This window comes from Lampetra fluviatilis, chromosome 25 (genome assembly GCF_964198595.1).
Source record: "Lampetra fluviatilis chromosome 25, kcLamFluv1.1, whole genome shotgun sequence".
In the NCBI taxonomy this organism is placed as follows: domain Eukaryota; kingdom Metazoa; phylum Chordata; class Hyperoartia; order Petromyzontiformes; family Petromyzontidae; genus Lampetra; species Lampetra fluviatilis.
This window is the reverse complement of record NC_136299.1, coordinates 12,743,364-12,815,452: the sequence shown is the minus strand read 5'-3', so window position 1 is coordinate 12,815,452 and position 72,089 is coordinate 12,743,364. Positions and strand designations below refer to the sequence as shown.

At 45.3% G+C, this 72,089-nt stretch overlaps 2 protein-coding genes across 3 annotated transcripts in view; one reads left to right on the top strand and one right to left on the bottom strand.

The window, feature by feature from the left end:
• FLVCR1 (FLVCR choline and heme transporter 1) overlaps nucleotides 1-8,757 on the bottom strand; it is a 20,851-nt gene extending 12,094 nt beyond the window's left edge. The window contains exons 1-3 of one of the 2 annotated variants that reach the window (XM_078868313.1): nucleotides 7,864-8,757; nucleotides 5,967-6,105; nucleotides 250-390 (exon numbers count right to left, since the gene is read on the bottom strand). In XM_078868313.1, the coding sequence (XP_078724439.1) occupies nucleotides 250-390; nucleotides 5,967-6,105; nucleotides 7,864-8,535 (952 nt within the window). In that variant the 5' untranslated portion in view covers nucleotides 8,536-8,757. The remainder of the gene's footprint in view (nucleotides 1-249; nucleotides 391-5,966; nucleotides 6,106-7,863) is intronic. The other variant, XM_078868312.1, reaches the window with a different exon arrangement.
• A 5,165-nt stretch (nucleotides 8,758-13,922) lies between these two features.
• On the top strand, nucleotides 13,923-46,821 carry LOC144941832 (docking protein 2-like). Its single transcript, XM_078868314.1, has 5 exons — nucleotides 13,923-14,393; nucleotides 32,832-33,119; nucleotides 38,934-39,027; nucleotides 44,203-44,375; nucleotides 45,335-46,821. Exons 1-5 carry the CDS (start codon nucleotides 14,337-14,339, stop codon nucleotides 46,175-46,177), a joined length of 1,455 nt encoding a protein of 484 aa, XP_078724440.1. The 5' UTR covers nucleotides 13,923-14,336; the 3' UTR covers nucleotides 46,178-46,821.
• Nucleotides 46,822-72,089: the final 25,268 nt, after the last annotated feature.

The following is a 72,089-nucleotide window of genomic DNA, read 5'->3' as shown; positions in this document are numbered from 1 at the left end:
GATGCGTCCCAAAAAAAGTGCACACAAAGCGAAACCGCACACAATGTTGTCCCATGTCCGAGCGCATAGCCGCAAGCGAGTGAATTCAAACCGCATAATATAGCGAATTCTGGGTAGAAATAGGTTCGCCGCATTATACAGCGGGAAATCGCAAACCCAACCCGCATAAAGCGAGGGAAACCTGTGCGAGGGACCCCATGCCCACCACACCGCGCCGCTGTACTCCCCGTTAACATCCGTGTGTCGTACCGTAGGTGACGACGAGAAGGCAGAAGGGCCTGCTCCGAGCGAGGTGGACGATGGAGCGCCTGTACGAGTACTCGGTGGGCGGCACGAGGAGGAGCGAAGCCTGCGCCCGACTTGGGGGCAAGGAAGGCCCCTCCTTGAACACTGCAAAAAGCGAACATTGTCAGTGCGCTCTGGAAACGCTGAGATCAACTCGATGAATTTTAACTCTGACAAAAGAACCAACCTTCTTATAACACTTAGTAGATGAATCATTATAATGGAAATTACTTGTGAGGTGAGATGGTTCTTTCACTATGGGGCTGGAAAAAAAACCCAGAGTATTTTGACAAAAGGAGACAAATTATTTTAAAATGATGAGAGTAGTTTTTCTTTCAGTAGATGCTCAATATAAACACACCCTTAGAAAAATATAGAAAAAAATCAAACGCTCCAAGTTAATGTTGAAAAATACTAAAGGAGAAAAAACTGTTAACTGGTGCAGTTCCCACTGTCAATTTAAATAAGCTGTTTACATTATAGGTTAAGCCATGTAAAGCTGCACATGCTGAGCGCGTGATGAGTCGGTCACTCCTGTCGCCGTTGTGCTGTGTGGCTCTCCGATGTGTTTTCGGGTCGTGCCGTGCCGTGCGTTGTCCGGAACTTTGTCCGATGTAATGGGTCAGCTCATGAAAAAGCTCCCAGCATGTGGAGCAAAACAATGGGACATCGTGCCAAACCCGCGGGCATAAAGCACCGTAAAAACACACAAACACGTCGGAGAGCTGGCCACTCGCTCTTCTGCTCTGAACAAGGGCCTATGCCTGTTTATTTTTTTCTACTGTAAAAAAATTATCCTATAAAGACATTCACTATTATTGCAGTTCGTGGTTTTTGACTTGTGCATACCGTCAACAGTCTTAATAATTATTTAAGTTTTCATCAATCCTGACATATCTTGTAGATTCGTATTATCTGCTGGTTGTGCTAACTAATGTCTATTTTCTGTTCTAGACGAGACATTTGCAAAGATAATCACATTCCAAATTTTATTAATTTACCCCATCTCCTTTAACAGCCCAGCTTTGAAACAATGCACATGATATAATATATTTAATTGAAGTAATGTATAGCAGCCCTTTGTTAATCCACTGCTGGATGAAGGCCTCTCCACTCTGTTCCCATAATGGGGGTTTGTTTGACGATACATCACATTGGTCCATACGGGTTGGTGAAGTCAGTGGGGAGGGGTCAGGACGGGCTCGGATATCACTCGCCACTGATAATAGCCATGGCCAGGAATCTAACCGAGGTCACCTGTTTGATAGTGCAGTGTGCTGCCCCCTACGCTACAGCTCCCACACTATCTTCACAAAGCTTAAAAAGCCGCCTTTCAAATGTATATTCATTCTCTGAGGCAACTTAAAAGGTGTATTTTTTACCCGAATATAATGTAATGTTCAAGGAAACAGGAAGCCAGGCTACTGGTGTGGAGTGGAAAGACCATGGGTAGTGTACATTATCACCCTATGACATTTGGCATGTCACCAAATATACACTCGGCCTTGCCGCATTTTGTTTGCTGTCCTTTTATTACAAAAAGCTGTTAGCCAGCCACTTAACCGTTAAAAAATAGCCAGTCGGGAGAAGTTTCCAGAAATATTTTGTCCATCATGCTCGATGATTAGGGGACGAAATTCGGGATTTTAAGGACAATTCTCGATCATGTTCCCAGAAATGTCTTCATGCCAACCAAAGTGCCAGGCGACGCCACTCTCAGTGAGAAACGAGCAACGTGATGTCATGCAAGTAACCGTCACTTCCTGTGACATCATACGTTTGTATAAATCTGAAACAAATGATTTTTCCGGATCGTTACGAATTTGGTCTCTCAGGCCCGATTTAGGATTATTCACATGAATCTAACAGGTGGGAACACATCCTGATCGCTGATATATTTTGTAACGGGAGTATGGCTGCTTAATTTGTGTGGTAATGGTTGCCTTGAGATTGGTAAGAAAATACATTTAGAAAGAAACACTTTACCCAGATGATGTCAGCGATTCATAGAAATGTATACACACTACTGGTAGACCTGCATAAACAGCAAAACAATATAACAGTGTAGTTTTTAGTGGTGTGCTGTAATGCTCTCCAGTGTGTTTTCGGGTTGTATTGTGTATAATGTACAATGTGTTGCTCTGCATACTCCCAGCACGTAGATAATACCGAAAACACATCGGAGAGCTAAAATCACAAAGCGAAATGTTATTTAATAATAAGATAATTTCAGTCACTAATGGGACCTAACATTGCCCTAGCATAATACAAACATGTGGCAGAGGTCGCAACCGGGTACCCGATACCCGTACCGTACCCGATACCCGGCTACCCGTACCCGGTCGGGTACGGGTACCCGTTTGCGACCCTGATGCGGTCGGGTACGGGTAAGGAATCAAAACCCGTTTGTGACCTCTGACATGTGGTCGTATTACTTTATAGGTTGTGACAGTGTCTAATAACATCATAGCAAGTATGATCCCTCATTCACCATATCTCAGTGCACGTCATTTTATTTGTAAATCATCTTGAGTTGCAGTCATATCCAGGCGCTTTATACGTCCACACTGTACTGTAATTGAAGCTTCCAGTCACAATAAAGCGACAGCACCCTGGGCACTCGTGCCAACCCGCACTTCCTTCCCTTATCTACGCGCAAAACCAGCCCTGCTATTGCTTCCCTACTTGCGACACTCCATGCATGCCATCTCGTTGGCTCCTCTCACTCGGGGCCAGGGTAGTGCTGGCCAAATAAACATTTGCTCTAAAATATACATTTTCCGAGAGATGTTCGCAGCATGCGCAGCGAAACGTCAGACATCGCGCCGAACAACAACTGACACAAGCCGAAACCGCACTGGGGAGCTGGCACAGCAGCACGACTGCTCCTGCAGTACCCCTAGAGAAGAGTTAGAGGTACATCATCACTTTATATGGCTGACGCCAACTGTAATATACAACCAAACATTGCAATTAACGCATGTTCAATTGAGCAAATGGTTGCTGCCGTTGTAGGGCTTACGCTGGAATGGATTTACTCTAGAATATTGTGGAGTATTGTTCGTTTTTGAATGGTTTGCAAAAAAAATTGAAATGCCACTGGCACAAATGCTTTCCTTAGTTGCTGTAATCCGGGTCATGGGATGAACAATCCGCTCACAACACACTAAGACCCTTCTACTCTGCAGGTGACCGTGCCAACAGAAGGCGAGCCAGTCACGAGGTACTCGAGATGTGTATTTGCCATACTTTTGCCAAACTGACGTTTCCCCCCATCACTTTGGGTTACCACGTCCCTCTCATTTGTTTAACCCTCTAGGTGACCTGAGGATGTAAATAACACAGTATTTTTTGTTAACATGGGTAAGCCTAATTCACATCTTGATGGATGATGGGTGAATGACAAGGTACTTACCTGGTCGTAAAGGTCTACCCCTACAATGTATACATTGTCAACTATGTTTATTATACATTTATAAAGGTATAGCATATACTGTACATTGCATTAAAACATTAATCGCTTTATTGACACATACAAAATTTGTTTGACCAAATTAGCAGGAATGTGTTGTATCTCAAATCACTGAAGCTAAGCAGATTTGAGCCTGGCTAGTACTTGGATGGGTGAACACCATGCCCAGCAGGATGTTCTAGGCTGTGGAGCTATGTGATTGGCAATGCAGTAATATCCATTGTTGTACTGCACTTCAATGCATCGGTCTGTGCTCCCCACCTTCACCAACCTGCACTGACTAGCGCGATGAAGTATGGTCAAATAACCACCATGGTCTGCAGGAGGTCATCATCCAGCAGTGGACTGACAAAAGGAGCTGTACATGTTGCAAGGCTATTTCACCCCAGACTGTCTGCGCTGCTGATGTTCAATAATGCAAAGCAAACAGGCAGCTGAAACTACACTGCACAAAAAAGGTCGGGCTGAACTTATTGAACTCGGCAGCTGTAGAAAGAGCTTTTGTTTGAATGTTTTCTACCATTTCCATTCAAGATTAATGATTGATTTACATTGAAGACTTTTGAGTCAATCCACTGCTGAGCGGAGGCCTCCGTGCACCGTCACGATCACAGGGGTTGTTTGACCATACTTCATCTGTGAGCCTGGGCCCAGTTTAGATATCACGAGGCAGTGGTGTGAGCTGTGGCTGGATATTGCAATATAAATGTAAACTTGTTCAAAACTCCATCGCCGGAACATTACTTTAAATGTATGAATAGTCTATCATTACTACTATAACAACCCAGAAATCTGTGTCCCGCATGTGACGTCACACCACATGCCGCACCCCCCCCCCCCCCCCGCAGAAAGATTATTTTTCACAAAGTCGCTTCTTTACAGAAAGTGACGGTCAAAAATGTATCTACGCAGCACAGTGCTACATCCGTACGTAACGTCACTGCAAAAGAGCCCCCCCCCACCCCCGTCATGACTAGAATAAGAATAAAAAAAATCGCTTAAAATTTGACATTTCTTTATTTAAAGTTATTCAAATAAATAATTCAACGCAACACGTTTATTTACAGAAAGTGACGGTCAAAAATAAATATACGCAGCAGTGCTACATCCCCCCCCCCCTCATTAATAATCATGAGTGGGTGGATTTTTACACTCCCACAGGTCGAGCGGATTTTTTAAAAGCAAATTCGCTTTAAATTTGACGTTTATTTATTTAAAGTTAATCAAATAACTAATTCTACGCTGCAACAAAGTGTATTTGGTGTCTTTATTTATTTCTGCAGCAGTTGCAACAAAAGGTAAGTCTTCCCATCGACAGTTGCACGTGGCCCTGTCTAGATCTAAAAATCCTCAGCGGATCAAAGTGTTCATCAAGGATAGTCAACTGCATGGAAACCTTTTGAACAGTGATAAGAGATTCACACAAAATATCGTATACTGAGAAATCTTCCAAAGTCCTTAAGTTCATTTTAAAAGTTATGAAAATTTTATTTACGTGCAACAATTACTCAAAAAAATTGCAATCACACAAGAAAACGTAAATGTACATCTTTCATATTACAGCTTTCGTCCTAGGACGGGCAAAAGGCTAGTACTTTATAAGATCTGTACACTGAAAATCTGCATGTAGGAAGGGTGAGGAGGTCTAGCCGCTTGCCATTCAAGAAAGCCAGACTCTGGTTGGTGTAAGCTCATTGTAGAATACTCCATCGAGACTTGTGCTCCTTGAAGAGGTACATTATAAAATCTGAAGATGCCATGTTAAAACTGAGACAATATTAATACTTTAATATTTTGCTGGGAGGATAAACATTGGAGAGGCGTTGTAATTGATCATTCGTTTTGTTGCCATCCAAAAACGCAGATCACCAAATCACCCGGAGTGAGCCTGGATCGTGCTGGGATGGGTAACCATCCATTGTGGGTAACAGAGAGCAGCGCTGCAACATCCACTGTTGTGCTGTATGCACCTTTGCCAACTTGCACTACCGAGCGTGGTGAAGTATGAACAAATAACCCCGACGGCCCGCACAAGGTGGGGAAAGCGGATCCAGCAGTGGACTGACGAAGAGGCTGTACACGTACATGCTATCCAAAACATCAAGGTCCAGTAGTTAACTCCCAGCCTGATGCAGCGCGACACGAGTGTAACGAGCACACTGGTAGATCGCTGTCAGTCAAACTTCACATTCACAAGAGTAGACCTTACCAAGCAAAACGAGCAGGAAAAGTAGTGTGGAAACGCCGGCTGTGCCATAGAAGAGGATGTTGATGTAGTAGCCAAGCGAGGCCACCTCCACGTTTGGAATCACCTGGGGTGGAACCAGGAATCCAATGGCCACCCCAAGCTGTGCAGAGAAGCCAGAGACATATTTTACATTCAACCCAGAAAGCTACATAACACAGTTAAATGATTTACTTAATATTTTACTACTGAAGGAAACTGTCTGTAGAATGTACTATAAGTCTCTGAATTTATCACTATTGACTGCAACTGTAAAATGCACACTGGTTCAAGACGGAAATGTACTGTAAAGCTTACAAAACATAATCATAACAACCCCATGACAGCCTTTGTACTGTAAGAATGGCACACATACCAAATGGCCTTATATTAAGAGTCTCTATGGGTTCTCCACAATTATGTAACCTCATTTGTAGAAAGTACTCAAAGGGTCGCTATGAATTTTCACTTGTTCAGCTGCAGAATATTCTAGATGGTCAAACAACATGAATATCCACGTGTGCAATGATTTTTCCTATCTTCTTTGGGTTTGCATGGCATATTGCGAAAATGCAGGTGAAATGATGAAATGCTGACGTAAAATAGCATCACTTTTTCACTGCTCGTTCGTTGACGGATCGATCCTAAGAGGTAATTGAAGTGTTCTTATTCCCTACTCGAATTGTCATCACGAATGCGCTCCACACTCGTTCAGGGTTTATGTAAGAGGTTTTTTTATTCTTGAGTTTATTCTTACGCATATAAGTTTCTCTCCCTCCCTTTTTCACCCTTTTTACAACGCAATGTTCGCATCATAGTTCACCCATTTCTGATTAACAATGTTAACCATGATATGAAATTAATATTCCATCACACAATGAGAGCTGATACAATTACATTGAAGGAAACCTAATAACCATTACAGTTTAGTCTGGTTTTGTCGCAGTCTTAAAACACACACGTGTAGTGTGGGGCCATCCTTTTAGTAGGTACGCATGGAGGGGGGAGGGGGGGGTTAACCCAAATGCGCTCGCTTGCGTATGGGGGGGGGGTCTACTGACAGTATGCGCATAGGAATCGGGGGGGACGGGGGGGTGAAGCCTCGATAATAACAATGCAGTCGGCGGTGGACTATCTGTTTGCTTAAACACGTTAATATTATTAATCCTTTATCGTTTCTGCGTGGATTAAATACCGGCCGTTCTATAGGATTCGGGGGGGGGGGTGCGTCAGGCAAACCTACACAGGTGGGGGGGGGGGGTAAAAAGTCCGCGTGCCTCCAGGGGGGGGGGGGGGGTCAAGCTAGAGCATTGGCAGACCATGATACGCAATTGTGAGTGTTGCAGATTCAGTATCCAATTATGTAGGAGGAAATGGTGGTTATACATTTATTGGCGAGGCTCAAAATATGGCCCTGGCAAAATGTCTAATAAAAAATGGGCCAGGAAAAAATGTATCAAAGGAGCAACTGGCAGATTTTGCAGCTAACTGGGATGGAATACGCCTCCACCTGAATCACCATGAGCCATGATCAATCAAATTTTGGATAAAGGCTTCCCCGAGCCGTCGCCATCTCTCGCAAGTCTCTCTTGCAAGTCTCAGGTGAGGGCTTAATTTCAGGCGGAACTGTCCAGTTCCTGAAAATATCTCCCTGCTCCACAGCCAGTCGCTAGGGGACAGGGTCCGGGCTGTTTGATAATTTAATCCCGTTTAATTGGCATCTTAAAATCTCCAAAACCGTGGGAGGTGGCCCAATTTATGGCATCGAATTCAGGATATGGCTAGTGGCAGAGATATTATATTACAAGCGTGAATTTGGTGGCCGAGAGCACGCCGATATGATCAGATTACGACACGCGCAGCGCACAGACCCGCACAGCACCTGGTTGCCAAAGACGGCTACGGCACAGGCGGTGGAGACCTCCCTGGGGCCGAACCACACGGAGGCGATGCGTGAGGGCATGCCCAGGATGAAGACCTGGCCCACGGAGCACACGGCCTGCGCCAGCATCGTGATCCCGAAGCCCGCGTGGTCCGGCCTCACGCTGGCCAGCTTCAACCAGGCCCCGACGCAGTTGAGGGCCGAGCCGACCACGGCGATGAGGCGAAGGCCCTTGAGGTCCAGCATCCACGTCACGGGGAAGATGAGCGGCACGTACAGCAGCATGTAGATCATCGACAGCCAGTCCACAGCCATCAGGCTCACGTCGTAGTAGCGCGCGAAGATGTTGCTCACGATGCTGTACTCGATCCACTGGAAGGCGTTGGCCAGCGAGTAGGTACTGAAGACGAACAGCACCAGCCATCGGCGAGAGGACAAGCCGGTGGCAGGCGGAGCCTCGGGGGTCGTGGTCGGGGTCGGTGATGGAGACGGGGCCATGAGGGGGCCGCGCTCCGGGCCTTTAGACGTCCCCCGAGTCCCGGTCACCTCCTCCTCGTCCTCCAGCACCTCGTCCTCGGCATTGCCTGGCACGGACAAGTATGGACGCTTACCGAATGGACTGGCGGTCTGATGGTGGTGGTCTCCTGTGTAAGCGCTGCCAGATTTTGACATCGTCCACGCGGACGGGGCAGTTTAAATGAATGAATGGATCGACTGACTCGCTGACACGCCGGTGACACGCCGGGCTCGTCGTTCACCAAAGTAACGAATGTAATCAACGTCGTGTTCCCATTCACTCTTCATTCATTACAATCCAATGGTTCGTTCAATCGGCGAAGCGAGCGTCCGTTCGATACCCTCGCTCGCTGTTGAGTGCGCAGAGCGAGTTGCGGAGATCGCGGGTCAACCAAAAATGTGACGCCTCCCCTCCACCCTCAGCAGCAGCTGGTGACGCGGTGACAGCGCGACACGAGCACAGCTGCGCCATCTTAGGAGGGGAGTAACGCAGAGGAGGTCGGCCTCTCGACTTCCACGGGCGACATTGACCTGCGGCGCCACCCAGCGGGCGATTGTTGTCGTGCGATGTCCTTGCGTAACATGGCGGTCTGTTGCTTCGTCTTAACGAGTGGGACGTTTAGACGCTTCGATGTATATCGAGTGTACGGTTCTGTGGAGTCCACGTGCGGCACGCTGCCATGCTGCTCGTGTACGACTGTAAAACAATTTTTTTGTAATAAATGAAATAAAGTTGAGATATCTGTGCGTGTAATTTACACTGCAGGAATGGATCGATGTACAAGGTGGTCCATATGTCTTGTGACCTTCCAATTAATGGATCCCTAGATAATTTTTCCATTGAATCATTATTTCTGACGTAAATAAACCTGACGTAACGAATATAAGGTTTTAGATGATTAAATTGGGCTCACAAGACGTCTGGACCATGCTGTACAGGACTGACAGCAGCATGCGGGCAGAAGCCTCCATCTAGCAGTGGATCGACCACGGCTGATGATGTTGCCTATTGCGAGTATCGTAACGCAATACTGTATTCTAACACAAATATACGAATGGCGAAATATATAGCCTGTTTGCATATTTTAGTCACCGATTATCGGTTCGATTAGTAAAATAAATCGAATAACTAAAACGGTGTCATCTCAGTAACCCGCGAGTCGTTTTCACCATACTTTACCACGCTGGTCGGTGGTGGGGGGCACGGTGGGGTGGTGGGGGGCACGGTGCGGTGTGTTGTAGTGCCCCCTGTTGACAACGTAGCAGATGAGGCCTCCACGACAATTAAAATCGCGCCGAGATGGAATGAAACGTGACTGACTTGGTCCATAATACAGCGGGGGTGAGATCGCGTAAATATATAACTGTGTCGTTAAACCCGCCACCACCCGACACAGCCAATTAGCATGGTTTGTCACGTAAACGTGCCAATTCATTACTAGTACAGCACCACGCCGGTGTGTTGGAGAGGCAAATCCACGCCATTTACAATCGGATTGTAATCAGTTTGAAACGAATTGCAATGCCCCCTGTCCTCTTCTGACCACGGCAATGATAATACGATGTAACACGATTTTTGTTCCTAGGTAGTGTTATTTTCTAATTGCTTATGCCTCAAGTATAGAAAGTGTCTATTCCCCACAAAATTTGCTTTGTTGACCAGGATTTTACGTGAAGGAATGACACAAATGCACACGTTTGCTCATTGAAAATAGGTACATTTCTAAATATGACTGTCCTGGTCACAAAAGCAAGGTTTGTGGGGAATAATAGCCATTTTCTGTACTTTTGAGGCATAAGCAATTAGAAAATATGACTTACTGCCCAGGAACAATTTTTTTTTTGTTACACAGTGTTATTATCATTGCCGTGACCAGCAGAGGGCATTGCATGAAAACACATTTTATTGTAGAGTACTGCACTTCTATGCTCCCGGCCGCTTTCACGAACCCCGCACTGACTTGTGTGGTGAAGTGTGCTCCAGTAACCACTATGACCCACAGTGTGTGGCGAGGAGGCCCTCATTCGGCAGTGGATTGACAAAGGACCTTTGTGCATTGAACATAATTAGTATCGAGCAAAGATGACTTGGCTGGTGTTGCAATAAAAGTTACGCCCTGCCAGGCGCAATTAGTGGTCCGCCACCCACCAACGTGCAGTTGCACAAAGATGCCTTCTGGCACAGACATTGCCAGTAAGAGGCGAGTATTGGGTATGTGGTCTGGTGAGAGCGTTGTGAGTGGTAAGCGTGAATGGGGAGTGAGTTTCAGGTGAGTTGTGGTGGGGGCAATCCATCAAACTGACCGAAATTCTGTTTTCCACAGGTGTCTCATGATTAAACTGCATCTGGTGAGTGGTGTATCGGTGAATTTATCGTGTCAGGTGAGCGGTAGATGGCGTCTGGTGAGCGGTGTGTGGTGAGTGCCATGAGGTATGGAGAGTGGCGAGCCGTGTCTGGTGTGTGGCGAATAGATGCGACATGACCTGAGGTCGACCTACTTTGGCGTGCAACTTCACCACACACCGACTTTACATGAACACTGGAAACAAGTTTGCCTCCGTGCTTCGGGCATCGACCATACCCTGGCGAATTCGAGCGCAGAGAACCGTTCTGCCATGCTCGACTCATCCCAAGCCCAACTGGACATCGTGCTGCAAATCATCACGGGAACTTTCATTGTTATTCTTGGTAGATCACACAAATATGAAACTCACAAATGTGGGCGTCGATGTGGCATAGAGAATGCCATACAGCCAACATGTGTCACTGGATGAGCCAGTCAAAACGGAAAACAAAAATCAACAATTTTGTGGTTAAGATGAACTCGTTTGGGACAACAATTGGAATGCATCAAAGGCTCTTTGGTTTTGTATTATGCAATCAGCATAGACTTGAAGGTAGATTGCTGGAGAAAATGTACAATTTTGAGGGAAATAGGGATTCTGTATTCTGGAGGTAGAATGTCATGGGTTGCTGTAACCTGGTGTGTGGGGGAGCGAAACAACTATACATGGACATTTTAAAGCTGAGATGTGCCTTATCTCAATACTCTGCATAGAGGATATAAAGTAGTATATGTCAATGCTTGCAGTGGTTGCATGTTGTATTTTTTTGTAAGCATTTTTATCGTCTTTCAAGCACCCAGAATACAGTGGAGAATATCAAAAGGAGGGAGGAACAACATTCAACAACAGCCCAGGCGGAATGCGCCACCACCCCCTAAAGTAGGGAATGAACGAGGGCATCGGTCTCGCCGTCCTACCGTGGTCGGGGTGATGATCGGCTGGAGCAGTGTGTTTAAGGGGGAGGGAGGAAAATGCGAAATAACATAAAGGCGATGTCCCAAGTGTGTCAGTCTTATTATCTCCCAGGAGCAACGGTTGCCACGTGTTACTGAGGGTGGCGTCGTGTCCAGAGTCCATCCCATCTCCCTCGCCCCCATTTCATCGGCTATTCGTGCTGGGTTCTGCGATAACGGGGGCCATATGGCATCGTATTCCCTCTCCCAGGTACACACCAAGGCCTGCTGAAAGATCTATAAACACCTTTTTCATGCGGTGAAGGTCATACGTTTTGCCAACGGCACGAACGATAATTCATTTCACGATTGCACGTGTTTTAAGATTGTATCGCCAACTCTCAGTTGCTTCCTCATCTCTTGGCATGTGGTTCAACCGGGACATTTCTCACGCTTTGATGCTTTAAACAACCCCACAGAGCTTGCACTGAAAATTCTATGGATGGAAAATATCTGTGAACGGAGGGCAAGTAAATACAGTACGGTATTGAAAGTGGGAGTACATGAGATTTGTCGCTAAGTTTGATTATATCACTTTCGTATATAACCGAGCTTATAATCGGTGAAACCCATACATACATTAAAAACAAATGTTCAAGCAGGCAGAGGAAACAAGTGTATTAAATATTGACTTAAAGCTTTCGTGACTGCAGGAATTCATATTTTTGGGTCTTTCGGTAAAGTCACGTAGAAGGTTCAAAGAAACGAAGTGTATTAAGTTGCATATTTGACAGTGTTCTTGCATCACGTGTGTAACACAAGTGCGATACAGTGTATGTGGAAATGAACCGACTTATGTCCCCAGCAGATGCAGGAAAAGAAAATTGAGCTAATTATATTTGTTCGTTCTTCTCTACAGTGCATTCAATAAAATAAGTACCGTAATTCAAAGGTCAGCTCGTTTGCAATGGGTTTTACAACTTTGATGTGTTTTTTTAAATACTACTTACGAGTGAGTTGTATTACAATGTACGAAAATCCACCAACAAAACCACGAAGGAAAATGTTCTTAATTTCATACCGAAGCTTTCATGACCACACCACCTGCTTGCACCTCGTTCCTAAAGTACAACTCTGTTACAATACGATCTTAACCCTTCAGGTGCACACATGTTCTTCTAAATGTTAAGACACTTGTGCTGAAATGAAAAATGTGGGGTGTTTTTCAAGAAACTGAGGAACCCAGCCATCGTTACTTTAGTGTATTATTCATCAATATAAATGCACTCTCTTTGGTATTTGTTCTTTTGAACCTACTTATAGCCTCCACAACGACACCAATTACTATTTTGAGTTCTGTATTTTATAATTGATCATCGAACTGTGAACCATATATTGAAGGGGTGGTCCTTGTCTGTAACATTTGGCAATTCACCAGCATTGAATAAAGCAAGCCTGACCCTAGTTTAGTTAAACAAAATCTCTGTGCCACCTTCACTTCCATCTCAGCTTTTTGCTGAATATGCCACGTTACAAATATTGGATTGATTTAAGTCCAGAGTTAGAGTTCTTGTTTTGAATCAAATGCTGGTGAAATGATGTTACTCCCAAGAGGAACGTGGCCACGCCAATGGCTTATGCAATGTGTGTGGAGAGATGGGATAGGAGATGTCCGCTGACCTACAGTATGTTGTTCTTGCAAAACCAGTTCACACACGGAAGTTCTTCTGAAATAGTTTAAATCGATGGAAGCTGAGACTTTGCTAGAGGCAACTTTGCAATATTTCGCAAGACGTAGTCCACATGAGTTTTACTTAAAGTCCCGCCATAGAGCATTGGCTCAGGGCGATAAACAACAGATCAGCACCATCTCAATGCTTATGTGTGTAGGAAATCACTTTTTGACTTGAAGTAACATGTTTAAGGTACAGCCCTTGCAACAACAGCTCGCTCGCCCCTCTGCTGGTGAAGGGGCTTCCACAAGAGGGATCTCCAACACCACGGGCTGGTTTAAGATTACAATTCCAGCCTGCGTAATCATTAACAACCACAGCAGCAGCAGCATTATCATCACCTGTCGTATATGCTTGTAAATAAACCCGAACCACCAGCAATTAACATTGGACGCGTAATTACACGCTAAAATTGATTATTCACGCAAAGTTAACATTTTTGCTCGAATGGCGAGTGAACTGACCCGGGCTAAATATAGTCTTGGGCTAGAATCTGGCTATTTTTAGTTGCACAAGTTTCCTGCAACCATTGGTCGCGTCGGATGGTGGAGAGGGCAAAGAAGTGGGCTGACCCATCCACTCGACTCTGGCGCGTGAGGCGTGGCTCTCGTGGGTCTCGCAAGCCATTGTACAACACCGCCAGCGAGTCGCGTGTGTCGCCTGGAACACCCCTCTCTCCGACTCTCCAGGTGCTAGCAACACAACGACGCCTCTCACACTCCCTTACACACACACACTACACACACACTCACACACAAACACTATTACACACACACTATCACACACACTACTACACACACACTATTATACACACACTATCACACACACTATTACACACACGCACACACTCTTACACACACACACTATTACACACACACACTATTACACACACACACGCGTGCTACCACAAAGGCGAGTAGGGAGTGGGGATAGTTGAAGACGACTCGCACCCCGCTCGAGACGAAGCCTCATCGCCGCCAAGGCAATGGACGAGGCAGCGAAGGAGGGGCAGGTGCTCATCCTGCAGCACAAGTTCGCCAAGGTGAGAGGGAGGGGAGACGAGGGCAGAGGGGATGCGCACGCGTGGAGGAGGAGGAGGAGAACAAGCAATGGCTTTGCTCGCTCCTGGTGCCACCACCACCACCACCTGCACCAGCACCACCGACTGCACCACCACCACCGACTGCACCACCACCACCACCGACTGCACCACCACCACCGACTGCACCACCACCACCGACTGCACCACCACCACCGACTGCACCACCACCACCGACTGCACCACCACCACCGACTGCACCATCACCACCACCACCGACTGCACCACCACCACCACTGCACCACCACCACCACTACACCACCACCACCACTGCACCACCACCACCGACTGCACCACCACCACCACTGCACCACCACCACCACCGACTGCACCACCACCACCACTGCACCACCACCACCACCGACTGCACCACCACCACCACCGACTGCACCACCACCACTGCACCACCACCACCACCGACTGCACCACCACTGCACCACCACCACCACTGCACCACCACCACCACTGCACCACCACCACCACTGCACCACCACCACCACTGCACCACCACCACCACTGCACCACCACCACCACTGCTGTTGTTGTTGGTTGTTGGCACGTGACGAGGATGAGGCTTGCAGGTGTCCGTTGATTACCAGTCGATAGAGTTGTTCCAAACGTTGCAGTGTATGATGTGCACAGGCCTCTCTTCTACAAATGTCAATGTGCATGGCTCTTGATAGACAAAGATCCCTCCCCCCCCCCTCGTGTAGCCTTGACAGACTGCTGGGGCTGTTAGCGAGTAGCAGCAGCACCTGTGAAGGCTACCGGCACTGTGGCACACGAGGGGGTGGGTGGCCAGCACCACGCCCGGCCGCCTTTGTCTCCCCAGCGGAGATGTTTGCGCACCGCACCAGGTAATTCACTTGAGGCTGAGTCGACCTAGGGGAGGCCCAGGGACCGGTTTAGATAATCGTCACAGGTGTTGGGTCACTGCACGACCACTCTGCACACACTGGGTGATCCATGTATTATAGATACCCTAGCAACATAACTATAGAGCACTTTGTAGGTGAAAGCCTTTCTCCATTGTATGCCACCCATCTCAATGCACCCACTGTGCTGTACTACTACTACGACACCTTTAGCACTCTCACCTGTAATACATTGAGTGCTTTCACAATGGTAAATCTTATGGAGAAATAAATAAAGGGTGGCAGGTTTGGAAATCAGTGGAGTATCTGTACACGGATCACTCTCCATGTGTACGTGATCGACAATGATGTATATCTGGGAAGCTAAGCAGGCTCTAGTCTGGATATCGCGTCTATGTGCAACCACCATGCACACATAGCAGGGGGCGACGTGGGGCAGCAGTGGGCAGTGCAGCAACATCCAGAGTTGTACGGTAGTCTGCGTCCACGTCTACGCTCCCCAACCTAAACAACCCGCACTGGCCACCAGCCTGGTGAAGTATGGTCAAGTAAAACCCCCAGGGCTTGCAACAGCGTGGGGGGGGGGGACCTCGTCCAGCAGTGGAATGACCATGGCCGAAGACCACGTACATCTGTCAATCAGAATTCGCTGTGTTGAGCCAATTGTCACTAATCTCCTGTTGGGTGAGGGCTTCCCATGACGCCGTGTCGGCCATGGGGGTTGTGTGGGCCATACTTCACCACTACATGTGTGGGCCATACTTCACCACTACATGTGTGGGCCATACTTCACCACTACATGTGTGGGCCATACTTCACCACTACATGTTTGGGCCATACTTCACCACTACATGTGTGGGCCATACTTCACCACTACATGTGTGAAGTTGAGAGGGGCAGGGAGCAGGACAGGTTGATGGATGATGTTAGCCGTGGGCAGGATGCGAACTCGGGTTTGATGAGTGTACATGGCGATGGTGCACCACGCCGGCATCCCGTGTTTAAAGTGCCACTGTTGAAATTCAATACGGGGAGGTTGGTGTGACATGGTAGCAATGTGTCAATGTTTGCGGTGGCGACATGAGACTTCCAAATTACCTTTTGTTATGACACAACAGCCAGGATAATCTGCAGTGCCCGGTCACCAGCGCGAATAAAACATTTCGTTGTGTTTGTAAACGTGAACAGTTTTAATGTACAACAACAGCATTTGTGTTTTGAAAATCGATTGCTCTGGATTGATGTCGTTGCTTAAGCTCGCGATACATTTACCAAATGTATGTTTATTATTCGTGTGACCCGTACAACCACGAGAGGCTCTCTACCATTCTCGGTAGAGATAATAACAACAATAATCAAGATAAAAGCTGCTTAATTGCAGCCGTGGCAATTCATCTCATTGTTGGAGGTGGCACTGATGGCGTGAATTGTCCCCAGGGCACATGCCAGGGATCACTCTTTGGTCCTTTCGGTGAAGTCACGTAGAAAGGGAAAATAATAAATTAAATAATGGCAGACGACGTTTCGATTGCAACACAAGCAATCATCATCAGGTACAAATGAAAGAGAAAACAAAACCTAGTAAACTTAGAAATATAATGTAATACAACACAGAGAGTCGGCTAACATAAGTCAACACCCTACCTGGTTGATTACGTTCTTCCAAAGATTGCTAAATTTAAGAGAGAGATTAAACACAGAACAGGAGACACATAGACAGACACGTAAGCAGAGAGAGACACACAGAGACACACAGAGAGAGACACGACGCCTCTGTGTCGTGGCGTTGTTTATTCACGACCACCGTCTCTTGTGAATTTCACAAAAAGTGCATTGCGGCTCTTGAAATATGTGTTTGACTGAATTCGATAAAAATGTCTCTTCTTGTTGTTTTGGTTGAAGACCGCTGGCCCAGACGGAACATTTGTGTAAAGATGCGAAATGTTTGGGAACCCTGAATATTGGTTTATTCAGGGAAATCTTGTACGCGATAATGTGGGGTACGAATAATGAGGATCTCAGCTGGGTAATCCGTGGATAATGGGGGGCCAATGTTATAGGGTCACGGATAGGAGGAGTCCTATAATGTCTTGAGGACAAGATCGAAGCTCGAAAAGTGAATTTGCTTGGCGCAAAATGTGGAATAGTTAAGAATGGGGCCTCATAGGCTACAAATTTGGTGCAGAATGTATGCAGTAGATTTAAATGTTACTTCAAGTGTTCTAATAACATAACATTTATTGATAGAACGCCTTCCATACCACAACGTTCAAGACATTTCACGCAAATTAAGAAAAATATATTAAAAAACATTTAAAAACACTCGTAAAATAATAAGAATACTTGAATGGAAGGTTAAATGGATAAAATAGCAAACACAACGATAAGTTATGTCAAGCGCCATGAGTGAAGACGCTCTGTCAATATAAATAAGATAACATCTAAAATCACAAGGCTCATTGATGTACATAGTTCTTGAGCCTTGATGTAAAAGTCGCCACAGTGGGCGACCCTCTGACGCGATAGGGAGACAATCACTCTGAGCGATAACTCTTAACGAGTAACATGGTGAGAGTTGAAGTCGTGTATGAGTGTTGTGTATGAGAGTTGTGTATGAGTGTTGAACTTCCTTTCGCACCGTACGTAGCTAACTGTTTATCGAAGGTGCGTGTGAAGGACATCAAACTAACACAAAGCAGTAATAAAGAAATGCTTTAAACGTTAGCAATATTTTTTTAAATATTTCTCATACAGCATAGGATAATATAGCAGCTTAGTGTTTGATTTTAAAGCCTCTATTCTGCGCATATTTGTATTCGTAATTGCTTTTTACGAGGAGTTCTACTGTTGTATACTTTTATCTGAGTTCAAAGTCAAAGTGGGCAAGACAGTTCAATATTGTCTTGTTGCCTAACTTTGTCATAATGTATGTGTGACCGTTCACTTGACAACAAGTAGTGTATGAGTGTTTCATACTTGAATACGCCACTCCATTGAAGTGGACTAATTCTATATTTGAAGCTTTCGTGACTGCAAGGAATCATCTTCTTAGGTTTTTTCGGTAAAGTCACGTAGGTACGTGACTTTACCGAAAAAACCTAAGAAGATGAAGTGGACTATTTGGTGGTGCTGCTGCTGTTGCGTTGGTGTGCAAGGCGCATTGACAAAGCAACGTGGACATCCGCGTCATGAGCCGCCGCCTTTAGAGAGGAACTCAAACATGGGCGACGTTTTGGGCAATGGACCTGCTTCGTAGCACATCATGTGCGATGGGTGTTTTTTGTATTTAAGCCAAAGTCATTTAGAAGCACCCTCTTATTTAGTTTGGATACGCAGTAGTATATATACACACACGTATGTGTAATGTTAATAGCTTCAAAAAGTCAGAGTCTCCACTTGTTCGCCATCATTGTCAACACGTGCCAGGAATCTTCTCCAGGTGGTCTCCAGAGCCCGCAGGCACATTTCTCGTGGTGTCGTTGCAAATTCTCAGAAGTGTTCACATTGTTGCAAGCACCCTGTATTATCAGAGCATGTTTTCTTGCATGTTCACCACAACTACGTGTGGTTACTGCAGACATGATTCCTTCTTAAAGGTTTCTATTTTGCATTTGAACATCTTAACACAACTGTTTTATTGCCAGAAAGGGTAAAACCAATAATGTTTTCATATTGTTATTTATTTTGACCTCATACGAAAGTAATAGGAGTAATTAGAACGTGTAAGCTGGCATTCGAAGCACAATTCAAATCAATGTGCTGTTATGTTTTCAGTTACCAGTCGTAGATTACCCCCCCCCCTTATTATTTTGGTTGAACAAATACACTGCAGTCATTAACCGGTGAGCTTATCCACTTTCCAACCACTACAATATCCTGTGTTTTTTAATTTGAAAGACAAACTGCATTCTGACAAGACACACCATTTACAATGAACAAGAGCACGGGCTCTGTAACATCCGGCTTGCTTGGGATAATTTTAAACGATATTATATTGGGTCTGATTTTACAGCTGTAAAAGCGAGAAAAAAAGTAATTTGCAGAATTACTGCAGGATTTACAGCAAAGGTGATGGCAGTGAATGGATGCCGGATCAATTCACTGATAAGGGGGAGTTTTAATTCACTCTCATATCTCATATTTACAGAGTGAGAAAGGAGAGGAAATTTCAGATATTTCAAAGCAGCGCAGAGAGTATCTTGTTGTAGTTTAGCACGAAGAAATGTACCCTTTGATATTTTGGCAACAAGCAATGCCTGTGCGGTCTATGTTACACATTGGTTTCTATTGCATAATAATAATTTACCAAATTGCATACAATTTGGTAAATTATTATAATTTAATATTTATACCACACCTCTGATGCAATACACATCGATGCGCCAGAATGGTGTAATTTGAGATCAATAATAACTCACAAAGTGATTGTAGACAATACAATGCGGAAAACAACCTGGTATCTAAGCAGTAAACACAGAAAATCGAGATTTAAAAAAAAGATAAACTTTGCTTGACTCCAGTACTAAATGAGTTTGAGTTGGTGAGATTAATGTTTGCTGTGGACAAACGTAGAAAACTACAATAGTACACTTTGTACGTTCTAGTATTCTGACAATTGTTGTACCGAAGTGGATGTGGCAGTCATCTCAAAGTACTGTACTGTCAGATCCTTTATAATCACTCTGCTCTTGAAGAGAAACAAAGCAGGTATTGTCGTGTATTCCTGCTGAAAACTATATACTTCAGAGCAAGTCAATTCGATGTCATGTGTCCCAGTCAAGTCATATGGTACAGAAACTGAACTGTCATACGTCCCAAGGCATGGGTTAAATGCAATAAGCTCAGGCCAGCTGATGTGTGACGCCCAACAGCCAGAGCAAATACAATAAAATGGCACAAACAGGTTATCGTAAAACAAATTAGAGGGCTGTGTTTATTAGCCGATAGGTGCCAGAGCAAATACACTTCTGATCAATATGAGCAAGTCTGCTTGCAATGCCTCCGTGTGAAACATCGTGAAATGCTTTGAGACGTGCTCACCACCGATTAGTATGGTTGGCTACGTATGGTGTGAAAGAAGTTCAGCATACAGGACATGTGCAAATAAAATCCGGCCATACTGTGAAATTGACCCACGTGGTTCTCTCGTTTTACCGTTAGCATTTAAAGCGTAGTGTCCAAGTCGCAGTCTGTAGTACGAAACCTCGGTGAATGTGCTTTTTTGCCGGTTAATGTCAGATTGTAAGGGTTTGATGGTTTAAATCCCACCTTTACTTCATAACGTTTGGAGTTGTAGCCAAGCATACCAACTGTCTCGTTTTAGATATGAAGACCAATTGATGTGACTGGTAACAGATATCCCCATTTCCTCAGTCCTTTTGCGCTTTGTTAAGTAATGATCAACTAAAAACACTAAACAGTCCTCTGTCTTTGCACTGCTGGGTGAAGGCTTCCAAACGCCATATTAGTCATGCTTGACCATACTTCACCACACGAGTGAATGTGCATTGGTGAACGGGTGCCGAGGACCGGTTCAGCTACCACTCCCCCCTGATGGTGGCCGAGGCCCGGAATCAAGACTCGTGCCCCGCGTGCTGCTACCACTGTGTCCACTACGCATGACACGGCACTGCAGCCGTCCTGTATTGTGCTGTGTCTGTTCGTTGGAGGTGTGCGTGTAATATGTGTGTGTGAAGAAAGTGCCCTTTACTTTGTAAACTACGGTACAGCACTTCATATCGTAGAGTACTCTGATTTCAAATACTGAGGTCAAACTTTGTAAAGCAATGGCATCAAAAGTTAAAATTTAATGTCACAATTTGTATTGAGAAGCACGGTACGGACTGCGTTTTGTGTTTCGTTCGTTGTCCTTCCCCTGCACCGCCGATTAGCACGGGTGGCTGTCGTAGTGCGAAATAAATCCAACATTGTACATTAATACTGCATTTTAGTTTCTTTCCACTCTGTCGACTACACTGACACAACATGTTACTTATCCTTCAGATTACACCAGTTTTTTTTTAGTGGTTTATGCAGTGGGTATGAAATGCAGTGCTCTATTTATAGAACAGTGGTGGTTTGACTGCATCTTGCATGCATTTAAGCAGTGCAATAATATTACAACGACTACATCAATATAAGACGGCCTATGACTCAATCACCAGACATGATCACCCCATGCCCATTTAAATCTCAACGTCCGTCCCACAAAGTCCTATCACAAGGGATAAACACAAACAAATACACAACAATGTTTTTGTGTCCGTATTGAAACGGCTGTATGCCCTTTGGACCTGACAACTCAATTTCCTTGAACAAGAATACGGGGTAAACGGTATGGGTTGACAGGTATGTGTCCAGTAGGGGTGGGTCAGAACGTTTCAACGAACAATAAAAAAACGCGTGGGGAGTGCAAAACAACCAAAATAACAAGAAGATATTTTTTTTTCGAATCCGGTAATATATATATTTAAAGATCCGCAATGCATGTGAATATGAGACGGTGATCCGAGATAAACAACGTCACCGGGCAAGCTTTAAAGAACTGGGTTGACAACATCTACATGGGCAAATACAAGAACATTTTCGACCACTGTATTGCAATACTTATTAATTTAGTTTTAAGAGTTCAGGTACAGTATCCATGTATTCATTTCAAAGTTAGACGGGAGAATGGAGATGCCAGGTGGGTGATGAGGAGGCTGGGAAGGAATGAGCGACTGAGAGGCTGGGACGTGTGCGAGCTCGCACCTCCGATGACCACGGTCGGCTACGTACGGTGCGAAAGAAGTTCAAGAATATGTCACCTTCCATGTGACACGTTCCATGTTAATGGAATGGAATGTGGAATCCTTTTGATTATTTTACTGGTGTGTGTCGTGCGTTCACAAAGTGAAATACGGTCTAAACAGTTGACAAGTATTGTCAAGAATAATGCGCGTTTCTGGCAGCAGACCTGCTTGTTAGAGTTCCGTGAGAGAATGCGGACACGAATGTCGACTGTCAATTCGAATTGCCAAGGTGACTTCCTGCTAAACTAAGCTTTGAGGCGGTGTTCACCTCCTGTTGACAGGCCAGAGCGAAATAGTGACAATTACACAAGTCCTATGGCAAGTCTCTCCATACCATATTGTATACTTTATTGTATGTTACATGTATATCACTTTGTGTGTGTGTGTGTATGACCTGTATGTCCAAATACTTCATTGTTGTGAAAATCTATACTTGACTTAAGGGGTTTATTTTAAGAACGCGTGTGTGGCAACATTCCTTTACATTTTGCCTTCAAGGGCATTCTTTGCCTGGCATATGATGGCTAGTTGGCAGGTTCATGTTCGGTCAAACTGCAAAATGATTCGCCTACAGCTCTAAGACTTGCATCATGTGTGGCTTTCGTGGTATCAGTATTTGAAGGTCCTTAGATTTTGTTTCAATCACAGTTATCAAGCACAGGTGTGAAGGCCCAAACACCAAGTTTAAGATTATTTAAGTTGTTACACAGATGATCCCATTGAGCCAGTTGCCAGGTGATTTTGCAAGGGAGATCAGTGGAGCGTGAGTACAGCAACAACAACGCAGTGACTAAAACGCCAAGAGTGCGGAGAACGAGTTCATGCTTCTCCTCAGTGTCCGGCAGCAGACAGCGCCGATGTATTGAGGCGTTATAAGTTACAGGAATACAATGCATGGATTGAGCAAGGTTATACCTTGCGGTGCGAAAGAAGTTCTACGTACGTACAGAACGTGCAAACTTGGGAAAAGAGATGGAAGGGGATTCCAAATTGTAGCACTGTAAGGAAATTAGTTGTACTTTAGAGAGGCAAGTGTCGTGAGCTTCGGTGTGGTCGTTGAACCACACAGTCTGGTAGACCGAGGCCTCGACATTGGTGGAGGAATCGACGAGTGAAGGTTGTGGGAACAGTAACCATGACAGGAGCGATAGTTGTGTGGTCAGCAGGTGACTGACTGCCAGTGAGAGGGACTGGAGCTAATCGAGGAACGTTGGGTCATCAGCCCGAATGTTTCGTTGTACGTTGAATTCTATTAAATTACTGTACATCCTGGTCGGAATTGGGTGCATCACTACAGATGACAATAGCATTTTCCAGCTTTGGCCAAATTTGTGTTTTGTATAGTGCTAATGATTGTTCAGAGTTAAAGAAGGCGTTGGCAAAATATAATATCAGGTTTCTGTGTCTCCTTAGCTAGATTAGTCATACTGTAGAGCAATTGTATACAACATGAATACGATTTTCACAAGTGGCTCGCTGCAGAAAGTACAACAGTTTGAATTTCCGTTTCCTTTAACCTCTGATTACCACATTGACGTTTCTTATAAACATCGGGTGACAGTAAGCCATTCCTTTTGGTCAGGCTGAGCTGTTTATTTTCTGTTGGAAAAGCATGCTTCCTCCATCCTACGCACTGCTCCCAAGGCCATTTTTACATAGACACAGGCACAGTCCTGTGCAGCAAACCTCAACGCAGTTCATTCATAAATAACTTAGTGGAATAAATATTTCCTCTGCTTTTATTTGAATAATTATTTGAGCAACTTACGATTTACCAAAAAGTAATCATTCTCTTTAGCCAGAGGCGGCTCTGGAAACTTCCCAAAGTTGGCGTGGTCCCCAAAATGTAAATCTTTTTTTTTTAAATATGGCCCTCCGTCAATTATAAAGCAAAATATATGAACAAATTTTCTCTGGTAAATTTAAATAAAATACAAATTTGCGAAGCCAGCGGATCCGCCGCTGTCTTCTTGTATCGCTACTGTCATGGTGTCATGGTGTCATGGCTAGCACGCTCGATGCAGTCTGGAGGTTGACGGTTCATTGTGGTCTCCTGGCATGGCAGTTGAAACAGGTTTCTGAAACGCCTCCCGCTTCTGTCCACACCAGAATCGAGCGGTAGGTCCTGTGTGGTGGGGTCAAGTAGGGCCACTGGCACCTAATACAACATGCCTTGTCAGTGTGAAAGAGCAGGCAAAGCAAATAAAAAACGATTACGACGAAACTGTTTTTATTTGACCAGGTTAGGCCCACTGAGCTACATATCGTTTTTTCAGAAGCGACCTGGCCACAAATGATAGCTCAACGAAGTCGCTTATGACGTGGAAATTTAGAGCAGCCACAAACTCTAAAACATATGTTGATTCTAAATATGGAGGGAAAAATCGGGGAACCCAGAGAAAAATCCACGCGACTATGGGGAGAAAGCCATGGAAACTCCAAATATACAGCAGCAGGCGTCAGGGTCGAGATGAACCCACGACCTCCTGCGTACCAGGCGAGGTGGTTAACATCTCCTAGCCACTGCGGCGCCCCTCTCAAGGGGCTCTGGAGAGCTCCCTCTCGTGAAGGCCCTGGCGCCAGACGTGCCATGAGGAAGACATTTCCGAACATCTTACCTCTACTGGTGGAATCTTATGTGATTCATGCAGTTTTACAGGAGCATCTTGATGATGAATGTCATCGGTTGTAATTTTGTCATGTGAAGCTTATTTAAACTTAGCATGTATTCACTGTGTCCAACATCTCTTTACTGTAATGGATATTCGAAAGCATATAAAGGAAACTTTAGATTTTTTAAATGATATATAAATTATAAACGTGTATATATTTTTTAATTTGTCCAAGAAAAATATATTAAACAGCTTTTATTCAAATAAACACCGCTGATTTAAATAACGTCCATGGCCAACGCAGAATGGGGAAGTTTCATCCAGGAGGGGATTGACACACAGGACTGAATGTTATTATAGTGGGGTATTATTCTGGCTGTTTATTACCCATGGTAACCTTGTTCTATGCAACTATTGTAACACTTCCCCTGTGTCGTGCTTGCTGCCATATTATCCGTGTAGGTTGGATCGTCGTGGAAACAAAGCGTCTTAGTGGGCCTTACTCGAAATTAACTGACAAAATAGAATAAATAAGTAAAAATTTCATTTGGTACGGCGGTAACATTGTGGTAGACGTATGAATTAGCCTTCACGCAACAGTAAACATCCCTTCCTCTTACCGTCATTAAACACAATGCAACTATACGTGCAGTCAAGCATGGATCGTGTCTAAATTAGTTTTACACCGTGTGTACAGTTTCGTGTACACTCGAGTAATTGTGTAAGTATGTTCGACTGTTCACCCTGCACGGTTGTTGCAAGATGTGTGGCGGTGCGGGTCGCGGGGCTTGTTTGGCCATACTTCATCCCGCTGGTCGGTAGTGGTGCGGGTCGGTAGTGGTGCGGGTCCGTGGTGGTGCGGGTCCGTGGTGGTGGTGGTGCGGGTCGGTGGTGGTGCGGGTCGGTGGTGGTGCGGGTCGGTGGTGGTGCGGGTCGGTGGTGGTGCGGGTCGGTGGTGGTGCGGGTCGGTGGTGGTGTTGGTTGATGAGGGTGGGAGCATAGACGGTGTAGACGATGATGGTACAGCACGAACAAATGTTTGTGCTGCGCTGGCCCTGTGCTACCCACCACGTATCCCCAGCGCGATGAAACCCAGTCGCCACCGAGCCAAGCACTATCCAGGCTCAAACCTGCTTCGCTTCCACATGGTAAATGTGCAACGTTGGGCCAACGTTGGGCCACTGTTGATCTAATGGTTCCAACCAAATGCCAACCTTGGGCCAACGTTGCATGATGATCACTGGGCACTGTCTGATGAGACTGGAGCAGATTCGGGTGTTTTGGCCACAAGCACCGTGAGTGTATTAACGATGTAACATTTTCATGTACGGGAAATGTAAACATTTGGCCACACCATTTCTCAACTTTGTGAATCGATAACTGTAGAAGCTTGCATTCTACGCGTCATTTTGCTCGTATGTTTACACGCAACTATAATGAATACTCTTTGGTTCTTTAGGTAAAGTCACGTAAGTAGAAAAAATAATAGATCACGACGTTTCGATCGCAACACAAGCGACCGTCTTTTTCACTTTACTTTAAAGAACCAAGGAGTATGGATTCCTGCAGTCACGAAAGCTTCAAATCAACAATAATTAAGTTTATTCAATCTTGATTTGAATGAAGTTTATGTTTTGTTAAACCGGGTGAGAACGCAAGGGATGAATCACGTGGGGTACCAAAATATAAAAAGAAGATCAAAATAAATAAATTACATCAATGAAGCAAATTTAAACTCAGTGTAGACACAATTATGTAATAGAAAAATAATCTGAAATATTACACGAACATAAATTATTGTTAAAGAATACACATTCCCCACAGCATAAGTTGGCTCGAGCAGACTGATCATAATACTATAAGTTACAGAAACATTGAACAGATAGAGGGTAACTATTGTACTAAAATGTAAACAGACGAGGATAAATATCAAATGTATCAGTCGTAGGCTTTTAAAAGAAGGCGGCTTGGCAACAAAGACACGTGCGTGTGTGTGTGTGCACACAATCAAACACATGTGTTGCTAATTTTGTATGCCTGAGTGTGAATGTGTGAACTACCATTATCAAAATGTCCCAGCTTCCGTTGCAGCTAATACACCACAGCCAGTGCTCGTTTGTCGGGAAAAATGTGGTTCAGTATCCTGTTGTGGTCTCATGGAATATGTTTTATCTGCTGGGATACTCGGCACTAGCGACACACTCATGTATACGCGTGTTCCCAGCAGTCACTCGAGCAGTTAATGTAACAGGCCATTAGTAGGTGCATTACGTGAATCAATGGCAGTAAATTTAGCATACAGACGGAATCAACAGCTGATGGCTAACAGATGGTTGTTTTGCATATGTTACGTGTAAATGAGTAGAGCAATTATTTACAATTAAAAGTGATCACTATAAGCACAGCCTGTTTAGAGAATAAAGTACTGTGCAGTACCGGTTCCATCTCTTGGTGCGGTAGTTGTAACAACAGGTGAGTTTCTTACATGCTTCCCACCTCTGTCTACTCGGCACAATCGATCAGCTGCTTGCATGTGGCGTAGTAAGGTGTCGAGTCTTCCACCCCTTCCAGATTGCCTGGCCAGGGTGGAAGAGTAGGCCAACTACCATCTTAGAGGGGTTGCGAAGAGCTCCCACAAGTGGAGGCTTTTCCACCAGCAGCGACATGAGAAACCCAATTGTAGGGCTGCACCTGAACCTTTCTCTAAACACCTGAGAAATGCGACTATTTATATCGATGCTAAGTTGTAAATATTTGGACAATAATATGGTACAAGTTAAAATTATGGTTAGCGTTTGAGAGACATGCTATCTGGCACAATAAACGCAATGCATAACGCTGAGAATAGCCATAATTTTACCCAATAACGATCACTCTTATCAGCTGAGGTTTCTCTGGCTGTGAAGCCAAACCACCATCTCCTGGAAAAAGTTGTGGACAGAAATGTGGTATGATGGCTTTTTTTGTGTGTTACTGAATTAGATAGTCCATGAAAATAGTTTGTGGTAACAATTTATTACATTGTACACCACTTTAATGTCTGAGCATTGCAAGGTGGAAGAGTTGACTGAAGTAGCTCTCGACTCAAAAGACCGATACCGATTATGTTGACAAGGGCAACTATTTATATTCTCATCCCCTAAACCTTATGGATAAGATAAGTTACTCGATACTCCACAGTATTTGACTATAAGGCCGACGAATGAATGCATCTATGCGTACCGATGCTACATCGCAGGATCGTGAGAGATGGAGACGACTTTGGGGACGCCTTCATCCAGCAGTGGATTAAGCATGGCTGATAATAATGACACTTACCAAAATACCCTTTGTGCCTTTCTCCCAACATGTAAGTGAGCTGTTACATCACAGTGACGTTCCTCATGTCCACAGATGGGCATGAAAGTAATTATTACTCTGATCGACAAACTTAAATCGTGGATTAATGGAGATAACAGGATGAATCCTAAGCATGATAACGATGTTGATCATTAACCATGTAACATTTCATCTCCCACAGTAAGGCATGTTTACCTTCTTTCGCACCGTACGCAGACTACCATGGTAATCGGAGGACAACAAGCTAAACACAATAAGCAGTTTTAAAGAAATGACCTTTCAATCTAGGTGTAAAAGTGCACAGCTCCAGTGGCTTGCTAATATCGAAAGGAAGAGCGTTCCAGACGGCCACAATGACGTGTCACAATTAGGCGTTCAGAGTCCAATCTTTTTCGTCTCCTTTTAACTCTCTCATTTGTATTGTCTTTTTGTTCTATCTCGTTTGTACAATTTAGTTTACTTCATTACACTAAACGTAACCTCATATGCGTATAATACAAATAAATGCATAATTGATTCTTACATTCAGGTGTGGACAGCAAGACTGTTTTTGTCAGATATTTGCCGAAAATGTGCCAGTGCCAACGCTGCCAACATTGTGGAAAACGTGCAAGGTTGTGTGCCGATAAAGTTTCGTCAAGATGGGGATCTCGTCTCGGGGTCTCTGATTCACACATTGCTAAATGTTCCCTGTTGGACAATATTCTCTTTATTTTACAAACACGTCACTCGTCGTCATCCGCAATGAAACACATTTGCCAAGTTGGTGCATTTCAGTCACTTTTTCTATACAGCATTCGGTGCTTGCCCAGTAACATTAATTGATTAACTGATCGCATTAAATGTAATTATCTATCAGTTCCTTGTCTAACTGACAACTTGTGTGTTAAGCAAGCAATATAGCTTGCAACGTTATAATGATTCGAAGAATTGCGACAGGCTTATGTTAACTCACCTACAGTTGAACTTTGAAGTGATCTTTTTACTTACTGGGGGTGTTGCAAAGCATAAAAACAATGCAATAATAATAAAAATACAATTACAAATTTGCATGAAACGGATATCGCCATATGGTAATTATCTTACACTAAAAATGTATGTCGTATCGTGTTTGGAAAAATTATATTGTGGTAGTTCCTTACAAGATGGAAATTCCTTCTGGGACTCAACTTTGTTTAAACACCATTTCACGCGTGCCCCGAAGAGCGGTCAGGGGCCAGAAACAGGTTCACTTTGATTCACGAAATTCTTCTTTCTACAACGTAACTTTGTCACGAAACTTGTACCGAACGCTGGCATGCTTTTACAGTGGCAAGCAATGTCTTGCGTACATGTCGATGGTGAATTTAGAATGCAGCTGTAGTATTTCAGTTGATCGGAGTGTTCATCTTATCCGTTGCAAAACAGAAAGTTTAGAAATGTAGCGCTGCAATTCTTTTTCCGGGGAAATTTCATGAAATGTTTTAACCGTCTTATTCAACCGAACATTGTGAAATTTAAGTCGTAGAAATGTACTTCTGTATAATACAGTCATCCCTGAAAATATATGTGGATTATTTAAGAAATGATTTAAATATCTCTTAACGTTTAAATAATGTGCTAGAAGAACAACCAGTGTTTTTTTCAATACAGCTTTTCAAACAATGGTCCAAACTTCATGTGACATTCACCCTTAGAGCAGATAAGCTCTGTTTTTAAGGTTAATCTTAAAATTGTATTATGTATGTAAAATAAATTATATCGCCACTAAGCAGAGTGAGTTGAAGTGGCAGACCCAGGATCTTTCTGCTATCGCTCGACACTGATTTTGGTCAGGGCCGAGAATGGAACTCAGGTCACCGTTCTGATAGCGCATTTCGCTAGCCACCGTGTCACCACTCTGCACGTGTACTGTAGATTGTTTTTTTTCCTTCAAAAATTCGAATCGCATCTGACATTGATTAGTTCGACAAAATATAAAGGATGTGTACAATCTTCTTGGTTCTTTCGGTAAAGTCACGTAGAAGGGAAGTAATAAAATAATAAAAATAAAACATAATAAAACAATTCTCACGACGTTTCGGCCACAACGCAAGCAGCCGTCCTCAGGCGAAGAATGAGACATTATCAAGCTAGGAGCTTATATAGGTGTAGCGAGGAGGAGCGCCTTAACAAAAGAATGTGCATATGAAGAGGAATTTTAGCATACCAATGGGCAATGCGTAGGAGTGGGGGCGGAGGGGTTTCAAAGTCCCATTATGCCCATGCATTATGCAGGATCAACAGCACCACGGGGGGGCGCAAGGAACAACGTTAATAAAGGAAAGGAATGTTAATGATATGTAGCTGCATTTACCAAACAACCACGTAGAAAACCAAAGTAAAAACTACATAAAAAAAAACTAAAATATAAACTGATACTTACTATACTCTACAATAAGCTGAGTTACTAACAACAAATAATAAATTACAATTCTACGTCGTAAGAAGTATATAATATACTTACATCTAAACTTTATTCTCTTAGCATATACAGTACTATATACTGCCATAGATAAACCCAACATTAAATTATATACTGTATTGCTGTAAACAACCCTATACTTTTTTTTTTCGATTTAAAGCTTTCGTGACTGCAGGGATTCATCTTCTTGGTTCTTTCGGTAAAGTCACGTAGAAGGGAAGTAATAAAATAATAAAAATAAAACATAATAAAACAATTTTATTTTTATTATTTTATTACTTCCCTTCTACGTGACTTTACCGAAAGAACCAAGAAGATGAATCCCTGCAGTCACGAAAGCTTTAAATCGAGATGTGTACAATGTCATCCTTTTGGCGGGTGATCGTTTCTATGGAAGGACCTGTCTACGTGTTTATTATATGGCTTTTACGAATCACTTTTATTTTAATAAATATCCTATAGCAGTATTTGTATTAAATAAGCGAATTATAAGCCCATTAAATGGATGTATCGTATCCTAAATATCGTACAATGCATATTGTGGTCCTGTCTCGTAGTGGTTTCACAGGGTCTTGTTTAAGGCTTCTCCTCTGCAGTGGTGGAACACGTGCTGTGTGTGTCCACGTGCTGTGTGTGTCCACGCGTGGTGTTAGTGGCACACCAACGTGGATGGTGACCTGTAGCGCAGCGTATTTTGGATTGATGCAGTGGAGATATTCAAATGTTACAGGACATTTTTGGCGAGTCAGTTTTGCAAGGTGCATGCCTGCAATGCCTTGCTCATGCCACTGCTGGAGGAAGGGTATTTTAGCCAACTCTTCCACACTGGCAAAATATCACGGGGGCGGCAGAGTACCTCCGCTTTCCTCCACCACGTGACTTCCAGGTCATCTACAGTAAGTGGGTTTGCTTTTCAACTGCCATGCAGGGCCATGGAATGAAACTGCCGCTGTTTGGATTGCAAGTCCAGACTGGTTGTCTTTGTTCAATTGCAGTACATTACAGTCATATCTCTTTTTTATTTTCATTGTAAAATTGTGGTGTTAAAATAAGGTACATGTATTATGCAAAGTTACTGTATTCCATGTCTTGTTCACCAATTTACGTTCAATGTCCGCTTTTTTTTTCAAATACTGGACTCTAGCTTCCTCTTGGCTTGGCATCGACATGCGCTACTTGAACTCGAGTGTACAATTGAAGCAACTGTTGGTTACGAGTGGCACTGCTCCACATTTGTTAACCTAAATATGTTCGGCATTAACTGGAGTATGGATTGTGGGTGGTTGAAAGTGTCCATTTTTATTGTGTGGCCCCAACCAGCTTAAAGTCATCACAGTTAGACATAAACACGTTTTGAACTTCCTCTTGGCTTCACACTGCATCGCCTATGGCCGGTGCCATCTCAAAATGCACAAAAAGTTCCGACCATATTGTGACTTAGAGCTTTCGTGACTGCAGGAATACATATTCTATGCCACGTGGCTTTACCGAAAGACCCATAGAATACATATTGTGACACCTAATTTCTTAATACACTCAACTGCACACATTGTCTTGTGCACAAGTGTTCGCACGCAGCCACACACACAAACAGAAGTCGACCACAGATGCTGACATGGTGTGGGAGAGGCCTTCCCCCACCAGTGGATTGACAAAGGGCTGTAAAATTAAAGACATTTATTTAAATTTATATATGGGCCAGTTTTGTAACTTCAGTAAAAAAAAAACCCTGCGAACCTCATACATATTGCAGCACATATGGTTTGTACTTTTTAAGATAATTACACAATATGGCTTATTTATGGAATAAGTATAAATTGTTTGATACGGATGCATGCAGCGAGATGCTGACACCAAGCAGAGATGTGGAGACGTGTGCTGGAAAGCTCTTGTGGAGCAAAGCGTGGAGACATCCTGTTGCACAACACCTGGTACAACGCAAAAAAATATTCGGAGAACTGCACTGCACAACTGCAAAAACCCTACGCGCTCGTATAACTCGAACTTATTATGTCCTTAATTCTAGATTTGAAGTTTTCGTGACTGCAAGGATTCATACTCTTAGGTTTTTTCGGTAAAGTTACGTAGGTTAAAATAAATAATAAAAGTAAAAAGTAATAGCAATAATAATAGAAATAAAATTATAAAGCACGACGTTTCGGAGGCAACACAAGTCTCCGTCATCAGGTGGGACCGTCACAGCTAGATTTATAATGTCCTCCAAGACACCATTGTGTCGAGATTCTCAATGTAGGCAGAGCAGCGCTGCAGCAAGTCTGTTCTCGGAGTGTAAACAATTGGGCATATTCTCTCCCCCGCAGAGAGCGTGGCGTAAGGTCCACGGAGCGCTCTACTCGGGCAGCAGCTGCGGCGTCGCTCGCCTCGAGCTGCTCGAGGGAAAGGACGCCGCCGAGCGGCACAGCCGCAGCAAGGAGAAGAAGATCATCAAGATGAGCGACTGCGTGAGCATCAAGCGCAACGAGGAGCTCGGCGCCCCGCGCGACTGCCTCGTCCTGCGCCTGGAGACCACGGCCAAGGAGTTTTACCTGGCGGCCGAGAGAGCGGACTTTGACGATTGGTTCTGCCAGCTCTGTCAGATCGCCTTCCCGGTGAGTGCCCGTTCGACTAGGTATCATCGCAGTGAATTTGCTTCAGCGCCACTTTTCCCAAACTCCAATCCTCACGAAACACCATGGTCTACTGTTCCGTGATTACTAATTGTTTTCCGCTTGGGTACAAATTAATTCTGAGCGCACAGCTGCACATGTCTCACGGTTGCTAAACGCGTCATGCTTGACGTAGAGAGTGCAAATGTATATTAAATTGGGGATCGTGTGTGCATGTGTACGTGCTTACCAACCATCGGGTATGTATGCTGAACTTCTTTCGCACCGTACATAGCCAAGCATACTAATCGGAGGTGCAGGGGAAGGACAACAAACTAAACACAAAAAGCAGTTCTAAGAAAATGAGTTTCCAATCTAGATTTCAAAGTGCATAGCTCCAGTGGCTTCTTAATATCGGAAGGAAGAGCGTTCCAGACGGCCGCAGACACGCATCTGAAAGCGCGGGGTGCAGTGACCGTCTTTATTCGATGGCGAGTCAAAAAGCCGCTGCTGCTGCGAGGATGACGGAAGTTCACGTAACGGTTTAATCCCCTTGACGACACCATCGCACACTGCATGGCTACGTGCAGTGACTTAATTTGTGTTTGAACGGAGGAGGTTGGTTAACATGAAGAGGCAGAGTGGTGGGTAGCAAGCTGTTTGGGATCCTGGTTTAGAGAATTACCATTGAATAAAAAAAGGTTGTTAATATCCTTGAAGTAAACATTATAAAACATTCAGAATGTACATGGTGGTTTCAAATATTTGTGTGAACTGTTTTAAATGCAGATTTCTGGTGTACACCCACTCACAGCCACGAGGCACTGCTCACAGGCCTTGCACCTGTTTGTGCCGTGAACAATCTTAGGTGATGTTTTTATTTAAATCACAGTTTCTGATCACAGGTTCGAAAGTTCACATTGCTGAGCAACCCACATTAAACAGCGTTATTGACGATTGAATACATAAGAGTTAATACGTTTTTTTTAATTGTGCAAGATTATACTACGAACTTAAGTTGAAAGGAGACGATGGGAGGGTATTCCCAACTTGAGCAGTGTGAGGAAAGAGAGCTGTTTTGACCTGCAGTGGGATGGGTTGAACCCCTAGTCTTCCTTTGAGCAAACGTGTCCATTGTTGTCCCATACGACTTTGTTACACACATTCACCAACCCACACTGACTAGCATGGTGAAGTATGGTCAAATAATCCCCATGAACCTCGTGACTTCGTGGGGAGGATTAACAAAGGGCTGTACGTGTATAACATCAAACACTGTACATGGGATTTTTTAGTATTAAAAACATCTTCAAATGTAATAACGACCTTCCTTTGTTTGGCCTGTGAGACCTCAGCATACGGTGTCAAAATAACTGCTCCCAAAATAGCAGAAGCAGCCACCACAACCTACTTGTTGCTTCCGGTTCACCCTAACGCACGCCACAGACACAGACTTGAGAACAACCTACACCCCCCCCCCATACTTATCTCTTTGTACAGACCACTTCCCAGAAAACCCTTCTGCACTCACCATAAATGAGTGGGAAGCACCCCACAGTTCAGGCAGTTGTCCATTATGATGTCCGTACAAAAACGTCTCCAAAGCTACGCGCAGACTCCCACGCTCAGTGATGACTTCGCGTGTGAGGGCAGTGTTGCTCTCTAACACAGTCTGTGTGCGGGCGCATATTTTTAAAGGATAGTGACAACTGCAGTTATTGTCTTTATAACAGTGGGTAGGTTGAGTTATTATTTTAGGTTCGGTTATAGATATGCATTCATGGTATGCACTGTTCAACAAAGTTGTCAAAAAAAAAACGACCACAGCGTGCCAAGCGATTTCCTGTTCAAATGCACATTGAAGCTGTTCTCATCTCCCGTTTACAGCGCTTAGCCAGTGGTGGAAATTCCACGTTCTAATGGCGGTGGCGATTCTTTGCATGGGACAACCACTGTTGACTCCCCCACAAAGTGATACTGCTTTTTATCGACCCCAGAGAGATGATGGGTTGAGTCAACCTCTCACCAGGATTTGCACTTTTGGAACCTTTCCAGTTTCTACCGCTGACGCAGCTGTCTGCCTCTCCCCAGCGTGTGCACACTCACTATCGCCACGAGTGGTAGCTCGTGCTTTGAGTGAGGCTGCGGGGAGAATGGAGATTGAAGGAGCGCTGCCGCTTGCCGTCTGGCTCCTGTCTGGAGTTGGGGGCATGAGGAAAGGAGTGAGGGAAACAGCAGCTGTTTTGTACCGAGGAAGATGTTTGGTTAAAATCGAACAACAGCAGGGACGTTACTGGTTTGTTGCTGAAGTAGCGATGTGAATACTTGCTGAGAGATACGACGGGGAATGCGAGCAACGTCGAATTGGGGTTAAAGCGCTTCTGACCTCTCAGTGCTTACTTCGGTAAACAGCACAAACTGCTATTTTTATTCATAATGCGGGAAGACTGGTGCTGACCTTTGTTATGTGGTGAGATGTTATCTGTCTCGCCTGCTACACAGTAGGTCGGGGGTTTGATCCCGACCCTGATATCTGTTGTGTATTATAGAGGCTGCATATTCTCTCTCCCTGTGGCTGTGTCCATATTTCTCCCCCGGGTCCTTTGGGTTCGCCCTCCATATTTAGAAACACGATAAGCTAACTTGTATAAGCGATCACGTGTGGCCAGGTTGCCTCTGAAAACTCGGTAATAGCTCGGTGTGCTTTACCTGGTGAAGCACAAGTTTAATTTCGCAGTGAAAACAATGGTGCAAGTTTCTTAAATCCCTCCCCGCCTCTGTCCACTCAGCAGTGTAAATGGCTACACCACATTCCATCAATTGGCAGGTCGCGTGCAATGGAGTAAAATGTGGGTACGGCCACCCGTTCCAACATGTCAATGTGGCTTCAGTTTCATTTATTAGGTGTAGCCCTGTGAGCCATTCGGCTCTTGAATCGGGTGCAACCGCAACAAACACAACACTAAAACATGAACAAGAAAACTACCGTAAGCCAAATGCCCTTCATAGTTTGCTCCAGTGGAGGCCCTTCCGTTTGCAGCGACAATCGCAAGCACCTGCAGGGCTGCACCTTTACCTGTCTCACCGCAGGTGTCGAGGCACACACCTGGACGGGCGTTTGGCACAGAGCAACTGACGTCACGCCTCACGCCCTCTGGCTGGTTGGAGGCGTTTCGGTGAATCTCTGGCAAATCTCCTGTGAATTCAGGATAGATAAAGATTTGAATAGGGAGGTTCCGGGCTTTGCTGATTCACGCCAAATTTTACTTTCACACCTTGTCAAAGTATGTGAACGTCGCCCTGAATGTATGTCGACACAGTGCACTGCCTGTTTAAAACAAGAGGCCTTGACGAGTATGATCATTTGGTGTTCATTGAAATTGTCAGCTCACTGTGTTTGATAGTGTTATGGTGGTGTTTGCCTCTGCCGTTGTATTACTAAGTTTGATCAATATCGACTGCACATCTTTGCAAATTGTACACACTGCGATAGAGTAGCCGGTGCGCAGCGGCCAACGATGCGCGCTGTGAACCCGGCGACCTGAGTTCGATCCCCAACCTCGGCGGCGAACGTGGGCGGCACCGAGTGACATGCGGATCAGACCTGGCCCCCCCCACCCATCCCCACTCGTGTTTAGCAACTTGCAGTGACCAGTGTGGTGAAGTGTGGTCAAACAACTCTCATGACGATGGTGGAATGACAAAAGGGCTGGATATGATTGTGAATATCTTGTCCTCGTAATACTTGATATCGAGACGTTTACAGAGCAACACACGGCATGGGTCTTTGTAACTGAGGCTGGTACAGTATTTACCAACCTACCATGCCTATCCGCCCACTCATAACCCAAATGTCCCAGCGAGATTGGCCACTTTCTGCTGCATGCCGCTGGTGTATTCGTGCATTGCGCGCGGTCCAAACCTGCCCCGTTCTGTGCACTGCGGTTTCATCAGCCGAGGAGTTGGCTCGGTACGCGTTCCTTCCCCTCCCGTCCCACACGTGCCTGCCCGTCCCACACGTGCCTGCCCGAACCAGTTTGGGGAGCTGCTCTTGCCTCTCCAAGCACTCCATGCTGAAAGTTGTGGCTATTGTACAGGGTGGTCCAGATGTCTTGTAACCCCCCCCCCAATATCGTTATCCCAAACCTTTATAAAAAAAAATTAAGTAAGGTTTATTTTTAAAAGAAATTCTTCTACTTTCGTGTGGCTGCTGATGTAGATGCAGAGCCACAACTCCACATTCAGGTGGTAGAGCCAGACAACCGCGTCTGGAGCAGCAGAGTGTGTCTCTGTGATGATGCCTCCTTCGTTTTTGTGGTTCGGGCATTGCGCCCTTAAGGGGTCAATTAATTGGGGCCAATTAATTGGGGGCCACAAGACATCTGGACCACCCTGTACATTGGGGTGGGGAGAAGGTGGGTGGGGGTGTTGAGGCATCTGCGTTCGGGTGGCAGGAATCGCTTGTCCCTATCTCAGATCTGTCACAGCCCTTGTGTTGAATTGTAGGAAACTGGAAACTGTTTTGAGAGAGCTAATCTGGCCGGGAAGTACACGTGGGGTTTTTCTACAGTGGGGTAGGTGGCAGCCCGACTCGGCCCGCCGTACAGACTGCCTGCAAATGTTGAAGGGGGCTCGGGAGATGATGCACAAATCGGCCGCGCTTGCGGTAAGCGATGAGTGTCGCAGCCTTTCCTCGTACACACAGAGCGTGAAAGATCGGAGACTGTGCGGCATACGAAAGCAAATCGCGTCGTTACTAATTTTCTAAATTTGCTTAACATCGACTCCGTCGTGACCCCGTTAAGCAAGATCACGCTAGATGCTGTGAGCTGACTTGCGCTTTCAGCGTTGCGTACAAATTCGGGGTGCTTTCTAGATGTAATCAATGAAGGGTTTTTTGTGGTGAAGAAATAAGCTGTTGCACAGAAATCGTTACTTAAAGCAAACACAACTCCCACTCATGCAATACATGTAGAGTTTGGTTGATCGCCGGTTGATAGCATACCTACAGTCAAGCCTTCGCACCCACTGCCTGCAGAGATAAACACAGCATGTTCGCTCGCTGTTTTGTACTTCGAATGTGTGCTAACTTGTATTTTTTTCCATCCTTTCTCCTGGGCGTAATCTTTCACATTGTTGTCTAGATTGTTTTGAATTTTATATATTCAAGCATATCGTTTTACCATGGGAGCTCACGTTGTTATAGGTACAGGGTACCAAAGCAATGTGTTTGCTCCCCATATTCACCCATCCTCCCTGACCAGCATGGCCAAAATCCTCCACAATCCACTTCGCATGGGAAGGCCCTCATCCAGCAGTGGATGGACAAAGGGGTGTACATATATACACATGTAGGTAAACGGGTGGTAAAGGCAAAGGTGCAGGCGTGAAACAACTTGCTCTTGCCACTGCTGGCGGAGATCCATCCACTGGAGGGAGCTCTCCAGCACACCTCGGATAACTTGGCCGATTTTGCCACATCGGCCAGACGGCGTGGAAGAGATCGGGGTCCCCACACTTTACCCCACAGAACATACCGATTGGACCAACTGTGGTTCATAGTGCTGGGTAGACAAGGGGAGGGGGGGATGGGGGGGTGGGGGGAGTAGAGGGGAGAGGTGCTGAGGAGGAGGGGATGCGGCACTCCGGAAGCTTGACCACCATTTAAACTGCTTCACCCTTTTTGTTTATTCAGCAGAATGTGCTGGGTTCATCTGCCCGTGTGTTGTATATTTCACGTGTGCGCCACCTTAATGTGCCCTACCTTAATACGCATCGCTTCCTTTCTTGTTTTCCTCTCCATCTGTCCATGAGCAGCAGGCGGCTTCAGGATATGGATCATTGGATAATGGCCTTGGCTCTAAGCCCCTGGAGATGGAGGAGAACAGCATCTATTCTTCTGCTGACGAAGGTAAACAGATGTTTTAGTTTACTTAATTTCTCCTTCAGAATCGCCGTAGGGTTCACTCAAGCCACTTTAAAGGGTATTTAAAACGTTCTTGGAAAAATGTGGAAAGTGTAGAGTATCTGCTAATATTTTGTGGATATTAATAACATTTCAAAAACATAGCAGGTGTGCATACATTTATGTAAGGTTTAAAAACGTATATATCTATGGGAACATTTGTGGATTCGGTGTAAGAAGACAATAGTGGAAACAACATGTCCATGCACACCCAATCACATTGATTTGTTTGTGGAAAATATAACAGCAACAACGTGAGGTCTTCTCAGGATATGGATTTCATTTATAGATCACTTAAATGGCTTATCTCAACCATTTCAGTGTACTGCTGCAGTTTAGCCAAGGGGCCCCAAGTGGCAGCAGTCCCTGTGTAGCACGAGGTGGTAGTAGTCTCTGTGTAGCACGAGGTGGTAGCAGTCTCTGTGTAGCACGTGGTGGTAGCAGTCTCTGTGTAGCACGTGGTGGTAGCAGTCCCTGTGTAGCACGTGGTGGTAGCAGTCTCTGTGTAGCACGTGGTAGTTGCAGTCTCTGTGTAGCAGGAGGTGGTAGCAGTCTCTGTGTAGCACGTGGTGGTAGCAGACTCTGTGTAGCACGAGGTGGTAGCAGTCTCTGTGTAGCACGTGGTGGTAGCAGTCTCTGTGTAGCACGAGGTGGTAGCAGTCTCTGTGTAGCACGTGGTGGTAGCAGTCTCTGTGTAGCACGTGGTGGTAGCAGTCTCTGTAGCACGAGGTGGTAGCAGTCTCTGTGTAGCACGTGGTGGTAGCAGTCTCTGTGTAGCAGGAGGTGGTAGCAGTCTCTGTGTAGCAGGAGGTGGTAGCAGTCTCTGTGTAGCACGTGGTGGTAGCAGTCTCTGTGTAGCAGGAGGTGGTAGCAGTCTCTGTGTAGCAGGAGGTGGTAGCAGTCTCTGTGTAGCACGTGGTGGTAGCAGACTCTGTGTAGCACGTGGTGGTAGCAGACTCTGTGTAGCACGTGGTGGTAGCAGTCTCTGTGTAGCACGAGGTGGTAGCAGTCTCTGTGTAGCAGGAGGTGGTAGCAGTCTCTGTGTAGCACGTGGTGGTAGCAGACTCTGTGTAGCACGTGGTGGTAGCAGTCTCTGTGTAGCACGTGGTGGTAGCAGTCTCTGTGTAGCAGGAGGTGGTAGCAGTCTCTGTGTAGCACGTGGTGGTAGCAGTCTCTGTGTAGCACGTGGTGGTAGCAGTCTCTGTGTAGCACGAGGTGGTAGCAGTCTCTGTGTAGCACGTGGTGGTAGCAGTCTCTGTGTAGCACGTGGTGGTAGCAGTCTCTGTGTAGCACGTGGTGGTAGCAGTCTCTGTAGCACGAGGTGGTAGCAGTCTCTGTGTAGCACGTGGTGGTAGCAGTCTCTGTGTAGCACGTGGTGGTAGCAGTCTCTGTGTAGCACGTGGTGGTAGCAGTCTCTGTGTAGCACGTGGTGGTAGCAGTCTCTGTGTAGCACGTGGTGGTGGCAGCACCTGCATGGTCCCATGTTGTAGCTGCTCACCGCGAGCTATTGATGCCCTGATAGTGGCATTGTCTTTGTGCTGTCTGCCTCTTGCCGTCCTCTGGTCTAACACTGGTTGAGACCAGGCCCTAAAGAAGGCTGTCTCTGGTGTAGACCAATCAGTTCCAAAGACAATGCCATATATTACCAGATAATGTTTTTTTTTGCATGTTCACCACAAGTATCGTGTGTGCTTAATGCAGACATGATTCCTTGCGAAAGGTGTCTGTTTGGTGTTTGAACATCTTCACACAACTGTTTTGTTGCCAGAAAGGGTAAAACCTGTTCTTATACTTGGGCATTAGTTTGTCAGTCGGGGGCGCGATGCTTCTTTGTGGCTTTTTTCAATCTGGTAATATGCGAATCTGGCCCGTGACGCCGGCACGTGTAGCCGGCTCTTTCACGAATAACGTCACGGGGATCTTTGACAGAAACCGTGAAGGAGACGGCGCGTGCTTTGTGGGTTAATGCTCCGGCAGTATTTACCAGGGTGGTCACTGGGCACAAACAGGGAACCTCCGCAACGAGCGGCAAACATGCCACCGCTCGGTCATATCACCACACCAAGCCAAGGAAAGACAATTGATCATCAAATCAATCGGACTGTCACTCACAATATTGGCATTCTGACATTAAAAGCTATCTGATGTTTTAATGTAAATATGGCCACACACAGCAGACTATCTCTGTGCCATCAACCTTCGTGGGTTTTTCTGTCTTATCGACAGCAAGGCGCTGCACGTCGGCACTGTATCAGCTGGTTCTATTTGCGTGTGGGTTGAAGGAGAGGCTGGCTGTGTGCTCTAAGGCGGCATTGATGTCAAAGAATATAAACAAGATTGTTCCAATGTCTGAAAAGCCACACGTGGAACACGCTTTAGGCTTTGTAGATGTCATACGATCTCTCAGCAGGTTTAAATCCCAGTGCTCTCCTTAGAGCATTGCCCTTCTGCTCGCCTTCGCTTGAGGGCGCTGCAAGAGCACACAGTGACCACCACGGGGCAGTGCTCTCACCCATCGTGAGCCCGGGTGGGTGGCTGGTAATGTGTTGTAGGTGGTGATGTGTTGTAGGTGGCAATGTGGTGGTGATGTGTTGTAGGTGGTGATGTGGTGGTGATGTGTTGTAGTTGGTGATGTGGTGGTGATGTGTTGTAGGTGGTGATGTGGTGGTGATGTGTTGTAGGTGGTGATGTGGTGGTGATGTGTTGTAGGTGGTGATGTGGTGGTGATGTGTTGTAGGTGGTGATGTGGTGTTGATGTGTTGTAGGTGGTGATGTGTTGTAGTTGGTAATGTGGTGGTGATGTGTTGTAGGTGGTGATGTGGTGGTGATGTGTTGTAGGTGGTAATGTGGTGGTGATGTGTTGTAGGTGGTGATGTGGTGGTGATGTGTTGTAGGTGGTGATGTGGTGGTGATGTGTTGTAGGTGGTAATGTGGTGGTGATGTGTTGTAGGTGGTGATGTGGTGGTGATGTGTTGTAGGTGGTGATGTGGTGGTGATGTGTTGTAGGTGGTGATGTGGTGGTGATGTGTTGTAGGTGGTGATGTGGTGGTGATGTGTTGTAGGTGGTGATGTGGTGGTGATGTGTTGTAGTTGGTAATGTGGTGGTGATGTGTTGTAGTTGGTGATGTGGTGGTGATGTGTTGTAGTTGGTGATGTGGTGGTGATGTGTTGTAGGTGGTGATGTGGTGGTGATGTGTTGTAGGTGGTGATGTGGTGGTGATGTGTTGTAGGTGGTGATGTGGTGGTGATGTGTTGTAGTTGGTAATGTGGTGGTGATGTGTTGTAGGTGGTGATGTGGTGGTGATGTGTTGTAGTTGGTGATGTGGTGGTGATGTGTTGTAGGTGGTGATGTGGTGGTGATGTGTTGTAGGTGGTGATGTGGTGGTGATGTGTTGTAGGTGGTGATGTGGTGGTGATGTGTTGTAGGTGGTGATGTGGTGGTGATGTGTTGTAGGTGGTAATGTGGTGGTGATGTGTTGTAGGTGGTGATGTGGTGGTGATGTGTTGTAGGTGGTGATGTGGTGGTGATGTGTTGTAGGTGGTAATGTGGTGGTGATGTGTTGTAGGTGGTGATGTGGTGGTGATGTGTTGTAGGTGGTGATGTGGTGGTGATGTGTTGTAGGTGGTGATGTGGTGGTGATGTGTTGTAGGTGGTAATGTGGTGGTGATGTGTTGTAGGTGGTGATGTGGTGGTGATGTGTTGTAGGTGGTGATGTGGTGGTGATGTGTTGTAGTTGGTGATGTGGTGGTGATGTGTTGTAGGTGGTGATGTGGTGGTGATGTGTTGTAGGTGGTAATGTGGTGGTGATGTGTTGTAGTTGGTGATGTGGTGGTGATGTGTTGTAGGTGGTGATGTGGTGGTGATGTGTTGTAGGTGGTAATGTGGTGGTGATGTGTTGTAGGTGGTGATGTGGTGGTGATGTGTTGTAGGTGGTGATGTGGTGGTGATGTGTTGTAGCGGAGGGAAAATTCACAATGCCTTGCGTGATTCGTTATCTGATTGCGAACAAGGAAATCGAGCGGGGCCAAAATTTGTGACAATTTCCCCAATTTTCTCGAGTCTGCATCTCGGTGTGTGTCTCCTTGTCAGTATGTGTCTCTGTGTCAGTGTGTGTCTCCTTGTGAGTGTGTGTCTCGAGACTACAGTGGAGTAATCCATGTATAGATACCCCAATAAAATAAGAGGAAGACGTTATAACAGCCGCATGATTTCAAAGCCTCTGCGTGTCATCCAACAGCCTCAATACCCTTGTAAAATATTTGACGCTCGCCTCTACAATATGGAGCCATCCCTTTAGCAAAATAAAATTACCTTTTGAGAAGCAAGAGTCATGATGCATCAGTGGGTTATCTACAAATGGATCGACCTGTGGTGTGTTTCACTCATGCAGGCTGTTTGTCCGATCCCAACCCCAGAAGTTCGACTTGATTCTTTGAATTGAGTGGAATTTGTGAAAATTGCCATTGTTTTCCGTGAGGATTTCCCAAAGCGTACCGTCCAATGGCTGTGTTGAAATCGACACCAGAAATACCATTTATGTGGAAAAGGGTACAGGAATCACGACTGAAATGAATGGGGCTTCTGTGAGCATAGCAAAGATGACGACAATAGTAATGAAGATGTCTTTCGGCAAAGATGGTGTAGAAGATGATAAAACACAAACTCAACACACACCTCACGGCAGCCTCTTTCATGCACACACAAACAAAGGACATATACACCAACACACACAAAACCTACCACATACACACCGCACACTCTAATGTACCTGTTTTACACACCACACACACAAAACGTACCACCTAGACACAGTGACACATGCCCAAACACGCCACACACACAAAACCTTCCACAAAGTCTCAGACGTGCACAAAACCACGCACACAACACCAATCCAAACCTGTCCACTTCCATGGAGTGTGGTTTGGTTGGCTCGCGTAGCTAACCGCACACCGTTCATTTGGCTGTACTTCCAATGGGCTCGCAGACAAAACCTCCTTTGAGGCCTGATGTACCTGGAAGCACGGGCATGTACTCCATCGTCGCGTAACAAAGGCTGGCAGATTCACGCTCGTAGGGAGGGAGAGGCAATGACGCGCGGCTCATTTCAACGTTCACAGTGGACGAGTTCTTGGTGGTGACCCAGAAGACAGACGCGTCGGAGCGGAGTAAGCTGCAGGGGAAGTACATCCTGAAGGTGAACCAGGAGAGGCTCGAGCTCATGGACCAGAACACGCGCCTTGTGCTGCAGTCCTGGGCCCTCGACTCCCTGCGCCGATACGGCAAGGACCAGGTGTGCCCCGCTCCCACCTTCACTGCCCTTCACGGAGTGGTTCACCCTCAGTTACCCTGGGTAACTGCGGGGGGGGGGGGGAAGATGGCCCGGAACAAAACAAAAACACACAATGCAAAGCGTGTACAAATGGGGCTGTAACAAAACATCCGTTAGCTACCCACGTAGAATAGGCGGTGACGACGTAGAACGCCGTGAGCTGCGTTCTCGAGTCTTGATGTGGGTGAGAGCCACGAGGCTCGTCGTTTTACATTCTCGAGCACGTGGCGGTCAGAGGGCGGCCGCCTTGCTTGCGCTGGCTGACTGTGCAATTGTGAATTTAGAGATGTGCCAGAGGGCTTTGGAGTCACTTGTGGTTCTGCTGCCAGGGACGAGCACCCCCGGCCGCTGCTGTAAACGCAATTTTCTACAGTCTAAAATGTTGTTGTTGTTGTTATTAAAAAGTTAAAGAAAAAATCCATGTCTTCATCGAACCGCACTTGAGCTGTGCCAGGAAGCCGCAATCAGCTGGCGAGCTGCGGTTTGGCCACGCCTGGCATAGAATGTGCCCTGTCCCCTGGGTACTGACGGGTGAGGAGCAGCTATTCTACAAAAGTGCACTTAAAATGTGTGAATGAGCACCGTAAATCCACAACCTCGATGATCTGCCTATAGATGATAAAGAGGTGAACACCATTACACTGCCAAGCACACGGAGGCAACCGACTTGCAGCTCCACTGAGATCCACGGCTCGTCTGCGTCGGCCTTCTCCCACCTAGTCTCCATACTCGGTTTATTCTTTGTCGAGACGTGCAATGATTCTTTCCCGTCATGATTCCATTAATTGTTGTCTCTCCCCAGCACCTCCGATTAGCATGGTTGGCTATGTACGGTGCGAAAGAAGTTCAAAATATGTACATACAAAGAAAACAAATTAATTCCTGCTAAAGCACAATATGCTGTAATGTTTCGTTTGCAGAAAATGTTCACGTTCGAAGCTGGGCGTAGGTGCCAGACTGGACCGGGCAATTTCATTTTCGAGACGACCCAGGGAAAGGAAATATTCAATCTTATCGTCAATTTCATCAGCAAACTGCCACCAGGAAATCATGGTGGCAGCACCAACGTGGACTCGAGCGCAACTCACTTCTCGCGAGCGAACGCTTCGCCGGTGCGTCACGTGGAGGCCGATGAATTCCTGCACGCTGCTGGACCTGCGGCCGACGGGATGAAGCTCATGTCACTTAAACCCGAGGGAGCCATTCTGCTGCCCTACGGCGGAAAGCCTAACGGGGGCAAGATGTCACCCTTGAAGTTTCCCCCCTCTCCGAATTCGGAGCCCGTCTTTCCGAAGAAGAATTCAAAGCGGAATAGCGAGCCCGTCTATTCGGAGGTTTACGACGGTTGTCTGCTTGGCAAAAACCGTGTGCCGGCGATGCCAAACAGCCAGCCTCCCCGGGCAGAGCACATTTACGACGATCCTGAGTGCGCTGCTCGCAGCAGCGCTGCGAAGACCATCTACAGCACCATTCATTGCAAAGATGAGGTTCAGAAAGATGAGGCTGCGCCACGGCCGACCGCGCCAGTACCCCCTGCAAAGCCACATTTTCCGAAGCCAAATGATCGACCGATCAAAGTTCCGCTCTTGCCCAGTCGTCCGATCCCCGCGTCCGTAAATGTCGATGAGGATGTGTCAGCCCTCTACTGCAAGGTGAATAAGAAGCCTCCAGCGGTGGTGCGAGTGAGAAGCTGCGATGAGTTGACCTATCCCTCTGCTGCCCGTACAGAGGATTCCTTTGAAGAGAAAGTCATAACGTTTTAAACAAATGATGGAGTTGTCTTGATTAAATCTTTCATATATCCAAACGTGTTGGCCTGCTCAAAACGCGTGCCACATATGTCTTTGGCATTTGTCATTTACGTTGATGATGAATATAACCGCGAAGTTTGGTGTAAGATAATAATGTGCTCATTAATCGGATATTTTATTCAATTAATAAACCTCTATCTACCTTTTTCTTTAATCCGCACCATAATCCATTTTGGTCGTTTTGCCAGCTAATATATTTTTGCATTTTTGATCAATAAAGTTTAATTGGTTGGGAAGTTAGTTTGATCCCTCATTGTAATTTAACTTTTTGTAATGACATTTTTAATGGTTTCATGTGGTGTCGATGTCTAAAATAAACATTCCATACAACCGTATGTTGACAAAAAAATTCAACACGAGCGTCATTAACACCGTGGCCTTAAAAATAAAATGTGTAATAGGCGATGTGTCGGGCACAATGGCTCTTCTTTATAGCAACCTATTTACAAATGTGAGTTTTTGTTATTTGTGCTTGTGCACCACTGCCAGCAGAGTGTTGCCAAATAACTGTATTTTGTAGAGGGTTGGACTAACATTTTAAAGATTGAACTGGAGGTTCATCATCATTGTGAATACAATTTCCAAACCCAGCTTTGTTCTCTCCATAGTCAATAGAATGAGAACTACATGGAGACAGCTCCACCACTTCTCACCCAGTGAGCCGTGGAGCACAGATATACAGATAGTAGTTCTTGACTCATCACGATCAACAATGACGTATCTTTACGAAACCCAGTTTAAAACATAAGTAACGTACATGCAATTTATACGAATTAAATAAAAACACATTTAGGACTTAAACACTTCTCAACGATTCTCATCCTGTCTGAGCCTCTGTACATAATAACCCTCGCACACATTGAGCACCACACTAACCTACAAAGTTTAATATTTTGCCAGTTTACTTTCAAATTCCGTAGGCTGACCTACATCCACAGTGCTGGGTTACACGCCCAGCTCGCTTATCCTCGCGTGCCGTAGTTTTTCCTGTGTGTGTGGTCGTATGTCCGTGCACAATAATGCTGTATGATTAATAGTGAAGAGAAAACGTTGAAAATTTTTTTTTTTAAGAAATCAGTTTGTTTAATTGTTATTTTGTTGATAATTATTACTGTAGGTTTTGGTGTCATGTGGCTCCAGTTGGGGGTTTGCAGCTGGATTCATCGGCTTTCCCCCACTCCCTTCAACCTGCACTGACCAGCACGGTGATGTACGGTCAAACAATCTCCCATTACGCACATGGCGTGGGAAGGCCTCCATCCAGCAGGGAATGGATGAGAAAGGGCTGTAAACCCTGACTCGCTGTGAGGTGGGGTTCTTGTGCCATCTCGCTCTACTCGGTAATTGTTTTCGTTCGATTTTTTCTGTACTCCTGCCTAATAGCTACGGTCAGCGGTACAACGTCGCCTATCCGACCGTCCACACATCCCTCCTATTTAATTAACTGGCCACAAACAGTGCACATTGTTTGTGCGTGGTGTAACTCGTTATCCAGAGTTGTTCACAAGTCCAAACTTTTAACACGAGGGAGTGTTATTGTTCATCATATCTTTTAATATTTGCTTAAATATCAAGCAAAGTAAAATCATTTTGTCACGTTTAAAAATAAGTTAGAGATTGTTTGTGTCTGGCAACATATTAGTGCATAGTGTAACTGTCACTTTTAACAGATCTTAACCTTATCCCATCTGTTCACGCATCAGCCGATATCTCAGTCCTCAGTGAGCCGGATATGCGACGTTGTACTGTGTGTGTATATATTATGAAACAAGGTGTATATACATATTTATACACACTGTATGACTTTAAACATATATTGTCACCTATCATTTTTAAATATCACCTCTTCATGTGTTTTATATTAAAATTAGTGTACTTTTGGTGTTTTACTGAGTCTTGTTAATATAATATAGGTCATGTTTAAGTATTGTTTTGCTTGTAAATCAAAAACGAATCTAAAAATGATTGTACATTTGGGTTGCTTTTTTATCATTTCGCAATGATGACTTTTCAGGCAATGACTAATATTAAAGTGTTTTTAAATATATTTATATATGTGTGTACGTATATGCAGTCTCACTTACGAACGAGTTTCTATATGAGAATAGGTTTTTCCCTTTTTTCTGGCAACAAAACAGGTGTTAAGATGTTAAAACACCAAACTGAAACCTTTTACAAGGAATTATGTCTGCATTAACCACAATGCTTGTGGTCAGAATGCAAACAAAAAACACACTCTGATAATATATGCATTGTCCTTGAAGCTGATTGGTCCACACCAGAGACAGCTTTCTTTGGAGCCTCGTCTCAAAACGATGTTAGACCAGAGGACGCCAAAAGGCGAACAAAAAAGTGGAAAATCTATTCTCATATTTTGGTACTGGCAAAGGAGGTCCCATGATGAGTTTCCATATGATCATTATTCTTTAACCATCCGACTTGCGAACGCGAGCTCGCACATTCGAATCGAACCGCGGAACTATTTGGTTCGGTGCAGCGATCCTCGGAATGCGCAACGGCAGTGACCTGCCGGCGACGTTTTGTGTTTAAACACAGTGCATGTTGTGTTTAAACACTACATTATTGTGTTTAAGCACAGTGCATTGTTGTGTTTAAACACAGTGCATGTTGTGTTTAAACACTGCATTTTTGTGACTAATATTGTTGTGTTTAAACACAGTGCATTGTTGTGTTTAAACACAGTGCATTATTGTGTTTAAACACAGTGCATTATTATGTTTAAACACAGTGCATTGTTGTGTTTAAACACAGTGCATTGTTGTGTTTAAACACAGTGAATTGTTGTGTTTAAACACAGTGCATTGTGTTTAAACACAGTGCATATTGTGTTTAAACACAGTGAATTATTGTGTTTCCGACTTACAAACCGTTCGACTTACAAACGGGCCTCGGAAACGGAACGCGTTCGTAAGTTGAAGACTGCCTGTATAGTTAAACTGCATGCTTCACATAGTGCAATTTATATGTAATGTTTTGAAATAATATGCATAAAAACACGCAAGAGAACTCCTCTTATCCGCGATGATGTGGGGGACCAATATCACCGATCCTATTATCTGCCCGGTTATCCGCAAGTTTACTCTCAAAATTCACGGCTTATGGTAACAATAGGGCCGTGGATTATAGGGGTTATCGCAAACCCAAATGGGTAATAGTCACGAGTAATAGGGTCGCGGATAAGAGGAGTTACGAATTTGCAGATACGTACCCTAGGCGGCTATCTGATACGAGGTTGCCACTTTGTTAATGAGCAAACGAGATTGTAAAGTCGGCCAAGCCGCTTGAGCCATGGCGACCCAGTAGTGACATCACAGTGGTTCGATTGTCCATCGCTGCAGCACGCTCCACCATTAACAAGCAGCTCTCCTCTCGTCTGCAGCGATGTGGAGGCTGAATGACGCGGATCACATTATCCGCGGTGTGATTTGCACATTAACTTATTCGCGGGAAAAATGCAGATCATCTTCACTAATAGGATGAATTTATCGAGCGGCAATAAAAAAAAATAGCGGATAACAGGAAGCTGTTCAGCAAAGTGCTGGGCTGGAAAAACCACAGGTATCAAGAAAAGAGGTGTGGATTCAATGGGTATTTGGTAGACCGAATGCCCCCAGAGACGATGATTCTTGGGTAAATAGGCAAATAGGGTCGCGGATAAGAGGAGTGGTGCGGGGTTGTTTTCCATCGAGCGAGCTTCAGGCTCGCTGACGCGCATGCGTTGGGCCGCACGCGGCCTCGGTGCGGCGAGTCTGCAGCATCCGCGCCGCGCGCCTCGTAGACATCGCTGCGGCTCGCTGCGTCTCGCTGTAAGCAGAACGCCTTTGATCTCTTTAGTCCTCAATTCATTAACACAACTCCCAACCCTAAGCACCTGGGTTCTCTTATAGTCCGTGTCTATTGGGGGGGTGTTTTGCGTCTGGACACAATGTGAGCTGCCTTAGCCTGCATATGTATAGCTGGGTGTATTGGTGACACCCTACGTGTGTGTAAGCGCTAACTCTTAGCATTTAGTCCCTGGGTAATGTGTTAGCTAACCATATACTATAAACTATAATAAACATGTTTTTAAACAATCCAATGTTTTGAAACGTTATTTTACATGTGCCCTACTTGTTCTACGCACGAGGTCGCGTCCGTGTGAATGAGGACGCATTTCTTCAAGGGGCTGTCTGAGCTCCCTTCTGCCAGCTGTGGCTTGACCAAGTGTTGTTATTGCAGGGTCGCATCTTGACAATTACCAACTCCTGTGTGGTAATCAGACACGCTATTGTGATCCACAGTCTTCTCCCCCTAATGGGAAACATCGATGGCGCTGTGCTATTCCTCGATAATGAGTTTGGGAGTCCCCTCTGAAAGTTCAAACATTTCCTGGCTGGACCAGATTTGGCTTGCCAGAATAATTCTCACGTGGCTGCCACGTGGGTGTGTAATCAGCACGTGCCCGTGCCCTCATTTAGCGTGCTTTTCCTCAAGCTTGACGCATAATGAGAATCACGAAATTAACCTGCAGACAGCAACACAGCTTGTAGCAATTACGCCAAGACTAATCCACACTCTTCTCACACGGTTAAGCGATGAGCACTCTACCACTGCCAATCATCTACGCCCCTTTGCAAGCCACGGATAGATTAAAGCCGCGTGTCTGCCGAGTGCTCTCTCAATGGGGCACTTGCCTCGAAGTGGTGTGGAAGCATGATAGCGTTGTAGACCCCAGTAGCCATGTTAGTGCACATGGAACGCTGGGCTGTGGATGAGGACACGTGGACTGGACTTGAGATTTACTAAACGTAACGGATTCACGTTACACAGTGGAGAGTCGCGTGACTTGGCACGACTGGATTCTCTGTTGATGGCTGGAGCCACCATTGGCTGCTTGGTATAGAGATAGAATTGTCAAACTGTCCGAAGTGTTTTCGGGTTGTGACCGTGTGTCATTCAGCGTGATGCACGTTGCGTTGGCCGCACTGGGATCCTCTATTGAGTTCCTGAACAATTCACACGCTGAAAACACTTCCGAATTCATAAAACGTCGTTGTACAGTTCCTGAATTGGCTCCCGGCACGTGCAGCGAGACTTGGTGTCCACACGAGCACTCGGAAGGGCACCAACAGAACACCGTCACGCCACGTCCTGCAACGATCGGCGTTGTTCACCTCCGCGATGCGGTGTTTGCCTTGTGCCGTGGGGTTGTTCGGCAGTAACTGGACAAGCTGAATAAGCTCCCAGCACACGGAGCGAAACGTCAGACATCATGCCAAACCTCACGCGGTACAACACGCAAACACATCGGGGACGTACAGCATAACCGTGGAACCCCACACAGGGTAGCCAAAACACACCAAACATTCAATAACATTTCCGTAAAAAGACAACTCGTCATATTTTGTGGCCGTTCTTCATAGCACAGAGTTAGTCCATAGAGGTGACTTTATTAAGTACATAATTTGCCTTTTAAGGCAGTGTTATTGACGAATGTGTTGTGTTTTTGTGTAATTTTTGCCGATGTTACGGACTGCCAACTCCGTATCACCAAAGCAGCAGAATAACTCGGCCTTCAAGGCGCAAACACAACACCAGGTGGCACTGCGGCATAAGCTGGAGGACATGCGGACCTGACGTTCCATACAAGATCCAACAGCTCTCGACTGCACAGCGGAGGGGCGCGCAATGATGCAACGATGCATCGATTATAATCGATTTTTACAGCTCAACTCATGTGTATTGAATCGTGCGCGTGAGATTGTATTATTGACGATTCACGCGCGCGTAGAGACCTTCAGAATAATCGAGAGAAGAAAGCTATAATGTGAGGAGGAGGTGGAGGAAGAAAAATTAAAAGGAGACCAACAACATCAAAGCTTGAGTGGAACACAGCACCCACTTGGAATTAAGTTGCGACAATTCTCATAATTGTTGGTGGGGGGGGGCGAAGGTTAAATTGGTAACGGTCTCAAGTGCAGGCTTCAGAGATTTCTCTGTGGCCTGCATTCATTTTTTAATTCTAATCCTGTAATGTCGAAGGGTAAATTCGTGTTGGCTTCTCAAGCAGTGCCTCACATTCGGTGTGCTGCGGCAAGGTCCCAATGTGTGCCTCGCTTATTTTCAGAGCGACAGGAAAGGGAAATTAACCTCACTGTTGGTCAAGAGGACAGACGAACTCCCCTCCTCCGTGCCGTTCAGTGGCCGATCCATTGGTCGCGCATGCGCAGTACGGCGGCGGCCGTCAGCCCCCCCCCCCCCAACCACCCCACCCACAGCGTGCCCCCCACGGCGAGTCTTTGGTTCGACGAAGGATGATCGAGCGAGCTCCAAAGTGTGCCGTGAAATGGACACAAGTTTGGGAGGCAGCGTTCCGTGTGTGTGCGCACGAGGAGACCATCAGATGTTGCACAAATGAACCCCGCCTGATTAAAAAGGCCTCCTCCTCTCTGTCTCTCTACGCCTCTGTCTTGCCTCTGTAGTCTTTCCCTGGTGACTTGTCATTTCAAGTTCTTGTTTACATGCACGAATGGCGCTTTGAGGTCTATTAAGGTTACCCGATAAATCTACATTTTCGTGCATAATAAATGTTATCGTTATTTAATCAGTTCTCAAATGGACGCATTCGTTAAGTTTGTCAAACAATACGAGACATCGTTCGACAATGCGTCGGGGAGTCCTTGATCCGGCAGTGGATTGACAAACGGTTGAAAGTGTCGTCATCTAATCATTTTGGTTCTAAGCAACTTTGACGTATTATTATTATTGTTGTTGTTGTTGCACAATGGCTGAGGTCACCTCCATCCCGGTTGTTGTTGTTGGTGTTGTTGTTGTTGGTGGTGTTGTTGTTGGTGGTGTTGTTGTTGTTGTTGTCCCCGTAACTTCCCACTGTTGGGCAAAGGCTCCCTCGATCTTTCAACTCTTTCATTCCCCCAGTTGCTTCTGTCCAGAAGTGGCCTCCCAAACTTTATTTATTTATTTAATTTCGCCATCCCTCCTGCCTTTCTCTGCCTGTTTGCCTGCACGTATGCGTAGTTTTCAGAGCGAATGAACATCTAACTCAAGCCGCAACGGCAGCCTCTTCTAGATTTGTAATCCTGTTTTTTTTGGCTGGGTGACGACTGTTCACAATGACGTTCTTGTCTGGTAACAGAGTTGAAAGTGCCGTGTTGACGTCTCTGCTTAACACTTAGCAGGTTAACAGTTTGAATGCAAATGGAGGGGATTATCTGATAAGGAACTAGGCTGTGATGGGTCAAGGGATCTAGAGACGAAGACAGCTGCAGAAGACCACCCAGCTCTTGTTTGCTTGAATCATCCTTGCAAATGCTACCATAAACTTGTTCTCCATTTACTCAAAGCCCTTGCCTGAAAGACCCACCACCCAGCACCACCACCCACCAACACCACCACTCACCACCACCCACGACCATCCACCACCCACTACAACAACAAATGCTTGACTGTGCGTAGGTTTTCGCGAATGTGCAGTGCAGCCCTCTCGTGTTTTCGGGTCGTCCAGCGCGCTGTTGGCGCAATGTCCGTCGTCTCGCTCCACATTGCTGGGAGACTCTCGGCTTGTTCTCCTCCTGCCGAACAACGCGTGGCACAACGCGACATAAAACACCGCAGCGGCGAGCTGACCAAGCGCTGAGTTTGTTCGGGAGGTGGTGGTGCAGCCCTCTGCCAGAGCAGGTGCCCTTCCACGTGACCTTGTGGGCGCTCAGCGCGCCTGGCCTGTGCCAGGCCAGGTGCACTTTGAGGCCGCCACTTGAAGTGTCGAAGGCCTCGCTGCTGGCAGGAGGTCACGGGACAGACCCAGGTGGCGCCATGGGTTGACTGACTGAGATGATTGGCAGATGCACTGCCAGCTGTGCCCCCCACTGCGCCAACTTGCTGCAACACCCCAAACTCTTTCTCAGGTTTCTCTGTGCGTGGTAGTTACTGTGTACATGTCAACACGTTCAAATATGTGACATTTTATGTTTTACAGCGACAAAACATATAACTCTTATTTATAGAAAAATAGAACTCCCATTTGGTATGCATGCCAATCTGATAGCATGAGGCTGTTTCACAGATATGTATAGTCTACTAATAGAGGGTGCCAGCATTATTACCCAGCAGTATTGATCAGCAGTATTGACTAGCAGTATGAACCAGCAGTATGAACCAGCAGTATTAACCAGCAGTATGAACCAGCAGTATTAACCAGCAGTATTGACCAGCAGTATGAACCAGCAGTACTGATCAGCAGTATGAACCAGCAGTATTAACCAGCAGTATGAACCAGCAGTATTGACCAGCAGTATTGACCAGCAGTATGAACCAGCAGTATTAACCAGCAGTATTGACCAGCAGTATTAACCAGCAGTATTGACCAGCAGTATTGACCAGCAGTATGAACCAGCAGTATGAACCAGCAGTATTAACCAGCAGTATTGACCAGCAGTATTGACCAGCAGTATTAAACAGCAGTATTAACCAGCAGTATTAACCAGCAGTATGAACCAGCAGTATTGACCAGCAGTATGAACCAGCAGTATGAACCAGCAGTATTAACCAGCAGTATTAACCAGCAGTATTGACCAGCAGTATGAACCAGCAGTATCAACCAGCAGTATGAACCAGCAGTACTGATCAGCAGTATGAACCAGCAGTATTAACCAGCAGTATGAACCAGCAGTATTGACCAGCAGTATTGACTAGCAGTATTACCCAGCAGTATTGATCAGCAGTATTGACCTGCAGTATTAACCAGCAGTATTGACCAGCAGTATTAACCAGCAGTATTAACCAGCAGTATTAACCAGCAGTATTGATCAGCAGTATTGATCAGCAGTATTAACCAGCAGTATTGACCAGCAGTATTAACCAGCAGTATTAACCAGCAGTATTGATCAGCAGTATTAACCAGCAGTATTGACCAGCAGTACTGATCAGCAGTATTAACCAGCAGTATTGACCAGCAGTATTAACCAGCAGTATTGATCAGCAGTATTGATCAGCAGTATCAACCAGCAGTATTAACCAGCAGTATTGACCAGCAGTATTAACCAGCAGTATTAACCAGCAGTATTAACCAGCAGTATTAACCAGCAGTATTGATCAGCAGTATTGATCAGCAGTATTAACCAGCAGTATTGACCAGCAGTATTAACCAGCAGTATTGATCAGCAGTATTGATCAGCAGTATCAACCAGCAGTATTAACCAGCAGTATTGACCAGCAGTATTGACCAGCAGTATTAACCAGCAGTATTAACCAGCAGTATTAACCAGCAGTATTGATCAGCAGTATTGATCAGCAGTATTAACCAGCAGTATTGACCAGCAGTATTAACCAGCAGTATTAACCAGCAGTATTAACCAGCAGTATTAACCAGCAGTATTGATCAGCAGTATTGATCAGCAGTATTAACCAGCAGTATTAACCAGCAGTATTAACCAGCAGTATTAACCAACAGTATTAACCAGCAGTATTGACCAGCAGTATCAACCAGCAGTATGAACCAGCAGTATTGACCAGCAGTATTGACTAGCAGTATTACCCAGCAGTATTGATCAGCAGTATTGACCTGCAGTATTAACCAGCAGTATTGACCAGCAGTATTAACCAGCAGTATTAACCAGCAGTATTAACCAGCAGTATTGATCAGCAGTATTGATCAGCAGTATTAACCAGCAGTATTGACCAGCAGTATTAACCAGCAGTATTAACCAGCAGTATTAACCAGCAGTATTAACCAGCAGTATTAACCAGCAGTATTGACCAGCAGTATTGATCAGCAGTATTAACCAGGGCAGCCACCAGTGTCACACTGCAAACCTCCCTCATTGCTTACCCCTAATTTAAATGACTGATAGTTTACCTTTAAAAGTGCATGAACTCAAAGCTACAATTTACTACAGGGATTAGCAAACACAGTGCTAGCATTAGCCACTGTGCCAGTCCCATATGGATTTCTCTTCGTGTACATGAAATATGTGCGGCCAATGCAGCCAACTGGAATAATGGTACATGCACAAGTAGGTTATGTAAAAGCGTTAATGCACAAAGTATTAACCGGAAAAAATGTTAAACAAGGGGCGAAATCCACAAATACACTACCCAGAGAAGCCGTAATTACATTTAACCAATGTTGCCACCAATGGTATTATAAGCTGGTGTGATAGACAGCGTTCATGCTGGTTCTATAGGCTGTGGAGCTATGTTTTGATCTGCAGAGAGTAGTGCAGAAAAATGTTGTACTGGATTATGCCTGACGTCTATGCTCCCCGCCTTCACCATCCTTCATTGACCAGCGTGGTGAAGTATGGTCAAATAACCCCATGGACTGTACGGCGTGGCGAGGCTCTCATCCAGCAGTGGATTATGCTGGAAGTATAAAAGTCACCTTTCATTGTCATTTCGCCAATCACATTCAAGGGACTGCGTTTGGCAGTGGTACCGAAACACAGGCTCATATATTACCATCATTATCAAACATTTCCTTGGAACTGGAACATTTTCGTAATAATTTAATGTTTTGGAGTATGCTTGAAAATTGGAGTTTATTAACTTTAAGGGCAGTAAATAATACTGTGATGGAGGACCACGTGCACTCGTGACCATGGCTGATGGTGGTGGTGGGATAAAACTCGCACATTATTTATCCAAACGCGCGTGGAATTTGTCCAACGGTTCAGTTTGTTGACTTTGCACCACATCGAGATTCATTTGCCCGTGGGGCTCTTGGGGGGTGGCTGCGTCTTGAAAAACCTGTAGGCTGCCACTTACAATCTGTGTCGTCTCTGTGAGTGATGGATCACCCCCCTGGGTCTGCGCAGGCTTCACTGCCGCCTCGCTCGCTCGCTCTGCCTCCACTTTGTGCCGGTGGCGAGTTCGCCACGATCTCAGCGGCGAAGTGCCCGGGTGTTAACCTGCGGCACGATCGTTCGATGCTTTAGTGGAGGGAAATTTAAAAGCATCTCTCCCCCCCCCCCCCCCCAGTTCTGTCCGCCCACGGGAACAAGCAGAAATTGCGGGGACATTGTTCGGGTCGTTGTTTGTGTCGTTGCGAAACAAGGTCTCCGTTTGTCAAATAGAGCTGCAAGAGGGACACGAGGTCTGCCACCAACTCCACATGGGAGATGTGCACAGATGTCAAGATGCAGCACCAACAGCCCTGCAGATAAATGTATTCAGATGTAACACAAAATTAAGCAAACTACACGTTGAACCAATGTCGGTGCAATTGGTTATGTTACATGCTAGCAATTGCCTACCACCTTTGTAGTGAACATATATAAAAAATATAAGCTAACATTTCAAGCAATGGCTCTCAATGGCTTGGCATGCAAAACATTAACTTCATACCACGTTATAATGTTTTCAGGCCTGTTGTTTTAGTGGCGGTATTAAAAGTCTCTCTGCCATTCTGTGTGTCCGAACAACTCACGGTACAATCCGAAAACAAATTGTAGAGCTACATAGCACGCGGTGGGGGCACTTCGTGTTTTATACACGCGTGTTTGAAACACACGTATTTTATACACACGTGTTTTATACACATGTGTAGTGACTGACTCGGAGACACTAAGAGTAGGAGTCACTCTGTTTATGAACACGGCCTGACAGTGAACACTCTATAATTCGTCACTATTTGGGAACTACGGCTCCCAGTCAGGACAGCTGCTCGACTGCCTGACTGGCGACGCCGTGATGGTGAAGACGGTGACGATGGTGAAGACTCCGGCAGCAGCACGAGGGGACCACCCCCCCACTCCACACGACAGCCCCGAGCTCCCCTCCAGGGCCCCTCTTATACCGGCAGCGCGGCCTGGCTCCGCCCCTGACCACGCCCCCTTCTGGAACCTTCTCGCGGGTTCTCGGTGTGCCCCTCTGGTCTACCACGTGACCTGCGGCCAGTCAGGGTTGCTGTAGCTGCAGATCCCCTTCCCTGCCGGCAGCCAGCGCTACGCTGCTATGTGACCCATTCTATGTCACTACACACATGCCCCCAATCACCTTCATTGTGGATTCAATCGTCTTACTTGACCTACGACATTGAAATTATTCAGCTGTAATCAAAAGGCTATTTCAACAGTAATGGCAATCTAAAATGTAAAATCAAACTCCGAGTGTTGCGAGCAAAGTTTATTCCGCACCGGGTGGCTGCAAGAAGGTAAAGACTGATAACCTGCGCCATAATTTATTATATATATTTATAAAGCTTTAAATAACACGCTACAATCACAAATTGGAAATGTGGTAACTAGGCCATTAAGGATATAATCCACAAATCGCCTCATATCTGTGATTTATTTGACGTATTCTTGATACGTTCTTTATTTTGTTTAGCAGCAGTCTATGAAATAATAATAGCTAAACAAAATATAAATGTTTAATCTCATTAATATGTTGACAATATAAATGTTTGCCACGGCTATAACGTTACGCATTTCCACTTATAAAGGGTTTTAAAAATATGACAACTGCAGTTGAGCATTTTCAGCTTGCAGTTTTAATATCGTTAACTTTTCCAATAGAAAGTATGTGTCTAGCAAACATTGTACATGATGTAAAAAAATTCAATTTAAAAGTTTCAACTGTAATATTTTCCTCTGTCACATTGAAAATATGGTGCCAGTTTTAATCTGCGATAGACGATATTTAATAATAAACATTGATTATCTTTTGGATTTTACAGTTTACAGTTTGTTCCAAGGGTGTTGGATTAATATCTGACAACTTATATCCTGCAAAAAAAACCCAGACCAAACTCGAATAAATTGCACAATCAAACAAACACCTCATGATGTAAAAATCTGTCATTGCAGCACCAACAGCGTATACAAGTGACATTTAGAGTATTTGTTCAAATGCCACAAAAATAAAAAAAATAAACACACTTGAGGCATCATAAAATATGAAGATTAATTATGAGCACCAGAGTCCAATTTTGCGTTCGCGTTTCCTTTTATAGTTAAATACTCTGAGCGGATGTGCGCTGCTCACAACACATGAATTTACTTTGTTGTGCCATCAATAGTCTAGGATGGACACGGGCTGTTGGCTTTGATTAAAATTAACAACGTGGAGTTTATAACCTTAATCGGGGCAATAAATCAACCCCAATTTTAATTTCACACTTTGAAGCACAAGCCTCTTTGATGGAGAGACAGAATCTAATTCTGTTGAATGTCTTTGCGCCAAGTGAATTTGTCATGAGTTGGGCAGAAATAAGAGATTGCAAATTCGGAACAAATGTGTGTGTAGAAATATTTTTAAAATGCCAAAACCAAACCTTGAACATGTGTCTCCCTCGCTACTGCCAAGTGGTTGTAAAATCCGTTGGAATTATTTCGTGTAAATATGTGGAGGGGAAAAAATGTGGCTGCCTTGTCAAAATCCTACCTCCAAGTCTTCTTTTAGAACAAACCCACAATATGCAGTTGTGGGGCATTATGGGTAAAGCGTATATAAGCAAAACTCCATTCTGTCTCTCCACATATAAATAAAATATGTTGTAGTCCATCAGCCTATTGACTTTTCGGCCCAGTATTATTCAGCAGCATTTGTTTAAGAAAACTCTCTGAAGACACAGAACAGTTTTTTTTTCTAACAGCGGATTCTTTCAGAACATCTCTGTGCAGATATACAGGGTTTGCGCATTACGAATATTGATTAAATTAACAGCGTTTGAACTTACACAGAGTATTTTGCTGACATTGCAGTACAACTCGTGTTTTTAGAAATTGCAGTATTCATCATTTCTCGGCAAATAAAATGTGCATCTACGCGTACTGCAATGAAAAACACACACTGGATAGTTTTGGCTCACAGGCTTTTATCAGGGCCGATTGTAAAATCTTGACTTAAAGCTTTCGTGACTGCAGGAATTCCTACTCTTTGGGTCTTTCGGTTAAGTCACGTATCGATCGCAACACAAGCGATCGTCATCGGGAGGAAAAATAGTATTTTTATTTTTTCCTCCTGATGACGATCGCTTGTATTGTGATCGAAACGTCGTAGCTTTTTGTAAATATTTTTGTATTTGAACCTATCTACGTGACTTTACCGAAAGACTCAAATAATCGGGCCGATTGTGTGAAAAGCAAAGTGTGAGTTAGACGAATCGCGAGTAGACCTTTATCTAAGAGGAAAGCTCCAAGCAAAAACCTTTCCATTTTCAAGTAAGTAGACATGTTTTAAAAACCCTTGACACAATCGCCACAACTGGACAATGCATCATGGTTAGCGTGTTGCGGAAAATATAAATATATACAGGACGCATTGTAGATAGAATTGAGCTCATGGACACGGAGCGGAAATGTTTGAAATGTGCAACGAAAACATGTATTTACAAGTGATATGTATACCGTGTGTGAAAGCGGTGACATGATCGAGTGGTAGCGCGTTTGCCGTTTGTCACGGAGGTTTGTGGTTCAAGGCCCAGCAGCCGTCCTGGTTAATGCTGCGTACATATAAAGTCTAAACTGTCTCTATTATACCAGGTAAGGTCTACTGAGCTGCATCTTTCTCTATCAGAAGCGACCTGTCCACAAATGATAGCTCGACGAATTGGCTTATCGTGTGGAAATGTACATCAGCCAAATACTCTAATAATGCATGTTGATTCTAAATGTGGAGGGGAAAACCAGAGGACTCAACGAAAAATCCACATAACCACAGGGAGTGAGACGTGCAAACTCCAAATGTACAGCAGCAGCAGGCGTCAGTGTCGGGATCGAACCCACGACCTCCTGTCTACCAGGCGAGGGAGATAACATCTTTCTATGCTCTCTGCTTCTTAGGGGACGTTGGAGCGCCTGTATATTATTTAAAAAGAGTCGGTCACGTGTGTCGGCAGCGTGGTTCTAATTTGTCAAATTTGATATATGACTCGCAAATGAATGATTTAATTGGGAAAAAACACACTAATATTGTCCCTACTGGCAGAAGAATGCTCAATTGCAGGCCAGTGCTGCATCCACCTCGTGCCACACAGGGGCAGCTGCCACTGGGGACCCCTTGTGCAGGCTGGTGGAGACGAACCGTGATGCCAGGTGCACTGAGTTGCTGAGACATTCATCAGCGCGCTATAAATACAAACCCTTATTGCCATCCTTTCCTTATAGCTATTGATGTAAAATTACTGTAGAATCATTTGCGCTGCTGGAGAGAGACAGGGCTCTATGTAAGATAAAGTTTTGCTGGCTGGCTGTGAGGGACAGATCGACGAACACGCCCAGAGGAGGTGGGGGTTGATAGTTATTGTAAATTTAAAAACCTCTCACAACCCATGCAGCAAACAGATGCCTTTCATTTTATTGGGATCAATTGATATTTGCACTACAGCTTAAACAGACGATAAACTATTGAATGAATGACGTTGCTTGTTGATGTGGTTTGTGACGCTGGGTCACGAGCAAAAGTTACGATCATTGTACTTCCCAGAGGGCTGTGTATCTCCTCGATCCCAATACTTAAACTTGAAAAGCACGCCCACAACATCACTGCGCAACAGAGCGCACTCACACGCAGTAAAGTGTACACGTCAACCCGCGATCCAGTTGGCATTCAGACCAAAATCCAAACATTGGGACCTTTTAGCAGTTCATGTGTTTTCAATTCAAAACGCTCTGTTCCTGCACTTAAAATAAAACAAATAAAATATCTTCTGGCTGAGAAATGTGGCTCTCTCGGTGAGTCCTGGCCAAGCTGTGTGTATTCTCAATGTGTTCCTCCCACTGCTGAGCAGACAATTCACTGTCCTGAGAAAATCCAAAACAACAAAACTCGCTCTCACTGAGTCCACGGGCAGTCAAAGGAGCGCCAGATATTGCGTGGCCACTGCAGGAGGCGGCCGATGCTCCCAGGAGATCAGAGCCAGGGATGCCATGGGAAAGGCGGCATTCAGCAGGAAAACAATGCTGCTGACGGGTGGAATGGGCAGAACATTGAAGAAGAAATTCGTGAAGAGGCCCTATCCTTTAGTGTAGTGTGGTATGGAGTGTAGTGTAGTATGTAGTGTAGTGTGGTATGGAGTGTAGTGTAGTATGGCGTGTAGTGTAGTATGTAGTGTAGTATGTAGTGTAGTGTAGTATGGTGTAGTGTGGTATGGAGTGTAGTATAGTATGGAGTGTAGTGTAGTATGTAGTGTAGTATGGAGTGTAGTGTAGTATGTAGTGTAGTATGGAGTGTAGTGTCGTGTGGTAGACTGCCTAAGGTGTCAATTGAAGCACACGAAGCCCCTCCACTCTTTTCCAGCCTGCACAGACCAGCGTGGTGTAGTATGTTCAAACAACCCCCACCGCAGCATGGGGAGGCCTTCGTCCAGCAGTGGATTGAGAGTGTCTGTATAAGATCATCATCGGTTCACAATAGCCATCGTGCATCTACTGCACAGTGGCCTCCTTCACGTGAACTCTCGTGAGAGTTGTTCTGGGGGGGGGGGGGGGGGGGCAGCAGTGGGTACCCCACGGGCCGCGTTGGTCGGCAGGCGAATCTGGACGGCCGAGTTGCCGCTCGGCTGACATCCAACGCGGTTTGGTTTTGCATCAATCAACTCTCTGGCCAAGCGGCACAGTAGTGGAGCACAACGAGAGATCTGCTTAAGCACATGGGCAGTTTGGGCCAAGCGTGATGATGGATACAAGTGTTGAACGCCGTTTGTGTTTGTGAGCCAGTGCCACCAACGCAGGGTCGCCGTGTCTCCGTTTCCCCGTTTCCCATTCAGTCGAGTGCATGGCGAGTTCAAGTCCCAGCTGGGACGTGCCCTTCGTTCTGCCATGGCGTACACGACGAGAACCACCACTTCGTTAGGCAAAGTCGGTCGTGGATGCGCAATGAATCGACTCGACCACACCCCCGCCCTAGTAATGTGGAATTGTCACTGCCGGCCCAGGGTTGTAAACAGGAAATGAGCAGCGCATCACACGCTGGGCTGAGCACAAAACCACTCCGCGATGTTCCTCGTGAGATAAACAAAATCATTGCCCCAGAATAGTTCATAGCGAGGGCACAACGCAGCCAACTGTGAACCACTTTGTGTTTGTGTGAACCACTTTGTGTCTGTGTGAATCACTTTGTGTCTGTGTCTGTGCCGAGTGGAATACACCGCCACTCCGTTTTGCGGACAAATGACCGCGTGGTTTAAGCCGTTGTCTCGAAAGCAAATGAAATGTAATTGAACGAAATTAACAATGACATCGAGTGCCGCGTGAGTCGTGAATCATTGTCGCGACTTTGCCTGAAGTGGCCGTCCCAAGCAGCTACACAAGCTGCACAAGCTGCACAAGCTACACAAGCTGCACAAGCTGCACAAGCTGCACTAGCTGCACTAGCTGCACAAGCTACACAAGCTGCACAAGCTGCACAAGCTGCACTAGCTACACAAGCTGCACAAGCTGCACAAGCTGCACAAGCTGAACAAGCTGCACAAGCTGCACAAGCTGCAAGGATGCCGCACCTCGCTGTAGGCCGAGAGGTCGAGTCCCGGTGCAATGCAGATTGACACAAGCACTCGCCCAGTAAGGGATGGACGGGCTGAGCACAGCCAAGGGAGATGCTGGTGATGATGGTGATGATGGTGATGATGGTGATGATGGTGATGATGGTGATGATGATTGTGATGATGATGGTGGTGATGGTGATGATGGTGATGAAGGTGATGATGATGGTGATGATGGTGATGATGATGGTGATGATGATGGTGATGATAATCATGGTGATAATGATGGTGATGAATATTGTGCGCGCACTGGACTGGGTTCGCAGAGCACTGCGCAACATCAGGACCAGAGTATTTAGGTTATTACCATATCCTTGCATCGTGGGGCAATTTTTACTGATCGGATGAAGCCAGGTAAATCGTCAGTGAGCAGCATCATACGATATTAAACATTGTACCTACATCAGATTACAATTTGCCTGAATTATGAGGAGCTTGAAGCACACACACCACGTGATTCCTGTGGGAAAGGCGCTCCATGTCGGGGTCTACGCATTCCTCAGTGGACAATGCGAATTGGTGTGAAAGGGCATTTTGTTTAAAGATGAAAACAGCCGTCCCGGATGCTCGCCCTGACCACTCAACCGACGATCCAGCTTTTCCAATCTGGCAATCTTCTCATCTCACACGAGGGAACAAGGTGCAAACTGATATGCGACAAAAAACTAAAAGCATTTGCAGACGTTCAATTATTAATTGCCATGTGGTGAAGCATCAGGGGTGTGTGAGGAAGAAAGCATTTGGAAGCATCTGCAGCAGTAAAAAATATATAATTTCAAGGATATAAATCGGAGGCAAAATCGCGTGGGTTGCTGCGTAAAATAATAACAGTCAAATAAAATATCTCGGTAATAATAGGGCAATTCACGTGTAAAGGGCACGTATGGAGGTGGCCAGCCCTGCCGATTATTTACGACACGCTGTTACATAACATTGTTTCTCAGCAGTTCGAGTGAAATTAATTCCATTAGAATATCCTGCAGCCAAATACAAACCCGAGTCTCGGAGGCATTCTGATAGTTTACCAGGCTCAGCCACTTTAACAAATGCTCATTCTGTGAACAGACACATAACATAGCCGAATCGTATCACCCAGTCGCTTGTTTTATGTTTACTCATGAACACATCACTGCTGGATGAAGGCCTCATCACGCCACGTCGGTCATGGGGGGTTGTTTGACCATACTTCACCAGTCACTGCGCTAGGCAATGTGGCTTGGGCAAGGGATTGAGGATCAGGACTGGTTCAGATGTGACTCAGTTTTCAGTTTTCATTTCAGTTTCATGTATTAGGTATAGCCCTGTGAGCCATTCAATTCTTGAATCGGGTGCAACCGCAACAAACAAAAAACAAAAATATGAACAAGAAAACATCTTAAAGTGACTATGCGCAAACAGAAAAATCCAGGAAAAAACTGCAAAGTCTTCCAAAAAAAAAGCACCGTACACCACTAATGTCAGCTCTGCCCAGCAATTGAACTCAGGTGGCTGGAAACATTGTGTTGATGGGTAAGATTGTGTTGATGGGTAAGATTATGTTGATGGGTAGCATTGTGTTGATGGGTAAGATTGAGTTGATGGGTAAGATTGTGTTGATGGGTAAGATTGTGTTGATGGGTAAGATTGTGTTGATGGGTAAGATTGTGTTGATGGGTAAGATTGTGTTGATGGGTAAGATTGTGTTGATGGGTAAGATTGTGTTGATGGGTAAGATTGTGTTGATGGGTAAGATTGTGTTGATGGGTAAGATTGTGTTGATGGGTAAGATTGTGTTGATGGGTAAGATTGTGTTGATGGGTAAGATTGTGTTGATGGGTAAGATTGTGTTGATGGGTAAGATTGTGTTGATGGGTAAGATTGTGTTGATGGGTAAGATTGTGTTGATGGGTAAGATTGTGTTGATGGGTAAGATTGTGTTGATGGGTAAGATTGTGTTATTGCTGCTGCTACCGGCCAATGGCCATTGAGACGATGATTGCGAAGCGTTGATGCAAGAAGTGTAAGTGGCACACACCTCCATTGGGAGTCACTAAATCATGTCGGCATCTCCATCCTTTTAGTGCCAGTGAATCTTAACGGATGTTGCCATTAATGAGGCCATTATAGAGGATGTGGAGGCTTGAAAACCTGCAAGCTTTGCCTCTATGGCAACATAAGTGGGTTTCCAAGAGAAACAAACGAGGATTCAGTTAATAGGATGCATTGGATGATACTATTCAATCAAGAGGGGTGACGGTGGCGTTTGCATGTTTCTAACAGACAACCACGCACACCGCTCTGTCTGCTCTATGCGTGAGTCAGGCACGTGTTGTGGGTCAAGGTGTGGCGACTCTCAATTCTTCCTAAACGTCTGGCTAGTTTGGAAGAGTAGGCCAAATACCCTCTAGAGGGTTTCTCGATCGAGCTTTCTCTGGCGGAGGCCCTTCTGCCAGCAGCTGCGTGACAGCAATTGCAGGGCTGCGCTTTGTACCTTTCCCTTGATGTCTCAGGTGCAGCTTCTTGACGAGTAGACACTTGAATGTATCTCTCTCTGTGTGGGTGCATCCATTTATTTCTGTTATTTTATTGTTTTGGCTTTTCTAGGAAAACAAGTTGTGAATCCAGTACAATATAATGATTATATATTTGTTTTCAATAGGAAGTGTAATCAGACTCTTTTGAAGCTTTGCTCGTTAAATAGCTGTGCTCTAATTACGGCTGTTTATCCTGAAAATTAAAATGCATGCCAGCATAAACTACAACCAGACACACGGGCAAATGACCCGTTTGCTAATGGGAGCTTTAATTTTTGTGTAAATGGTACAGCCCAATAGTTGCAGTGAACTCGCGTTGAAGTGGCACTCATAACTCTTTCATGGGCCGGGGTAATGGCTCTCCCAGAGCGAGGCTGTGGAGATGTCTTCTTACACACGGGTTGCTGGAGCACGCAGATCAATAGCGTGCAACAGACAATTTCGTCGACAACAACTCCTCCAGTTATCACCGCACGTCGTCATGTGTTTAACCAGACACCTTAACACGTTTCTATTGCGAGTAATTATCTCAGAAGAAAACAACAACAACAACAACAGCAGCTATGTATTTTAAGACGGTTTATTTTGTGAGGTAGCAACGTGAATAATGCAGCGTGTATTTGCACAGTCTCTCTCTCTATAACTGGGTCTCGAGACGCTGTACAAAGGCATTGCGACACGCGCATCATTGTGCCCCGTCAATGAAGCAGGCAGGGGATTAGAGAAGTCAAAGAGATGACACTTTTAACGATGTTTTATTTGACCAGGTAAGGCCCACTGAGCTATGGAGCTCTTTTCCAGAAGGGACCTGGCCACAAATGATAGCTCAACGAAGTTGCTTATCACGTGGAAATGGAGGATTCGGAGGGAAATCCACGCGACCATGGAGAGAACACACAAACTCCAAATACACAGGCGCCGTCAGGCTCGGGAACGAACCCACGACCACCTGTAGCCAGGTGCCGGATTCAGGCGTGGGGGCTTCAGGGCCTCGGCCTGCTGGAGAGGGCCTCCAGAGATGAAGTGAACAGTTATTTCGTTTGTGAATGCTGAATTGTATTTGTTGTTAGCCTTGTAAAAATACATTTTATTTTACTTTAACTCTCTTTAATAGCTACTCATTGCGCTGTGACGGTGATTTATTCGGTGTTGTAAAGTTTGTTCCTGATTGCAGCTGTCATTGATTGATTCCATCATTTTACTCTAAAACTTAACTTATCCATTGCATTAAACATGCATTCATTTAAATACATGATAAAGGACACATACTAGAGCCTTACCCCGTTTGCAAGCAGAAAGGGGGTTTTCTCTAAGACACTTGTCCATTCTTATTTTCCCAACAAACAATAATTTCAATTAACGAACCAAATGGTTTTAATTAGGAACGCATTTATGGTGTAGCATTCGGTCACATTGCTATTTACCTTTTAACATAAAATACTTAGTTGTTGTCAAGATCACCACTGATATTGTAGTTGTGTATAATCTGCATGTCGTGAATTGCTGAGAACACAACGTGTCAATGGGATATCAGGAAAAAAAATGTTCTGGCAATATAAAATCGAAAAACCAAACAGTTATTTCTGTCTCGTTTGAGACTCCAAATTTAAAATCTGTAAATTACACTTGTAAAAATAACAGAGTATATTATCGCTATTTCCCAAAAGTGAAAGTTAGATATACAAATATTGTATACCGCAAGTTTCGTTGTGTGTTTGAGCAATTAAACATACACAAATGGCGCACCCACGTTACAACGTGTATACATATGTTGCTTACCAACCACAGCAGTGTGAGTTTTGTAAATGATTTTAAAACAACGACAACAACCACAAAGGTCGACCTTGTTTGACGAGCTATCTCACATTAATAAATAGCCATCGAGAAATTCCATTAAAACAAAAAACACGCTGACGTTTTATCAAATTGTGTTGGTCAAATTTGAAAGACCTCTCCCATTAATATGTTATTTATAGTCTCAGAGCTAAACAGCGGGGCACTGCCTCAACGTAAAACAGCGCAGAAGAGAGGGGCACACATCTCTGTTGTGAGAATGATACCCGTGGGTGCAAGGCTATCGTTGCTTTTGGCATTTATTAGCAATTAATCCCATCTTTAAATATGATTTACTACGTACATAGTACTGCATCCTATACTGTCCTGGTACCAGACGACGCGACACTCACCCCTGGGGCCGCGCTGCAACTGCTATGTTGCATCTCAAACACATTTCATGAGGCCGAAGCAACAGTCGTGTTGTGAGCAATGTAACACGTGGCCTAATATGGGATTGTCTTGAAAAAGATGTCTCCTAAAGGGGCTTTAAAAAGCATTTGCATGCAGTCATTCGTGAATGGATTATTGTAACCATGAAAGCGAGATTCATTATCCATATGCCATACATTTCGTTGTAGCATTTTGGCTGAGAAATGGTGAGATATCCGTGTGGATGTCAGCCCAGCCGCACAACTCTCTGGCTGCAGTTCCTGCGATGGGCTTAAGCGCGAGTTTTATTTTACTGATCCCAAGACAGACACATCTATTGTTTGAGCTTTTCTAACACCATTGTAAAATATATATTTGTGTTATTTATCATGAGAATACATGCATTTTTAAAATGTTAGATATACACAAACACATACATGAGCGTTATTTTTTTTTATAGGTTTCCAATGCAATGCACATTCTGAAGAAACCCCCATTTTATTCACTTTAGAGTTTAGACATTGAGTTTTAAGTTAAGTCAACAATTAACCAAGTACACGCGAACAATGTGTTTGGCATTGTGGTTAACTCGTTTACTATAATCCGCTGGGTACGTTGTACACGTTTCATTATAGATGGGACAATCAGTCTGTTCAGTCTAATAATTAATTAGTCGGTTAAGCCGAATAATTAGTCGGTTAATAATTAGTTGGTTAGGCTTAATAATTCGTTGGCTAATAATTAGTTGGTTAAGCCTAATTATCAACTTACATCAGAGTTGTGCTGGCCCCTTCATCTTATTCATATTCTTCATCTCGCCTCCCGAAGGTGGGAAACCCCCCACAAGCCACGCCCAGCATGACGTCATGGCCGCACGATGATGCCGATGGATGTCACCAAGCCACGCCCATCACCTTCAGTGAGGCGGCACGTGGGAACAGAGACTGGACATTTTAAAAAACTATTTTAGTGTAATCCTATTATTCGAGGAATCAAATTTAGATGAGTATAACGTACAGTCAAATGTAACTCGCCTACTTTGAGCAATCAGAATAATGATTCGTAGATTAATCGATTTACTTAAATAATCTGATGACCCCGCTTTACATGCATCACATGCTTGAGCTACGCTCATTAAGTGTTCAGCAGAGATCAGTAAAGCAATTGGTTTACTCAGCTATTTGTATGGATTGTTGAACGTTATCTCCTCATCGAAGTGCTTCGATTTCCTCCCACACACCGAGCAATCATTAGGCAATTGGCCCAACATCCCAATTCAGGATCCTCCTAAAACAAGTTTGAACACTCACTGAAGCTGTGTGTGAGATTGTTATGGCTCCTGTACTTGAAGTAAAGTAGGTTATTGTTTGACAGTCAATTGGCAGGTGGCTTGTGGTGGGATATAGAGTGTGGATTCTCCCACCTCTTCCAAGACGCCTGACCAGCGTGGAGGAGAAGGCCAAACAACGACCGTGCCGAGAGGGCCTCTCTCGAGCAGTGGCTCCCAGCCGCTGGGGCAACGCGATCCGCTGGGGGTACGCGGGGCGATTTATAAAATGCGTGAAATGATATCGTGCACGAGAGAGTCAATGATGATGTATGCCCTATAACGATGTGAAATACCTTTCCAAGCTCATTGATCGTAAACAACGCGACTTCCAAGAGTAACCAGCGAGGGCAAACGAATGACGTCACGCGTGCAGAACGTCCGTTGTGTTTGTTTTCATTCTTCCGCAGCCACTTGCTCGTAAGGAAACCTCGGAAAATGCACTTTTAGTTAAAATATCGATGTCCATCATTCGTACATTTATTTGTCAGAACCATGTTGGGGTCAGGCAAAGGGGGCTACACGGTTCAAGCGACATTCACCGAGGGGGTCACGGGAGCCACCGAGGGTTGCGAGCCGCTGCTCTCGAGCTCGCTCTCGTGCAGGACGCCCTTCCTCCAGCAGGAGCCACGAGCGAGATGTTTCTGGGCTGCGACTTTAACTTCAGTTTTTTTGCCTTTTTAGTTTTTTTTTTCCGGGCAGCTGGCGGCACGCGACTGCCGATGCGGCATTTTGGAGGCGAAGGTTGGAGGCGGTTCCCACGCATTCATGACACCCCCTTGCCCTGAAGGCATCGTGGTTTCCAGCTCCTGGCTTGCCAGGGTATGGCAAGCACAACAAGTGGATCAATATTCCATCTTTTTTCCATCTGTAAGTGAAATTAGTGTTGCCCTCCTTACACACGCTGGTTCCCTGTCCCTCTTCCCACATGTGTAAACGTGCATCGATGGAGTTGGCCAAACACCCCAATATAGGACCGCAGAGCTTGGGCAATTGTTGGTGTCGGTCTGGGCTGCCTTTCTCGCTCGTCTGTGACGTCCCGCGCCTCCGTGCGAAAACTGTGCGCTGCAAATTCTACAGCATCGTTTTTTTAGACGCAAATTCGCGTGAATGCCGTGATGTAGCAATGCCGCGTCATTGCTGGGGCCGTAGCTTCTTCATTGCTGGGGCCGTGGCTTCTGTAACTGCCTGCGCTATGCGATCGTGAAGATCTCAGCTCCGAGAGGACGTGTCTTTGTTTTCCACTCATTCATCGGTAGCCTTCGTGTACGACCTCACCACCTCGCACCGGTGTTCGTCTCAAGCGAGGCCACTTAATGGTGCAGGGCATGGAGGGGACAAGGAGGAGGCTCACGGCGCGCTGGGGAATTGGGCCGAGAGGGGAGGGAGAGCGAAATGCAAACGATGGCTGAGGAGTGTAAGTGGAGCTGCGCAGGGTGCGGGATTAATGTGGAGCCACTTCAGCAGATAACTCGAAACAGCCTCGCTTGGAGGAATATCAGACATATCCTGCGTAATGTGATAATTGCAGCGGAGGGTTTATCTGCTTTTCCCTAGACGCTGCTTGACAATGCAGCCACTTTATGGCCCAGTTCACGGTGATTGATGGCAGCGATGAAGTTGATGATTGTTTGTGACGTGTTCCTTTTCTCATTTGATACGCGCATTCAAATTGTGTGAATATAATGGCACCGCTGAACTTTGAATTATGAAATTCCGATATATATTTTTAAAATCTAATATCATTTGTATTGTTTTAGTTACAAAGCTTTAGCGTAAGATTCACTGCTCCGTTTACGCATCTATCTAATCTGAAGTGTGTCCGTAAAGGCACAATCCAATATTAAACAATTATAATTCGACATCAGTTTGAGACAGATTGACACAGCGTCACAAACAGTTGGCAGTGTGAAGATCGGTCGAGTGAATGTTGATTGAAGTCTCCAACCCCCCTCGCGTCTGCCACCGCGCTGGCGATTTGAGAGTCTCCGGCGCTCACCAACACCTCGCGTGTGATTGTCTCTCAGTAACGAGGTGTCCACTAAACCACCGCCATGCAAATGCCACTTAAAGGGATCTCAAAGGTAGTTTGTGACATCGCCTTCCACGAGCATGGTGATGCACTGCTCTGCAATAGTTTGGAGTTGACCCTTTGTCTCGTGCCATCTTCTAAACAAATCTCGGGCGTGCGGCTGAGCTCACCCAGAACTCCATGCCGGATTCACCAACGGCAAGGAGGCATCGCAGCGAGATACCACTCCGCTCGTCCCGACGCAACTGTCTGGCTCAACCACCTCGATTAAACATTGTAGCCGTCTCTGT

Coding starts and splice junctions, on each gene's coding strand:
- LOC144941832 (XM_078868314.1), top strand. CDS start 14,337: ATGGACGAGGCAGCGAAGGAGGGGCAGGTGCTCATCCTGCAGCACAAG. Junction 33,120..38,933: donor TCTGTCAGATCGCCTTCCCG/GTGAGTGCCCGT, acceptor GTCCATGAGCAG/CAGGCGGCTTCAGGATATGG. Junction 39,028..44,202: donor CTATTCTTCTGCTGACGAAG/GTAAACAGATGT, acceptor CAACGTTCACAG/TGGACGAGTTCTTGGTGGTG.